The following is a 51,807-nucleotide window of genomic DNA, read 5'->3' as shown; positions in this document are numbered from 1 at the left end:
TGTTTTAAATGAAAATCCTAAGTGTGAGCCGCCAAGACCCTCAAGAAAATTCCAAAGAAAGAGAAGGGAGTCTTCCCTTAAATTTTAGAATTTTTTTAAAGAGTATGTGTAATATAGTAATTCCGTATCACGACTGCCTGTTTCTCTTTCCCAGGTTTACTTTTATAGGCCCTGAAGCCTTAGGAAAAAGAGAGACAAAAGGGATGACTTTTATTTTTGTGTTAATTTTCATGTTTTAGGGAAATTGGCGACCTGATTATTAAGATTTTGCATTTAAAAGTGTGCGCATATCTCAACTAAATTACAATAATTATTTCATAAATTAGCAAGATCACATTTTATTTTATTTTACATCAAGAATACATTAAACTATTGGTTTCAAATTAGTTTTTCTAGTAATGTTTTTTCAATATCATCTTTAATTTTACAAATTTTCATTCTTTTAATTTAGTTTGTTTATCACGAAACCTCTAATTTTATGATTCTTGTGTTGTTTTACTAATGTTAATTTATACTGACAATTTTTGCTAATAATTTTTTAGCTGTACTATGACCATTCTATTAAAAGGGTTATTGTCTCTCACTTTACCTTTTAGGGTCTTCGTTTTATAGATCTTATTTCCCCATTTTAATAAATAGGTCTTTATACATGCTTTTTTACTTAAATATTATATTAAATTGTTTTAAATTTGTCTAATTTTGATAACATTTTATAGTCTTTCATTTTCATTAGAATAAATACATAATTTAAAGTATGGGTTGGATTTTTCCCCAGTAAAGCTACTCTACAAGTTATTCATAGAATCGGTTTAGGGGAAAAGGACGAACCATGTACCCCCCTCAAAAAGAAAAGCTCGATTATAACACGTTTCAGGAGGCTAAAGATGACCCGTGTTTCATACAGCCTTGTTTTTTGAGGTGTTTTAAATCATAGGATATCTTTCGTTTATTATTTTAATGATTTTTTTGTTGTTTTTTACACGGACGTACTTTTAATATAATATTAGGTTTTTAAAACATGATTTTAAGTTATGTTTCAAATAATTCTTTTATATACTATGTTAAAAAGTAGAAGGCCCTTTAAAACTTATACCAAAACATTAAGGTCGTCTTACCTACCTTGGTAAGCGCACGGATGTAATGAATGCCGCGTTAAGTTTTGAACACTCTATTTATATGACGCATTAAATGGCGTCTAATTTTGTTATGGTAGCTAGACGCTGGAAATTTTTCATTTTAAAAAGGGAAGAATTAAGCTAAAAATTGCCTTTTTAGGCTCTATTCAGTGAAAAATATGATAAAAATATATAATTTTCTAAACGGCTAATTTTTTTTTTGGTGATAAATATTAGTTTTCCCTTAAAATCTCGGTAAAAAGTTTTATAAAAGCCTTCGTGATTAAATTTATATATGTACATGTTATAATATGCATTATATAAGTTAAAAATCAATTGTAACATATTGTTTAGATTATCATGTTGAACCAAGCTGATAAAATTGGGTGTACTCGGCTTTGGTTGGTAAAAATGTTGAAACAAAAATGCGTTGATTAATGAAGAAATAAGTACACCATTACTGGTAAACTAATTTTTGTTTTGTTTCTTAAGGCTAAAATTTAATTTCTTTATGCGTTGACTATTTAGCAATTTAAACTATTATTACATAATTTGTCTTTATATTTTTTATCACTTATTTATTAATCCATTTCTATTGGGAAGAGTTAAAAAATAGAAAGACATTACATTAAACAATTATCTTTTATTCAAATTTGGTCATTTTATTACTGTTTTATTCGAAAGTTCGTTTTTTAAGGTCATTAATCTTATGCTACGTTTTTATTATATAATATTTAGTCCTTCCTTTATCTCTCACTAAACAGATGTTTTTTAGACTAAATTTTATATGTATTTTTTAAAGAAACAATATTTTTAAAATGTTGTTTTCCATAAAATTCAATCATATTCCTGCATTATGACCTGAACATAATTATTTATCAATGATTGAATTTTATGTGTTTTAAAAATTGAATTTATTCTTTTTTGATTAGATCTAAAAATTGAATTATTTTTTCAGGCCCTTTTGCAGTAGTTTGGCTGTTTTTTGTTCTTGATTGTAGTCGTAGTTTGGGCTCTCAATTTTTGGTAAGTATCAAATTTGTAACTTTTTTATTTTTGACCTTTAAAACACTAGTTTTACTATATTGAACTAATGTCAAGTGGACAAATATGATAGCCTCGTCATATTCATCTCCTTTCTACTAGTTGTACATTATATAACATTATGTGTGTTGAAAAAAATATAAGGTCCACATCAACTTCTTGGGAAATTGTTTTAAAGAGCAGCTGGGTTGTTTCAGTTTATTTGTTATGGGCCAAATATTTTCCCAACAATTACTTTTGTTATTTTATTTTATTTCCATATCTAGCTAGTTATAGAGTAGTTTTATTTAAACTGTTATAGTTCTTTTTACGCGTTAGCAAAAGCTACATATTTTATTGATTTTATCCTATTTTATAAAGTAGTAAGCCTTTTTTGTCTGTAGCGAAAGATCTCGCTAACCGCTGAACCGATATGGTTCACCTTTACAATGAAGGCTTCTTATATGTCTATGGAAGGTTGTAAACTATTATGGGTGAAAAGACCTCACACATTAATTGCCCCTAGAGGCTTCTAAGGGCGTAACCGCTAGTAGGTATATGAAGTATTTTACATTTATCTCATAGTCGGTTCTAATTTTGTAAAAATTACTTAGATCCTTTCAGATGTAAATAATAAACTCTTAAAAAGTCCTTTTATAAAAAAAAATAGCTAAAAACCCGACTATACAGTCAAAAAGACCCTAAAGTTAGTTGCTATCGCATAAATTTCAAGCAATATCATATTCCCAGTTTTGTTCTCACTTATTAGTTTCAATCTCTTGATGTTATGAGTCATCAGAAAGTTCCCAAAATAGGCATTAAATATTGAGAGATTGTCATAGAGTCTTAATTCTTTTATTATTAATACAAGTATAAGTTTCCCTGGTAGCCATACTGTTTTATATTTAGGAGGAATCCAGTCAAATCACCCCACGAAGACTGAGAGAAGGCTTCCCTAACAAGACTAAAGTTTAATAATTTAAAATATGTCAAGGTAAAGTCACGCAACCTATTTCTTCACCACAGAGCAAAAATTAAGTGTCGGAAATAATGTTAATTACTTACAAAACCTAAATTTATACTAAAATGTAATTGTTTAATGTAAAAGCCATTTTTATTTTCAAATTCATTTTTATCAAAGAATATTTAATTTTGTAAAAAATAAAAATGAGAAAAATATTATCCAATCTATATATGTGATTAACCTATGACGCGCAAAAGGTTCAAATCTCTATATTCGTTGTATCAGTCTAACGTCGCCCGCCGGCCACCTTACTAAAAGCAAGGGAAGACAGTCTACATAAAAACTTAAAGAAAATTGTTATTTTTTAGTACAGAATACGCATTTTAAATCAATTCAAAGCATTTATAAAAACAATTTGAACTTTTTTATTTCCAATTTTAGTAGTTTTCAACAACTTATTTTGTTTCTTTTAAGAAAAGATTGGTTGGCTACCTAATGAAATTTGGAATCAAAGTTATAGTGTAGATTGCGGCCTATCCAAATATCACCTAATTATGTAAGTAATTTTTTTATTCTTTGACTAATGAACCATTGGATTGTTTTAATGAAATGTACTATTCTGAAAAGCCCTAAATCGAAAAAAGACTTTAAAAAGAAATTAACAAAGCAATGCAAGCTTTAGTATTTTATTTATGTATTATACTTTATTGTTTTATTTGTAGTTCATTTATAACAACCTAATTTTGTTATTTTATTTTAGGTTGTTTAGAACCGCTGTATTCCACCTGAATAAACGAGTATGAAAAGCTTCCCTGACTGTTCCACTGTCAGCTGTTTATTCTGGGACACCTGCCGCACTGCTACATCTCCAACTAGTGGGTTGTGGTACACATACAAAGTAAGTATATCATTGCATGTAATGGGTAAATTATGAATGGGAAATATATATTATTTGAGTGTTTTTCACCTAAATTTTTCAGCTCTCTGTTGAGTTTCCTATCCCTATTTCTCTGATAGTTGAAAAAAGGAAAGTTTTTTAATATTCTTTACAGGGGAGAAAAAGGTTGATTGAAGATATCGAAACTTTTAATTGCCGTCTTCTTTTTTGAGTATTTTTGTTAGGAAGAGATAAAAATGGACCATTTCAAAATATTTGAAGTCTTTAGTAGTTTAGTTTTTAACAGTCATTCGTTGGTTTTTTGTCTCAAGTATGAGACTGATATGGTTCTCCATTTTCGGATCCTAGGAAATTGATGATTACTAGCTGTTTTTTCTGGTGTTATCCTATAATAAAAGAGTTAGAAACCTGAAATAAAATTATTAAATATTATTATTGTTCCAATTAAAGTAGTAGAGTGTGTATCTATCTTAGCTTTACATTTTTTAAAAACATGGATATCTTGATTTAATTTAGGAGGTGGTGTGGTAGTGTTGTGGTCCAAAAAGCTGTTTTTTCTTCCAATAATTTTTAAAGATTATTGAGCAAAGAATAAAACGTTTTTTAGATTTATGCACTGCACACCGACGACAACGTGATTAGACACCTTGCCAAGTTTTTTACATCATAAGAGCAACATCCTCTTTCACTTTTAAATTATAGCTTTTTTAATTATACAATAGATATATGGAGTATTAGACCGATACTTAAAAGATTGATTTTTCTAAAATTGTATAGCTATTTTAATATTTTTTAATTGTTCTTATTTTTCAGTTGTTTTGAGAATGAAGATGAGATTTTTTGGGGTTTGTTTGGGCCGCTATTTATCCGCCAAGACAACCTACATGGAGCAGAATGTTCCTGTCCTGGAACAAGGTTCCAAGAAACGTGGTGTTTGCCGCTATTTGTGGGATGACGATGTAGGAGATCCTTTCTAATTTGGTTTTGTTATTTTATTTGGTAAGTTATAATTCTTTGATGAATTTTTAAGTATCGAACTCATATTTAATATTGGATAAGAGATTGTGTTTCTTCAAAACAACTAATAATTTTTTCTTGTTGTTAATTTTAAAATAATGGTGTTTTAATTACAAAGTTTTTTGGTTTTTTACTATTGTCTTATTCATTATTGTCTCATTTTACAATTATTTTTTCTTTGTTTTAGATTATCATGTAGCTGTTTAGCTATTTGTTCTGCCGTTTTCTCACTTATTGGGCTTTGTTGTTGGTGTACAAAATTTACTTAAGATAGCAGTTATGAGGTAATGATATTATCATTTAGACTCAATTTAGATTAATTTAAAATATTTTATTTATTCGTAATTTATGAGCTGTATAAGTTTTCATAAAAAAATTGGTTTATATTTATAATGGATTTTATGATGAGAAAAAAAGTATTCTGAACAAGAGTAGAACAAGAGTGTAGTGCAGATAATTAAATCCTAAGGTTTTTAGATGTAATTTTTTAAGTGTGAATGTCTTTTGGCTTATTTTCTGTGTGCTTTTCTTTTTCGAAAAATCCTATCTACTACAGTTTATATTTTGTAGAATATTTTTTAGCTTGATTTAATATTTATTTTTTTTCTGTTTTTTCAGTCATATCTTCTCGGCTCCCAGTTTTAATACAACAACTGTGGTTCCAACATTGCATTGCTGATCAAGTAACTGGTGAATGTCCGCCCTATATTTGATTGCAGACGGAGTAGCCTGTACACTGATTTTCTAGGTAAGTGTTCCTTTTTGCTTCTATTTTGGTCCTTTAGGGCCTATGGTGCTCCCATCCCTTTTTATAGGATTGTGAAGCTAAAAGAAGACCCCTTAATTATTTTTTTGGGGGATAAGATACATGCATGCTTATTCTTATTTTAGGTGAAGCAAAAGATTAGGTTTTGTTTAATGTAAGCAGAATATGTGACTGATATTTTTATAATTAGATAGTTATTTGCTTAGCAAAATAACTTCTCCCCCTTTGCAAAAAAAAATTTTGCTCAATTGGAGGGGTTTTAATATAAGTTAGAGATAAATTTGAGAGTGATTTTTATTAGTTGCTTTATTTTTCAGTTCATTTTGTTGGGAGTTGGGAGGGTGGTTTATATTTTAAAAACTTAAATTTATTTTGTTAATATCATTCTGTATAAAACATATAAGGCATTATTTTCTGTCTTTCTATAGAATAATTGACATAAGAGACATTGGCCTTTTGACTTATAGATTTAAGACAAGAGTGAAAGAAAGTGATAAAGAGAAGGGTCGACAGAAAGAGAGAAATAATTAATATCGCTTTTTTGTTTTATACTGATAGCTTTGGTGTTTTGTTTTTATTAAGGAGTGTCGTGTAAGGTGAAAAATCAAGGTGTGTGTAAAAAAAATATTGATAAGTAAAGTTTTAGTTTATTTATGTTGATTTTATTTGTTTTATTTTAATAATTGTGTTTTATTTCAGCTGTTAGCTTTCTAGCTATCCAGGCTAGTGTATGTGTGTAACCGATTTGGTTAGAAGAAAAATAGGCAGCTGATTTCTGCTTTCTCATTGTACTTTTTTCTCAGCTAAGTGGGTAGATGTGTGTTTGTCGCTGTTTAGTCTGGTAGAGTGTACTCTACAGCTAACTAGGCTGTGTGTGTATGTGTGCCTAGGTGGCACTGGTTGTGCGTGTAGTTTAGTGGCCTAGCAAAGTGTACTCTACAGCTAACTAGGCTGTGTGTGTGTGTGCCTATTATTAGATGTTGAATAATGTATTTTAGAGCTATATAGCCTGCGTGTGTGTTCCGCCTAGGTGGCTTGGGAAACAGTTGAGTTGTGGTGTGTAAAATTTCTGCTTTAAAACATATATGTGTAGTTTCCCATTTGTTTTTAAATGACCTTATATTTTTTTTGTTCATTTTAAAAGTTTAAAATTTTATGGCTTAGCAATTGTAACTTTTTATGTATAAATTTACAAGAAAGAAGATTTATAAGTGAAGTAAATATTTTAAATGTAGCAAAACAAGGATGACAACATCTATAAATAGCGAAACACAAAAAGGTCATTGATGGTAATATTTACAAGTAGATTTGTAGTGTATTTATTAATTGATTTATTGGGTAAAATAAACACTAAAACTTGTTTTTATTTATATAATGTTGTCGGTCCAAGTAACTTACATAAAGGATGCTCATAACTATGGGAAGAATTATTTTGATCATGATATTCTTAAAGAGTTTTAAGACTGGTCCAAAAATACCAAAAATATGGGGGAAAATGTAAAAAATATAGAAATAGCCAAAAACCTGCAAAAAGGAAGTCTGATCGTCATGTCTGTTTTCTTTAAACAACAGGAAATTTTATTTTGCAACAAAAAAAATCTGGAAATCGTACCATAAACACTGAGGATATGCTAAGAAATAAAAAAATTACAAAAATAGCTTAAAACCTATTCTATTACGCAAAAATTTTGATTGTTTTTATGCGCACGAAAACGAATTTTTCCAATAATTGTCTATTATTTTGCCAAAAATTGACAGAAAAATTATTCGGCGTTTTTATCTTCCTATTTTAAAGAGAATAAGAAAAAAAATTTATTTTTAAGGCAAATCGATTTAAAAACTGCTTTCAAGAAGTGTTAGAAAGTAATTTAAGATTAAGTTGTCCTAAATCTTAGAAATTGTTATTAATTTATCTTAGGCTTGCGTGTGTGTGTTTAAATATTGGAAGTTGTACTTTCAAAAATTAAAAACTAAAATAATTTTGATGAGGTCTGTTTTCTATCTTGACATGTGTCAACTTTTTTCAACACTATATTTATGCATTTACACAAAAATTTTAATTATATTATTTCGGAGCAAAGCATTTCCTTAATTTACTATCTATCAGTTTAATAATATTAGAACCCTCAGAAAAGTTTTTAACATATAAAGTTTTTCAAATTTTACTATAAAATTTCAATTTACTTTCCATAAACAACTAATTTCAAAAAATAAACTGCATTTAGAAATATTCTTTGTTTAGGCCAAAAATATACAAAAAAACTCGCCATTTTATCTACACATCCTAAGAAATACATGTTTCAAAGCATAAAGGCCCTATTCTTTACACAATGATACAACTATTGGCTGCGCCCCTATAAGAATATTCTTAGGGAAAAGCTTAAACTCATATTTAGGTTCTTAAAACCTTTTACAATGCCATAGATGCTTAGTGCTGTAAAAAGTATGAACAATATTTTAATTAGCTTATAGAAGAACGAAAGGTTGTTAATAGTTAATCATTTTAGCTTGCCACAATGCTATCTCTTAACATCGACTACATTGATTAGGACACAAAGTTATCATTTCAGATGGGGTAATTGGACGTCTGTATTTTGGGGTATAAACGGTCAAATTCCTCTCAACCAATTGCATTAGTTCTCTGGATGGGAAATCTATGTGTTCAGCTGATAACATCAGCTTCCTTAAGGCTTTGGTTAGGACAGATTGGTATTGTCCCTCGGGATAGGTTTCATATTGCCCAATATAATTATTTTCCCCTTCAATTGGAGCTGTCCTTCCTGAAAAATTATCAGCCATTGTCAATCCTCTCAATTGTCCACCTGAGCGTGGCTGGGATAGGCGGGAATGCCCTGACAAATACAGGTGGTAGAACCACCCTGAGCGGTGACGCTGTATTTGCGGGACTTTACAGCCGCGGCTAATAACTTCTCGTCTTTAGGAAATGCACACTCTGATTGTTTATTCTAAAAATATTTAAAAATCATTAAAGATTCTGTTTATTCCTTTATCCCGGATTAATTTAGCCTTTTTTGATTAAGAATAGGAAAATTATTAATTAGTGATTGGGATGTATCAAAATTGTTTAAATGTTTAGTTAAAAATGGAGAAATAAGCATTGGTTTTAGAGGTATCAGGTGGTAATTTATCATGTATGACTTATTAAAATTATTTTGTAATGGAAAAACTGTGGTTTACCTTAAAAATTGTAAAGCCTAAAAAAAAAGATAAAATCTTTAAGTCTAAAGTGAAACTTAAATCAAACTTATACCAGATAGAGAGCCTAATCAGTTCAGTCTTATAAAGTTGTATAATTTGTAATTGAAAATTCAAGATAATCAATTTAATGTATTTAAAAGTTTGTAAAAAGTTGAATTAAATGTATGTTTAGGAGCGATTTTTAACACACATGTCTAAAAATCAACACATGTGTTCAGAACTAGGTCATAAACCTCAGAATTTATAAATTCATTTTCATAAAAATTATTAGCTAAAATTAGGCTTATTTTCAGGGATCTTAAGGGATAAGACAATGGACGATATTTTGTTGGAAGTTTAAGGCACATTAACTCATAATTAATGAAAATTGGATTTAATTATACAAGGATCTAAAGGGATAAGACAATGGATGATAAATTTGTTGGACTATTTTGCTACATAAACACATAATTTATGGAAATTGGATTTAGTTAGACTTTTCTTATGGAAATTTTTACTTCTTTTGGGATTAAGTTCATGCTTATTTAATAAGGTCTTGTAATTTTGGATGACACATTTCTGTTAGTAAGTTTTTGCCAATTATTATTTCAAAAGTACTGTGTCATTCTAATTTATTATTGTGTGGTGTTTTCTGATTATTACAAAAATTTAATAGCTTATTTATTTATTTGTTACTAATTCTTGTATTTTATTTTTAGGTATCATGCCTGTTCAATATCCTGTGGTTGGAGGATCGAGTTTTTGTTGAAGAAACAGTAGAACTGAAATTGGTTATTTGTGAAATTCCTCCCTTGGGACCTCCGCAGATTTTACCGGTTTTTGTCTGCAGATTTGTATCTTTTACCCTGCTGACTGAAAGAAATGTATCTCCGAAGTTAAGGAACCTGTTTTGGCTTGGAGATGGGGAGTGGTGCTCGAGCTTAGCCAGCCACATATTTCCAAAAAGAGTGAAGGGCTTGAGGATACTAATGGAGGTATAGGCAGGTAGGAATTTATTGTTTTTTAAGCAAGAAAAATTTATCTCTAGGTTATATGTTTTCTGCAGTTTTGTGGGGAGTTATTTTATAATTTTGATTGTATGTTGCAGCTTGCTACATAACTAGATATGTCTGTACTTGATAAATACTAGAGAGCATATCTGCTCTAAAACTAGAATTGTCGTCTGTAATTATTTTTTAATTTTCTGCTGAATTTGTTCATTTTATTAAGCACACATAATTGCCCTACTTTATAGTTATAATGATGTCTATTCTTGTTCAAACTTTTTATTATTTTTTCTTGCCTTTTATAAATAAAGCATTAAAGTAATGTATATAGAGCAATAAATAGTATATGTAACAACCACCCCTTCTCAAAGACCTTTTACACGACTTTTGGTTGGGTCTTTGAAATAAGCTGAATCATTCAAAAATGTAAATACAGCCGGGTGCTGGCAAAAGAACCAAGAGCAAATTGCAAACTAATGTTAACTCAAGGACGCCCAAGCTTTTTACTTAGCATGGGGGTAAAATGAGGATTTCTATATGTTCAAGGGGAGTAATGTAAGGTATTTTAAAAAACTTGAGGGGTGTAAGGGACAAATACACCATTACCCCTTTACTTGGACATCTATGTTTTAGCTATAATGATTTCTGCATTTTGCCTAGTTAATTTCGTTTTTGCATAGTTTAAATACTGTTCATTTGTTAAAAATTATTTTGAAAATTATCTATTGATCTCTTGAAACTGAAAATAACCCAATACTTGAAATAAGGACATAGTTAATTTGCCACCCCCACAAGAAAGATCTCAACCATTTATGGAAAAATAATCGAAAACAACGTAAATACAGGCAAAAATTAAATTTGGGAACATCTGCAATATATTAGTTCTACATTTGTCGCTAGATGTCACTAAAAACTTGATAATTTTGATTTTCCACAAAGTATTCATATCATTTGGAAAAATGTCTTATCTCAAATAACTAGGTTTAAAAATGCAGTATTGTAAATCAGAAAAGATGATTATGAGTATAATGGCAGTTTTAGATACTTCACATAAGTTTAGATAGAAATGACAATTTTTCACTAAAATTGTCCCTTTTTTTCTAAAAGCAGTAAAAAGCATTAAACAGCTAAACTTAGAAAAAAAAAAAAAAAATTTAATGAAATTATTTTTCGTCTGCAACGCTCTAGGTCTATGCAATTGGAAATCAAATAATATGCTCTTTATACATTTATACTATAAATTTACTAATGAAACTCTGTGTCTCATTGTATAGTTCTAAGAATGGGATCTGGAGATTCTTAAAACGTTTGGATAATGGCTATTTTATACCTTATCTTTTTAGCTAGATAAACCCTAATATAATTTAAAACATTAATTAATTTATTTAGGGTTTTAATTAAACGGTTGCTCGATTTAATTGGCTTAGACTCCGGCTTTGTTTCATGCTTATTCATATCAATCCTGTTGGTTCCGCGTTCAGTCATGGCAATGAGTAATAATCTCTCATTTGACATACTAATGTATGCAGTGATAAAAGATAATAAGCCAAATGAAGCAAGAGTACTACCAATCACCATACTTGTTAGTAGAACTAACATGATTGTCATGAATTTATTTTGAGAAGGAAAGTCTTCAAGATATTGGAGCCATGATAAAGCCTTTGTGTTTCTGGCCCCATTTTTTATGCACAATGCACTTTTAAAATCTGATTTTTCTTTAATTCTATTATTTTCAGATATGTCAGTGTTGTAAGAGGACTGAACAGTTTTGCAGTAGTCAATTTTCTGCTCATCTAAATCCTTAGGGTAATTTTCTTTGCTTTTTATTTTACTGATGTTTATCTGTTCGTCTATTTCCTCTTTTTGCCCCAAACTATTTTCTAAATCGACTTTGTCTATTTGTACCTCTGGGCATAGCAATTGTTGAGACAAATTAACAGAAATTTTATTGCTAGATAATTTTTCAATTTTTTGACTTATTTTTTGATCCGTCGCGTAATTAGGGGATTTATCCAATTTTGTGTTAGACACATTTTCTTTTATATTGGTAATTATTGGCGGATTAATTTTATCTATTGGATTATTAACAACAGAGTTTTCTATTATTTTTAAATCATTGTCTATAGACGAACAGTTTAATGTTGAGGTATTAGATGTTTGACTTTCCATTAATATATTTTCTATTAGCTTATTAGTATTATTACTATTTACACTATTTTGGGTATTATTATTGACACTATTTTGGGTAGTCGAACATTCTAGTACTTCAACATTCTTAATTTTTATATTTTCATTTTGATAATCAATATCCGAATTTTTCAGGTTTATCTGAATGGACAAAGAAATGTTGATTTTGGGACCAGATTGATTCTGAGGTGATTTTTTCCCTAGAATAGGGGTGCCGGGTATGTCCCAAGAATCCGTAACTTGTGGTATTTTTATCTGTAATTGTATGTTTTTGCTTTCTTGAGAAATACTCGGCTGCCCTACTAGTTTTTTTCCATTGTTGGCGGGAATTTGCACGCCGACAATGGATGGTATAATCTTGATACACCATAATTTAAGCAGCGTGGGCATTGGTCTTTGGAGGGATTGACATTAGGGAAAGTGAAACACTCCCCACTACCATGGGTGTCAGAATTACACAATAAACAAACTATACTGTTAGCTTTTTCTTTATTCTTTTTATACCACCATTCCATATTTGCTTTTTTAACTGCTTCATCTGGATGTTTTAAACAGTATCTAGAATAGTGAGGCTTTTGGCAATGCTCACAAGTTTTTTCCTTTTCTACTTGGTTTACATTTGCATTTTTTTGTCTGTCTAATTTTCTTTTTCTCTCAATGGCTGAGTTATAAAAGCTTCTGTTATTGCTAAACCAGCTTAAGATTGTCTCTTTAGTAATGTAAGGAACATTAGTGGATGTCAAAAATGCAGATTGCAATAATGGTGGTACCAAATAGGTACATATTTTCTCCCTAAGTTTAGCCATTTGATTTTCATGACTATTGCCTGTTTTTTGCAACATGGCTGCCAAATATATTATTATTCTATTTGGTTTGTCTTGGTCTTCTAAAGTGAATCTGTAAGTGTAGAATTGTTTTTCATAGTCTGACGGGTGGAGTAATTCTGCACCTATGGTAGTTAGGATCGATTTTACAAAATCCTGTGCACTGAGGGTATTTGGGTCTATTTCTAAAATATCTAATTTTTTTCTTGATTCTTCATTAAAATAGTGAATGAGAATATTGTTGTAGGAACTATGAGTAAAGGGGATCTCATATTCCTCCAAATATTTAAAAGTGCTAAAAAAAGTGTAATTGTTAGTTTTTTCTCCATATTGGGGTGGGATTTTACCCAATATTTTGACTTGTCTGTGAATACGTTCGTGTTGACAACTGCCCCACACTAAATTATTTGGTATGAGATTAATTATTTTTGCTGTATTTAGATCAGTGGTAGATGTGTTTGCCTGTAACAGCTTCTGGAGGACGTGTATTTGTGATAGGGAGAACATATTTCCAAGTAAGTTATTGTCTTGAGATGTCTCTCTATGTCTATTATCTCTATTTGTCCTTGGAGTTCTTCTATCTGACTCTGTGTCTGAAGAGCTAGAACTAGAGCTAGGACCACTACTGTTACTACGTCTATTCATTCTCCTTGGCATAGAGAAATTCTGTCTGTCTTTATGCCTGTCTTCTTTGTCACTATTGTCTCTTTTATTTTGTCTTTCTTTACTTGACTTAGTTTTGTCTTTATCGTGTTTATAACGATTTTCATGTCTATCATGATGTTGTTCATGGCGTCTTTGGTCCTCATTGCCATGTGGGTTAAGTGGATCATACATTCTGTCAGGCCTTTTTTTAGAATGTTTTTTACTTTTTTGTCTGTCAAAATCCTCACTATAATAGCTAGATTCTGACTCATAACCCGAAAAATCTGAAGTTGGTTTAACTACTTTTTTATTTTGGGGTTTATTTCCATTATTTTCTTGTTTTATTACTTGAATATTTGGCTCATGTTCATGTATGGGAGGAATGTCTTGTAAATGTATTTGAGGCCTATTTAATATGCGATTTTGTCGCCTATTGCCTAAGACAAGCATTGCTGTTGCTGAGTGAATCTCAGGCCTAACATGAACACTAGGTATTTCCTCCAGTCTTAGATAATGATTTACTGCATTATTTAATCCAGGTTCATATTCTGGATTATAAGGTGGAGGATTTAATATTTCATCTTCTAATTGATCAATAATAATATCATCCATTTTAGGTTATTGCTGTACTACACATGGAATGAGGCCTAAATCAAAGATAAATGGAGCACCATTGTACGTGGCCTATGCATTGCTGTACTACACATGGAATGAGGCCTAAATCAAAGGTAAATGGAGCACCATTGTGCGTGGCCTATGCTCTGCTGCACTACACATGGAATGATTGTTTGTCAATGAAGAGCTGTGCTTTTATGGATGCTTTACTGGTAAGACTTATTTAGTGGCCTTGCCCTCTCCCTCCTAAAAGGAAAAAGTTAAATCTTACCTGGGTTTATCCGGTAACGGAACCAATTTTATGGGTCACCTCCGGGTTCTAGGGACAAATGTAATCCTTTATCACAGAACTACAATCTCTCACCAATGTCTCCTTTCCAGATCAGTGACGCATTAATCTCTGTTCGGCGAGTATATCTAACCTTAGAATGGCGGAATTATATTACACCGATCCTAAATCCAAGTTCGCTTTAAGAGATAATCTTTTTCTTAATAGCCCTAATCCGAAAATGATATCAAAATATTACTGATAACTTTGTATTGCTATTTAATCTGAGAATTTTTTATTCCTAGGTATCTGACTTTACCAACTTAAACTGGAAGTATCTGTTGTGATTACCAGAGTCATGCGAACATGACTACAACATTCCTGTTCTGCTGCCTGTATCCCCGTGAGGCGTGAAATTCCTTGTTAGGTACCTTTGTCAGGTAGGTAAATCACTAGGCCAGCACCGAACCGATCTTCCAGAGTATTAGCAAAATAAAACTACCTTTAAGACTTGAACTTATTCAGAGTTCTAATTCGAAAATGTTAAATTGTCCGAATAGATAATGATCTCCAACCTTTTTGGACTTCAGAAGCTCGAGGGAAGATCCGGTTTGTTAGTATCGGCCGTCAGATAATGAGCTATCATCAACCGTAGTGGCGCTGCCACCACCGTGCTTTCCCTTTGTTATTCCTATTTAGTCCCGTAGTAACTTGCAATTTAATGGTGTGGTCACACCACGCTATAGGAGTTCTCTTCAGAACAAAACTTGGAGATAACTATCCGTCCGGATGCCTAAGCTTTTAGGCCCTGAGAAGGCCTTATCCTTAAATTTATCTCAATTGACCAACATAAAATGATATTCTACAATTTATTTAACAAAGTATTTATGAATTTATCTAACAAAACTTTTTATTTTTTAGGTGTGTTTTAAATGAAAATCCTAAGTGTGAGCCGCCAAGACCCTCAAGAAAATTCCAAAGAAAGAGAAGGGAGTCTTCCCTTAAATTTTAGAATTTTTTTAAAGAGTATGTGTAATATAGTAATTCCGTATCACGACTGCCTGTTTCTCTTTCCCAGGTTTACTTTTATAGGCCCTGAAGCCTTAGGAAAAAGAGAGACAAAAGGGATGACTTTTATTTTTGTGTTAATTTTCATGTTTTAGGGAAATTGGCGACCTGATTATTAAGATTTTGCATTTAAAAGTGTGCGCATATCTCAACTAAATTACAATAATTATTTCATAAATTAGCAAGATCACATTTTATTTTATTTTACATCAAGAATACATTAAACTATTGGTTTCAAATTAGTTTTTCTAGTAATGTTTTTTCAATATCATCTTTAATTTTACAAATTTTCATTCTTTTAATTTAGTTTGTTTATCACGAAACCTCTAATTTTATGATTCTTGTGTTGTTTTACTAATGTTAATTTATACTGACAATTTTTGCTAATAATTTTTTAGCTGTACTATGACCATTCTATTAAAAGGGTTATTGTCTCTCACTTTACCTTTTAGGGTCTTCGTTTTATAGATCTTATTTCCCCATTTTAATAAATAGGTCTTTATACATGCTTTTTTACTTAAATATTATATTAAATTGTTTTAAATTTGTCTAATTTTGATAACATTTTATAGTCTTTCATTTTCATTAGAATAAATACATAATTTAAAGTATGGGTTGGATTTTTCCCCAGTAAAGCTACTCTACAAGTTATTCATAGAATCGGTTTAGGGGAAAAGGACGAACCATTGCTAATATGGAACTCATTAATTGGTCAGTTCGTTCACACAGTAGAAGGGTATGACGAGTAAAGTGGGTGGATTATTTTAGCTAGCTTCGAGTTTCAATGTATAAGAGTACATGAAAATCTGATTCAACATCCAATTAATTATAAATCTATTATATACATATACAGACAGACAGAAAACTTTTTTTATGTTTTATTAGATTAGGATTATGTAAGTTTTAGCATGTTCTTTCCTTATGTGAACTTATTTTTAGTAGTGAAGCTACCCCATTACTGTACAGTATTTGTACGTCTGTACACCAAAGAAAGTATAAAGATAACCTGTAACAAATGATATGCGGCCGATTTTTTGTTGTACATTTAATACATTTTTTATTGATTAAACAGATGCGCAACAATAAAAGCTAGGATAGGGAGAATACCTTGACCCAAAATAGACAATGCTAAGACTTTCAGAATAAATTTAGTTGTGTACAGTTGTTTGGATGTTATGCATGTTGCCGCAGTCATGTACCAAAGCCGCTGACATTAAAGGGCTGCTTTTAGCATTTGTGAAATCCTAGATTAACTTGTAGCAAAAAAATCCAGGGATTATGTTGATGGAAAAGTGGTTTTCCCTGGTGGTGTTCAGGGAGGAAAGGGACATTGGGATGTTTTTTACACTTTGGGGACCATTATTGAATTTTGATTGGTTGGTTCATTCCAAACGTTTCAACTACTTATTCTAATTTACAGGAGGGTTACTTTTGTGCATCATTTGTGGGGATGTACATCAATTTATCGGCAATTATCTTATCCCTTTAGATCCCTGGGTAGTGGTGCTCTTAAAAATTACAGTTAAACATGTCAAGATTTTTATCTTTAATCATCTGAACTCTGATTAGTGACCAAATATTACACAGATTAAACCAGGGCTTGGCATCCGCGCCTCAGACGTAAATAAGCCTTAAAATAATACCCGAAAGTGTTACAAAAATTATTTTCCAAAAGATGGAATGTCTGTCTAGGAGCAGGTTTATACTTCCAGCAATTTTTAAAGTTATAATATTACAATTTCACTGATGCGCGACTGCCGAGCCCTGGATTAAACAAGGACAATCTTGTATATTGTTGTAAAGCAACAACAACGAGTTAAACATATAGAAGAATAAACTGTATTTAACTGTAATTATATTAGAAAACATTACTTAATATTCATAAAGTAAACTACTTAATTTAATTTCAATCATTTAATGTCGACTATATGGTATTAAATAGAAGTGGTCATGGATAATGATACTATATTATTTACATAATGCTTTAATTGCGCCTTTTGGCTATAATTTTTTTGGAAATAATAATTATATGAATTTTTATATGAAATTATGGTTGTGTTGGACTTGTATTCATTAGACTGTCACTGGTTTAAGAGTAGCTTCGTTACATACAAGAATTATCAAACTAGTAAATTAAGTTAAATTAATTTATCAAAAGCCCTACCACACAAAATTATGTGTTTTTTCTTTTTAACATCCATTAAAAAAATATATTTAAGAGCAGGATTTTGTATATACTATCTGTGAAACACCCTCCTATGAAAAAAAAGATGTTGAACTTTGCAAATTAGTCGGTGAATATAAAAAGTGCGCAATGGGGTTGAAAGGGTGAAAATAAAGTGATAAAATCAGACTAAGCATGCAATCTAGGAATAATTTTATCGTCGCAAAAAGCATCAAAATATAATTAACAAATTTTACCAACATTTTTGTGGGATTTTTTTATATGTTACAGAATTATTGTAGAAAACGTAGTTTGTACTGAGTTTAAATCTTGCCTAACGCCGCGTCATAACAAAAGATATTAAAAAGATTAATAGAGTAAAGGCAATGTCTAGGACATAACAGGTGCAACATGTTTAAAAGCACTTCCACATAGAGAGCCATTATTTTCTTGATTATCACATTTTTAAAAATATCAATTTACAAAGATGAAAATAAAAAGTAGAACAAAGAAAATCAAAATTAAATAAAGAAAACTTAAATTAGAAGATATAAAAACCAAAAAAGGTATATAATACAAATAAAAAAAAGGATAATATGAAAAAGAAAGAGAAAAAAGATAATAAGTAAAAAGAATAGGTATAGAATATACATACGTGGATATAATGTCGTCAACTTTGCTAAAATGGAAATCACTTATTGGTCAGTTCCTTCATACTGCAGAAGGGGAGGGGGTAAAGGTTGTGGAAGGGGGATCGTTATTTTAGCCAGCTACAAGTTTCACTTTATTAGAGTACATGATAATCTGGTGTATAACAAATCCATTGTAAGAAGACAATAAAGTGTAAGCATCTAAAGTATTTCATCAGTTTTTTTTGTTTAGCTCTGACCTTTCTTCAACTTAGAATATCTGACCTTTTCAGTTTCAGACTTGGATTTGATTTTTATATGCCGGCTGAATATTGCTTCAATTTTTATATCAATGCGCCCCTAGATGCCTCTAGGGGTACCTTCAGGGAGCACTCCCCTTTTTAATATTAAATTCAAAAAATAAAAATAAAATTCTGATGGGGTCACTTTTTGAAAAGATATTTCTCTTGGGAGGGTGGTGGTTTTCTAACTATGTAGTTAAAGAAACTTCCCAGGATCTATGAGAGCTACTTTGTGAAGAGAACTATATCAGAGAGGGCGGGGACATTAGAAAGAAACCCATACTGGTACCCAAAGTTTATGAATACATTCTCTAATTTATCAAACTTTAATTCTTAATTTGTTGGTTAAAATCCAAAATTTTGTTAATAATAATTTTGTTCCACAGTAGAAGTAAATTTAATTATCAATATTGGGGATGTAAAACAATTTATATTTGATTGTCTTATCGCTTGAGATCCCTGCTAAATATATTGATAATTTAAAATCCAAAGAGTAAGAAGTGCGTTCCTGTGTGAAACACAATATATGAATACACAAGAATTTTAGTAAAAAAAGTTGATACATTTACTTTTTACACAATTTTAACACTTCAAGAAATCTTAAAGTGTTTTTGAACCCCTAAAAAACTATGTAAATTGATATGTCCTACATTTTTGAAAAATTTTAAATATGAAAATTAATATAGCCAAAACTCTAGTTAAAAATTTTGATATGATTGATGTAATAACCTTATATTACAAAAAAAAATTGTGCCTTTAACATTTTTATCGGGCAATATTTAGGCCCCTCAACACCCAATCACAACAAAAATAGCTTAAAACCGGTCATTGAACACAATTAAGATTTCTGAAAAAAAATTATATTACAAAACATACATATTCATATTTTACCTTTTAAATGAGCAGAAATTAATATATTTTATCTCAATAATGATTACTTGATTGGCAGAAAAGTTTGAGGATTCTTTAGATAAAAATTTTAATATTTAATAAAAATACATTTATATAAGTAAACGTTTTAGAATTAATATAAATTATTTAAGAAACAACTATTTGAAAATTATCACGACCTTTCAAAATATTTCTTACAGTCCCGTCTTGGTCCGTTCGTTTAGGCCCATTTATACAGCGGCAAATAGGCCTTTTAATCCCCGGGCATATGTGAAGCTTTTTAGGCACATATGTAAACGAATATCTACATATATTAATCTTGATATTAGGGGGAAGAGGGGGGTGAAAGAAGTTTTTAGATAAATATAAATGGTTGATGTGGTTTAGGTTTAGTAATAAATCCCCCCTCCACCCAAGTATACAACCATGATTGGAAAGGTATAATGGTTTGTTAAAATAATTTTATAAATCGTTTAAAATAATGACAAAAAATCCTCTAAATTATATTTAAAATTTTCTGCATTTAATGTGTGTTCGTTTGTCTTAATCTATTATTTTTTAAGCTTCGCTTTTATAGATATTGTCATCCTTGCTTATTTCGTTTTTTTTCATTTGAAATATACTTTTTAGCAATGTTTTATTTGACAAAAAATCTACTTTGAAATTTTTTTAGGCTATTTTGCTGAGCTGTCTGATGACAATCAGTCAATGTCAAAACCTCCTTCTTCACCGCAGCCTACCTGGGCGTGTGTCCCACCACAGCAAGACAGTGTCTGACGGTACCTCCACAGTCCACCGTCACCACACACAGGCCACCTCGCCCCGGCTTCAGCTGGCCGCTGTCCATCAAGAACCTACCTTTGTAACAGCCGCCGTTCGTCAGGAAGATCCTGTTCTGTTGCAGCATGCTGATGGAAGATTCTTTGCGCTGAACGCAAACCTTCAGCCAGGTCAATACTTTCAAACTGCTGATGGCAGGATCTTTACCTTGGCAGCTGATGATGACATCCAGAATAATGATCAGCTAATCAGCAGAAATGTTGCAGCTGAGCAGCCAGCCGTTGAAGAAGAAGAGATTGTTGAAGAAACTGTTGATGACGTCATTGCCAGACAGGCAGAAAATAGCCGCCTCTCCACCACCTCCCTCTTGGACCAGAATGTTGCTGTCCAACAGCTGAGAACCCCCCAGTTTAGAATTGTCCCCGCCAACGCCCAAGAAACCCTGTTCAGATTTGCCCCCGCCTCCGCAAGTGTCGCCCACGTAGCCCATGAGGAGCATTCCCTGTTTGAGTCTCCTGCCTTTTTCAGCCGTGCCACCGCAGCTCCTGCACTTGTGAGAACAGCTGCCCCAGTTGCCCATACATTTGGTCACGTGACCGCAGCCGCCCCAGCTGTTGTACGGACAACGGCCCACCATGGTCATCTGTTGGCTGATTCCTCCACCCCGGTTTTCCAGGGATATTATTCTTTCCCCAATGCCGGCATTGATTTCAATTTCTAAATTTATATACTTTTTTTGTTGATTAATTTGTCATACATTTTTTTCAAATTTTTTCATCCAAAATCATGAGTATTAGATAGGATTTAGGTATATCTATCTACTAACGGGGATAGATATACCTAAATCTATTTCATAAGATTCTAAAATACAAATTATACATCAATCATACGTTTATTAAAGAAAATTTTTAGATTTATTTTGAAAATCAATGGGCATTAAAAGAAGCTGATTTGTTTAGATTTAATAGATTTTTTAATGAAAATATCAATAATAATTTGCCAATGATATATCATTAAAAATTCTAACGTAATTTTACCTTATAACGCTTCTATATTTATTGTAAAAAACTTATTTATCATATTATTTAGATTATTTGAAAATCTCAAGATATTTGAAACCTATAGTTACCATATATTATGCATATCAAACTGTTTAATAAAAGACTAGTATGGAAATATTTGTTTTAGTTTTAATGCAAGGATAGATACATAGATTATATCAGGAATTTAAAAGGATATGACAATGGCTGATAAATTGATACAATTCCAAAGTGATGAAAATTACTACTTTCGACGCTCAACCAAATGAACCAACCAATCAAATCTCAATAAAAGTCTCCAAAGTTGTTGAAGCAACGAATAAGAAAAATTACAAAACTTTGGGGACTAGTGTAATACACAACCCAATGTTCCCTTCCTCCATGAGAATATATTCTTGTTAACGTTAAAACAGACTCCACAATGATCTAACATTGGCAAAACAAATAAATAAGTCAAAATTATGAAAAACAATAAAAATAGTTTCTTATAATTTTTGATAACAAAGAAAGAAAACTCTATATATGTGACTTTCGGAAAGGTAGAAGCAAAGTTTAATGTAAAAATTCTCTCTCATTTAAAAAATGATGATGAATATTTTAGTTTTAGACCATTGTGATCCCTTTAAATTGGTCGAATTCTTAGAATATCTGTTCAGTGAGGGGAGGTATGATGGATGTATACCAGGGATACAGGGATAGGATAATTCTTAGAATATCTGTTCAGTGAGGGGAGGTATGATGGATGTATACCAGGGATGCAAGGATAGGATAATTCTTAGAATATCTGTTCAGTGAGGGGAGGTATGATGGATGTATACCAGGGATGCAAGGATAGGATAATTCTTAGAATATCTGTTCAGTGAGGGGAGGTATGATGGATGTATACCAGGGATACAGGGATAGGATAATTCTTAGAATATCTGTTCAGTGAGGGGAGGTATGATGGATGTATACCAGGGATGCAAGGATAGGATAATTCTTAGAATATCTGTTCAGTGAGGGGAGGTATGATGGATGTATACCAGGGATGCAAGGATAGGATAATTCTTAGAATATCTGTTCAGTGAGGGGAGGTATGATGGATGTATACCAGGAATACAGGGATAGGATAATTCTTAGAATATCTGTTCAGTGAGGGGAGGTATGATGGATGTAAACCAGGGATACAGGGATAGGATAATTCTTAGAATATCTGTTCAGTGAGGGGAGGTATGATGGATGTATACCATGGATACAGGGATAGGATAATTCTTAGAATATCTGTTCAGTGAGGGGAGGTATGATGGATGTATACCAGGGATACAGGGATAGGATAATTCTTAGAATATCTGTTCAGTGAGGGGAGGTATAATGGATGTATACCAGGAATGCAGGGATAGCACAATTGATGATAAATTAATCTGGCCCCTGTTGTCGTCCTACTAAATATAATTACCCTCTTTAGTAGATTAAAATTAAAGAAGATTTGGAGTATGTTACTTTGTCCAATCCAATCCTGATCAAATTTTTCCAACGACAATTTGTAGCTAACTCAAGACATAACGATGAGATAAAAAGAAAGAATCATTTAGTCTTCATTGTGATTTTTTGTGTGGACAGGAGGGGGGGTTGAACTGTAAATCTTACGGGTACCCAAAGTTTTTAAACGAGTTAAAAGGCAAGTCAATTAATCGTCTATTGTCGTTTTCCTTAAGAGCCCTAGTCTTTGACGAATACACTGTAAAAAAAACAATAAAGAATAGCTGTGTTTAGTTTATTACGGGGTGGTATAATTTAGAAGAAAAAAATAATATTCTTTTGTTATGGAGGATTTTAATTGCCAGATAGAGTTCTGAAAACTCTTGTGAAGATTCTCTTGAACAATTAGTTAGCATTAGCTACAGCAAGCCTCGTTTTGTCCACATGTCCACAATTCTAAGGGGTGTTTTGATATTTCTTTTGGGAGGGTGGTTATACCCTCCCTTAAAATAGTTAAAAACCTTCCCCGGGCCTATGAAAAGCTACATATTGTAAAAGAGAAGAAGCTAGTAAAAGTGGCTGACTTAGATTATGACGTCAAAAAGAAATTAAACAATGAGAGGCCACTATAAATTTTACCATTGGTCAATTACAGTGTGTACTGGCCTCATAACGGCATAATCTGAGTCAGCCACTTTTACTAGCTTCAAGGAGAACCAAATCGGAGTGAACTTTCGGTACAGACACACACACTCAGATATCCTGTTACTTTATTACAAGAATTTTCAAAGTTCCATATTTGAAGAAGGTTTTTAACAGTGCAATGAAACAGAAATGTAGACAGGTGGGGTAATGAATAATGATAGGGGGAAGGGGTGCTGCAAACCCATCAGAAATATAAATGCCAAAATTAAAGTCATTTTTTATGCTAATTTTGTTTATATTTATGATCTTGATAATAGCTAAACAATTGGGTCGATATGGTTCTCCTTTGCATTGAAGCTTCCTATAAGTCCAGGGAGAGGGTATCTCCACCCTCCAATTATAAAAGGACCCCCCACCCCTGCAAAAATTCTGTTTCTTTTGAAAACTCAAATTGACAATTGGGTGAGGGTCGATTTTCCCCCTCTCACCTTAAGTGCCCCATAGAATAGATTAACAATTCAGATAAAGATTAAATACATTTAGAAAAAAAGATTTTAAAGCGCTGCGAACAATAAAATTTGTTTATCAAATCTGATGAAAATTCAATAAATAGAAATCCTCATTCAATACAAGTTTATCTCTAATCATTTTCAGATTTGATAAGGTATTAGATTTAATTTCAATACCCAAGATTTATATCCCGCAATAAGTAGGAATTAATTCTATTTTTCGATATATTGGCAACAATTATATCAAATTTTGGATCTAGTGCAGTTCACGGTAATAGCCAAGATTCAATGATGCACAGGGAAAGCTTGACTGAAGAAAACACGCGTAAAATAGGTCTTTTTCGCGCATTTATGTGCTCTGTAAGATTATTTCTAGACCGTCTTGTATTAGTTAAAATTTTGTACTTACATAATATATAGGTTTAGCCGATTGCCACTCAGCAGCCCTTTAAGTTTATCGATCCTAGGAACATTTTACCGTGAACTGTACTAGATCCGAAATTTTTGATAATATAAAATGTACAGAAAATAGTAAAATTGTAAAAATCATGTACGCATTTCATCAAAACAAGAACGATTGTGTTAAATAATAAGATACAAAGCAATTGCACGAAGATAATAAATTATGAGAATGAATATAAGGGGAAGATATTTTTTAAAAGCGAAGCTTTTCTATAATTAGGGTCGGTCCGTCCGTCCGTCCGTCCGTCATGGATAGCTTTTTACGTTAATTTAGGCATGTTAGAATTGTCCTATCGATTTCAAACTTTGCATGGTGATTCCTTTAGTAGTTAGGTACGATTTAGAAGTCGTAGAAACTGTATAATCATAACAAGAATGTCCGTACGTCAATTTAAACATGTTGATTTTTTACTTTTTTAACAACAAATTTTTATGTGATCTAATCATCCGATTGATCTGAATTTTGGTATATTGATTCCTGGGACAACAAAGTATAATGTTATAAGCGAAGCAACTCTATAATCAAGTCCTAAAAATGTAAGTATGTCCATAAACATTGTCCTGTATCAAGCAGATTTTTAACAAATTTACTTAGAATTTTACTTTGACTCTTATACATTTATATTCTGATTATTCAGTTCTGACACTATACAAGTATTAATGTCCGTTTGTCATACCGTTTCAGTGCTTCGCCTTTATGGATGTTGTCATCCTTGTTTTATTAATTCTAATATAAATGTTACAGAATGTATATATGTTTGTCTATACCGAAGGAACTGCTGACCCTTTACAATTTAGATTTTCATAGGTCCTAAAGGTTTATAATTATTTTTGAAAAGGGTAATATCCCACTCCAAAGAGAAAGCGCCGTTAGAAAAAAAATGCCCCACACTCCAAAATAGATATTTACTTTTTCTTTTTAAAACTAAAATTGAAAACGAGGGTCGACTTTAGCCCACACCTCAATTACCTCTAGAGGCCTCTAGGGGCGAAGTATGTAATAAAGTAATACATATGTGCAATTGTTGTATTTATCAATTTAAACATATGTCTAGGAAGCTAGTAGATAGATAGGATAATTCCATAAAAGTGCTCAGCGAGTCCCTCCCTTCCCCCAACGTTATTTTTGGATAAATAATTAAATGATGGAGAGTTTTTCGTAAACGAAATCGTATTAGCATTTTAGCATTAGATTAGATTAGGTCATATTGGGTAATTGGTAGCCCTGAAGGGTTAGGGCATCGCAGGTTTACCTAATTTAAACAAAACATAATAACTAAAATGGTGTAGAAAGCAACCAACCCATGTATTTTCCCCCTTAATTTTCTTAATCCCTAACCATCTCCCCCCCTTATTTAAAATGGGAGGTGGGGGTTCTGTGGTCAGTAATTGATTTGAGGGAAAGTACTGAGTATATATATTTGGTACACAAATAGACAACATAAAAGTTTTATAAAGTTTTGAAAAGTATTGTATCTATACGTGTCGACTGTCCACAGTGGGGTAGATACAGAACTAAGTTTGAAAAGTATTGTATCTATACGTGTCGACTGTCCACAGTGGGGTAGATACAGAACTAAGTTTGAAAAGTATTGTATCTATACGTGTCGACTGTCCACAGTGGGGCAGATAAAGAACTAAGTTTGAAAAGTATTGTATCTATATGTGTCGACTGTCCACAGTGTGGCAGATACAGAACTAAGTTTGAAAAGTATTGTATCTATACGTGTCGACTGTCCACAGTGGGGCAGATACAGAACTAAGTTTGAAAAGTATTGTATCTATACGTGTCGACTGTCCACAGTGGGGTAGATACAAAATAAGTTTGAAAAGTATTGTATCTATACGTGTCGACTGGTTATATGCAATATTATCACTTGTTTATTTCCAAAAAGAAGGAGCCAACAAGAAAGGATTCTATGAAGTTTAAAAATAATTACTTGACCCGAAATAAAGCATTGTTTCTATGTAAAGAATTTAAATTCTTTATTTTTTCATTATTTACCCCATTGTGCTGTGTAACAATTTTATGGACTAGAAAGTAGAAGCAAAATAATGTAAATCATGTATAGATGCTAATAACAATCTTGATGAAAAAATGATAATTAGAGTATTAAACAGTAAGTAAATTGTTAACTGTACTCAGAGGTATGCAGAGGGTATTTGCAAATGCATGCAAATTCAAGGGTTTATGTCGAATCGACTTGACTTACTATCTAGTTTTGTAGAGAAACTTCGCTTTGCTAAACTACATATTTATAATACAAAGTAGAACGATGTCTGTCTGTTTGTGTGTGTGTTTGTTTGTCTGTTTGTTTGTAGCGAAGGATCTCGCTAACCGCTGAACCGATCAGGTTCTCCTTTACAGGGTAGCTTCTCATAAGTCCCGGGAAGGTTTATAACTATTTTCTCGGGGGTGGGACACCCCCAACCCCCCCAAAAATTAAAGATACCCCCCCCAAAAAAAAAAAAATTTTTCTTTTTAAAACTAAAATTAAATTTGTTGGGTCGACTAATCCCCCCCCCAAAAAAAAAAAATTACCCCACCCCAAAAATTTTTTTTTTCTTTTTTATTTTAAATCTAAAATACAAAAATTGGTTTGCTCAAACCTCTTGGGGCAAAGCCCCTAGAGGCTAGAGGCGAAGCCGGTAGTTAGAACATAAACCAGATGAAGAACTTAATATAGATTAAGAATGAAACAAAAAGCCCACTGTTAAATATTTTTCGCCGATAGTAAAATGAAAAAAATATAGGATTGATTTCAGTTTTGTTAGTCCCCAGAGGTCGAAAGCCCAAGCTAACCAAAAAATCCTTATTCTATATTTCCAGGAAAATTCTCTTTGACATCATACGATAAATGAATGTTCAGTATGGCTGAGACCCGGTGCTAATCCAATGGATATAAATCGTCTTCGAAGCCATACTGGATAAGAATTTACCATACTTCAGGGTGATTTTGGGTCTATGGCAGATAAATTAATCCACACCAAAAATTTACCAGATACCAAAGGCAGATATTTCATACTATTTCGGGGGAAGATAAATTTATTAACCTTTGTCTTATCCCTGTTTCCCTGGCCATAGACAGAGATCGAGTTACTTAATTTCATTATTTAGTTTAGATCCACCCTAGAACTGGGACACAGAACAATATTTAGAAGAAAATTAAAGAAATTGAAAGTGTCACCAAACCTAGTCATGCTAGATACGTTAGAATTAGTACACACTGATTATATTTGTGTTTGATTAGCACATAAACATATGCAACTAGTTAACTTACATTTAAAAAGAACTCGTAGACAAAGGTTGTTCAAAAATATCGACAAGTGCATTTCTGAGAAACGTTAAGCAAGACATGGTTGAATAACTACTCCTTATTGAAGCTATTATCAATCTGTTCATTTAAATAGTTTTTTTTGTGAAATTTTACATCATATAAGTGTTGATAGCTGACATATCATTAACATTACGCCCTTTTTATTATGTTTTACCTACTTACTTATAATGATGGCTAAAAGTTTTTAGTGGGTAAATACAAAACACCTAAAAATACAGATAATTAACTTATAATTTAAAAATGCATTTGACAAAAAAAAGCGTTTTCTTAAATATTTTGTTTATTGTAATACCGATTCCCCACACTCGACCCTCATTTCTAACAGAGGATAATCTAATTTAGTTTTTGCTAAAAAGTAAATTAAAAACTATTTTATAATTTAAATTAAAAACAAATACATAAATGTATAACTGGAAATGGATAATTGTTAAGGTTAATTTATAATTTACATCATATTTTATATTTAAAGCATGATTAAAATCTTCATTTATTTTCATATGGTTTAATTTATAAAATTTTAACTTTTAACTAACTACATTAATAAATTAAGCAAGAACAATTTAGTACAATAGTCCTACAGTAAAATGGGTAAAAAGAAGATAATCTAGGTTCTTCGAGGATAATACAATGGACGATCAATCAAAATAAAAATACTCCTAGTTATTCTCCTGTAGATTACAATAATTAGTGGATAAGTGTACCATCCAATCATAATTTAAAGTTTTATAAGCTAACGAATGAGAAAACTACATATGTATATAAATCTAGACTAATTTACAATGATATGAAAGTTAGATATTTAAAAGTTTCTAAAGACAGGCTGTATAACCTTTAGAGTAGCTACGCTACTAAAAATTACAAAATTTATGTTGAAAGACTTGCAGCTTCTTTGGTGCTTTTCCCCAAAGTACTTATCGAGCATCGACCCCCAACTCAACCCCCCTTCTAAAAAATAAATTGATAGGAAGAGGCCTTGTCATGAAGGGCTTATAACCTAACATAAAACTAAAAACTAAGCCTAACCCCTTGATTTAAAATTTATTTCAAAATAAATAGGGGGGGGGGGGTCTGTTTTCTACTACGCACCTTGAGGGAAACCGCAGCTTCTTTGCTTCCTTCAAGGTAGAGGAAATTTTGGATGAGATTGAGAAAGATTTGGACAGGAGAATTATTAATGATGGTACGTCGATAACTCAACCTTCAGATTACAGTTGCCAAATTATAAATATACAAGCGGTTACGCTCATAGATTGTAGGTGGGTAGTTCGAACCTCCAATTTCAATAGATGTAAAATATACGTGGATAATGATATTATGACATGGGAAAATTAAGTTTGCAAATATGGAATTCGTTTATAGGTCAGTACGTTTATCCAGTAGGAGGGGAGGGGATGAGGTAAAGGGGCTGGAAGAGGGTTTCGTTTATTTATCCCGCTGCAAGTTTCACTTTATTAGAGAACATAAAAATCTGGTGTAAGATACAAGTAATAATAAAACTATTTTATTTTGGTAACCTAGTTTGGTTTATAAAAAGTGGAATCTCCTTTAATGACTAGACAAATGCTTTTTCCATATCATAGGAACACAGCTACTTTACCCCACCACCATCTATATTGTATCCTTATATAAAAGTAACAGGATCTGTGAGGGTCTGTCTTTACCGAAAGATCTCGCTAACCGCTGAAACGATATGGTTCTACTTTACAATGTAACTTCTCATAGGCTTTGGGAGGTTTATTACCTTTTTAGGGGAAGGTACCGCCACCCTCCTAAGAGAAATCGCCCCTAGAAAAGAAATACCAACTAATATTTTTAAGTATCGTTTGGCAGCGCCATTGTATTAATTACTGGACTTCTCTTTGTAAAAGGATGTCAAAATCTTTTCTTTTTAAAGCTTCAATTTAAGGGCGGGGGGGTTGATTCCACCCCAAGTGCTCCTAAGTCCCAGCCTAGTTTAAGGCAATTTTTAAAATTTAAGTCCTAGGTTGGGTTTTGGCTACAAGGTACATGTAAAATTAGATAAATTGTTTAAATATTTTCCTGACAGTTTGAAACTCACTTGATGAATAAGATTTTTTTTAAATTTTACTTTAAAATGTTATTTAATCAACTAGACGCTTAGTCATACTTTTTTAACATTTAAAAAATGCTTGATAAGTCAAAATTAATACACAAGTTAAAGGATTAAATGTTCTTTTTTAACTAAATACTTATGTGTATTTAATAAATTATTCAATACTGTGATATAGACAGACTTACATAAGTTAATGATAGAGTAGACTTAATGTTCAATTCAAAATGCAAACAGATTTTTAAGTATTTATTATATTGGATTAAATGCAGTTTTTGAGTAAATAAGATTATATATTGATACTATATTTAGAAATGATTAAATATGTTAATAAGTCAAAACTACTGATTATTCAAAGCTGGATAGTTCTGAAGTAGCAGGATGTCTGTCTGTATATCAGGACACCAAACAACAGGATGACTGTCTGTTTAATTAATACAATGTATTAATTAACTATGCACTTTGAAGGGGTAGAATATCTGCCTATGCAAACTATCTAAAGTAGTAGGATGTCTGTAACTAGCTGTATTGGTCTTAATAAAGACTCGAACCCAAACCAGATAATGTTCTGTGTTAGGACTCTCAATATCAACTGACTTAAATATATTTTCTCTTTATTCTTTCTGAGAGCAATTAAAGAGTAATTAAGAGTAACAACTAACATATGTCTGCAAACTTAAATATATGACATCACAACATAAATATATGACATTTACCCCCTTCTGAAACCATCCAGCTAAGCATGGTTTCACCATCCATCAGGCTGATCCAATAGACTAGGATCAATGTCTTCACTGGGTGAACCTACATCGAAATTAACCCCGGCCTCAAGTCCTTCCTCTCCTTCACCCACTGGAGGAGGAGTGTTCAGCGCCCCTCCACCAACCTCAGCCGAGACACCCACTGTTGCCGCCATGACAGCATTACCCGCTGCAGCAGTTACGGGCCCTCCTACAGCAACCATCACAGCATCATTTACCGCTGAGGCGGTATCATTCGCAACAGCCACCTCTGCAGCAACCGCTGGTCCATCTGCCGGCATTGCTACTTCCATGTCAACACCACCAGTGACCTGAACACCTCCCGAAACCAACATCACCCCGTTGTTAGCCTCAGCACCACCAGAGGTTCCAGCCTGTTGCAACTGCCAATATGCCGCCGCCGGTAAGTCATTGTTTATTCTGCGCCGGATCTCGCTAAGCTCACTAAAAATATTAGACAGGTGCCGTTGCACTTCAGCCTCTTTTTTGGCCATCTCAGAAATAGCCTCTTGAACCTTAGTTCCCTGTCCTGCCAAAACACTTTCCACCTGTTGGCCCACCTGCTGTCCCAACTTGGTTGAACTACTTTCCCAATTATCAGTCATTGCTGTCTGTACACTCTGTATCATATAAGAAGCCTTTTGCTGTGCAGTAGTAGCCACCATTTGCTGCATCTCCGTATCGACCTTCCTTATACAGTCCATTAGATCCCTCTTATGCGAGGCCAACATATCTTTAACCCGATTATGACTGTCCGTCTGCCAAAGTTTCTGTGCAGTGTTCAAACTTTTGACTGATTCTCTTACAGCTTCACGAATTTTTTCCTCAATCATAGGCTTTAGAGTCACAGCAACAGAATTACTGATTCTACCTATATCTTCATCACTGAGCGGCGCTAAGCCCTGTCTGTCATTCTTGCGTTCAGCCTTATTTCTCTCAACCTCAGCACGTAAATCTGGTAACTCCCTCTTTTGTTTAGGCCCAAGAGAATCTGCCCCAGCAGGCCGCTTGACCACGCCCCTTCTGGAAGTACCTTCCCCAGCATCATTATAAGCCTTGCTGGCTCCCCTTCTGGAAGTACCTTCCCCAGCATCATCATAAGCCTTACTGGCTCCCTTAGTCCTGACCGACCCAGCAGCCTGATTTGGCACAAACTTACCAAACCTGCGCCGTCCCTCACCAGAACTAGTATCTGCCACCTTTCCAGGCTTGTCCGTTGGAGGCTCAGTCCAACTGTCTACCTCTGAACCACTCTGTTCACTAGGCAGACGATCTCTGGAATCAAGCTCAACTTCAAGACTCACGTTGCCAACATCGTCCTCATCATCATATCCAGGCTCATACCTGGGCGATTCTACATCATACTGCCTCCTATCATCTCTTCTATACACAACATGCCGCCGATTAGATCTACCAGCATCCAACATCTCAACAGACGGTTCACGCTCCTCCCGCCGACCAGACGCCCGCTGATACCGCCTTTCGTTTCTGTCTCCATTTCCTGATAATAATCAATAATTAAATATTAACATTTTAATATTTTAATATTTTAACATTTTTCATATATAAGACGACATTCAAAACGAAATACTTTTATATAAATTATATTTATCAGGGATGCCAAATTTTAATTACTGTTTTCCCGATAACGCGAAAATTTAACGCAATTACACAGTCTGCCTAAACAACCAACACACAACAATCCAATAACCACCCCAGCAGCACCCATCACAGCCATAACAAAATGCTGCCAACTATTAGTCAACCAATCAATTGAGGAATTATACAAATGTACAAACCAATCTTCTGTCACCTCTACAACAAACGCATTTGAATTAGCAGCCAATTCCGAAAGTTTAGCCTCTTCCACAGACTCCAACACCTGTCCTTTCTCTCCCTTATCCAGCAGATGCTCAAAATTCAATGGTACCTCCAACCAACTATCCTCCAGCCGTTTAGTCTGAACCAGCTGCATTCCTGCCCCCTTGTTGCCTAGATATAATCCAGGTTTAACTCTCACAAATACTGGATTTTTCCTACACTCGACAACCATCAACAAGGAAACATTTTTAACTAATCTTGTGAATGGTTCTACAGCAACAATCCTATTATCCATAAACAAAGAAAAATGACCAAGATAACACGGCAAATTTGCTCCTATAGTCACATTTAACCATCTTTTTTTACATACAGACACAAGCTCCATCTCCCCTAGATGTTGTACCAACAAATTTCCGACTTGTTTGATGTTAGAATGAAACAAATTATTCTCCCAACACCCCTGTTCTGCCTGCAAAATCCTTTCCACCTGATGATATGAAGAGGTTAACTGTAATAATAAAGCACCATCCTCCTCCTTTTTCCGCATCCAAGGAAAAAAATTCTTTTTAGCAGTTGTAATCCACAAAAATACATCAGGAACGTTGGTATGAAAGTAATGCAAATCAGTCAGAAAGTCAGAAAACTCCACTTTTTTCCCCAGTTTTAATCCCAACGAAAACTGTGGAGAAATCGCCAACCAACTTTGGCCACCCTGATTATTAGCATCATCCGCCATATTAGAAAATGTAAACAAAGTTAAATTTACAATTTCAACAGTCCGAAAATAACTAAAATAACGTCTATCTTCCTGTGATTTATTGTGAACTATCACTCGATCAAGCCCAAGCCGCAGATCAGACTCCAGACAATGTGCACCAATGAATTGATCCTCAAGAAAACAACTGTTATCAGGTAACATTGAAATTTGTATATTTTTCAAATAACTTGTAATCTGAACTTCTTGAAAAGTATTAGGCACAAAGGTATTATTTAAATAAATACCATCCCCTCTGCACTGAGGGTCAATCCCATACGTCATCATATCATCATACAGGATGGTACCATTTATGAAATAAGTCAGTGACCGGTCATAAAACGCTACAGGCAACCGTCGTCCATCTATGTCTAACACCCTCTGTTCCTCCATCCTTTTACAATCTTCACTAGAAATTAACTCATCACTACTAACAACAGCTGGTGCCCCTAAATGTAGGTGGCTATATTTGCCACAATACCAGGTGTGAACCGTTCTGTCGACGTGACATTGTACCGCGGGCAAAAATCTCACTCCCACTTTTTTTAACAGATGACCGCTGATTGTTCCATTAAACTCATGCTGACCAAATACTGTACATTCTGAAGCCCTCAACTCAGGACCGTCGCCAACACACTCCTTTACTAGCACAGGTATCATATCAGCCCCACAGGGTATCAAACACAATCCCCAAATTAAAAAATATTTACCTGATTTGAATTTATTATTATGACCAGACATTATTAGCTGATAACTGTTCACCAATTCACCCGCAAATATCAACTGATTTAGCCTTTCATTGCAGGACAACTTTCTACCTACTAGCTTTGTCAGCACATATTTGTTATTAAAATAATCAAATAACAATTCATGAACTCTTATTATAATATATTTTTTAAATATTTATATGTATTTATATAATATTTTTTTTCAAAAATAATTATTACCAACTCTCCTTTCCCTACTTTCTCCGTCCTCGAGTTCCTATCTGAACATGTACCACAGGACCCCCTACCTGAGATCTTAACCTCCTCCCAGTGTCCCATAAATATTTCGCCACCCGTGATCCACTTTTCTTAATTGTAACTAATCTTTCAGGTGAAGATTGTGGCGGCGCCGTAGTCAAAAACGACTGTTCCGATGGAAGTTCAACCTCGTCAAAATTACCCTCAACCACAGGAGCAGGCACCACAGATTCATCTGTCACTCCCACCTCTACTCCTTCACCTACAGGTATAATTTCTCTATTCCCATCTCCTGAAACTCTGTCATTATCAACCTCAACCTCACTCTCCTTCTCCTGAATTTCGTCACTCTGTCTTTCCTCTGCCAACTCAAAATCATCATTTTCAGATGACAAATACACAACATCTTCACTTTCTCTCTCCTCTACAGTTTCTCTCTCTACAGGCATATTGTCAACCTCCAAAAATATCTCATCGGACGGACAAATTTCAGGTAAAGGAAAAACGTTAAAATTAACCTCCTCCCCTAAAACTTCCGTTCGAGCATGAATTTTTCGAATTTTATCCCTAGCCACAACCTGATTTTTCTTGATGGGATTATTCCCAAAAGGTGCCAACTCATACAATGCATCCGAAAATTTCTTAACTACAATAAAAGGCCCTCCATAGAAAGACTGTAATTTCTTGGACACGTCAGTTTTTACAATATTAAAGAAAGCATAACAAACATCTGTCACTCTTAATGCTTCCCTCTGTACTCTGTGTTTATTTTGAACCTCTAAATATAACTTGGATTTTGTAGAAATTCTCTTAATTACATCCTCCATATTTTTCAGAAATTCCAGATACGACCGCGAGGATGAAGATTCAACAGACGGGACTGGTGATAGAAAATCGAGGGGAATACGTGGCTGCCGACCAAAAACTAGAAAAAATGGAGAATATCCAGTTCTAGTACTCTTGGAGCAGTTAATCACCAACGTAGCCAAAGGTAATTTTTTAGCCCAGTCCTTTGTTCCATGATTTTCATCTACTTTCAAAGCAGCATACAAACTTTGATTTTGCCTCTCTACAGGATTCGAATTTGGATTCCTGGGGGGAATTAGGACAGTATCCACCCCCAATCCTTTCATCACGCCTTTAAACACACTGCTTGTAAAATTTGTACCTCTATCCGATCTCAAAGCTCTAAATAAACCATAGGTAGGTACAAAATTTTCCAATATAGCCTTTACAGTTGTTTCAGTTTTAGCATCAACCAACGGACATGTAAAAACATATCTAGAAAATAGACAAACCATGATTAAGACAAATTTAACCGTCTGTCCCTGATGATAACATGGAGTCCAAGGTCCAACTAGATCTACTGACATATTAGCAAAAACTTCACTACTTTGAACAGAATGAGTTATAGGTGAAACATGTTTAGGATTACTTCCAGCCTTTTTCAAACATGTAATACAACTTCGTATTCTCGATTCCACAAACTTGTTCACGCCAGGCATAAAAAATCTCTCATTTATCTTACGTATTGTCTCCTGCACACCTCTATGTCCAGAACCATATCCACCATGAGCTGAATCAAATATATCATTGTATAAAGAAAGAGGCACTACAGGCCTCTCGACAAAACCCCCTTCGGCCAAAGGCTGTCTGAAAATTACAACCCCCTCTAGCACATACATATGGCCAATAAGATTGTACAATAGTTCTTTTCTGCCCGATAGCTCCGCCCTCTCATAAGACGACAACTGTCTCCTTTCCAATATCCATAACCTTATTTCATTTAGGATCTCGTCCTGCTGAAGACTACTTTGCCAGACAAACTCAACATCCGCCTCATCCTCTGCAGAATGTACCTGCATAATAGAATAGATTTGATCCAGAAATGGTGAATCATCCAGGTAAGGATCCAAAATTTTATTATCTGTCTCTCTACACTCCTGACAATCCTTCAGTCGATGGTCCTTACAATCTAACTCAGTTCTCGACAAATAATCTACATTCACATGCTTAGTCCCCTGTCGATGGATAACTGTAAAGTCAAAACTTTGCAAGAAAGTTATCCATCGATAGGTGACACCGTTTATTGATCCTTTAGCCCAACGTTTATAATGCACTAGTGAAATACTGTCTGTCCGAACCAAAAATTCACGAAACCTACAAAAGTGTAAAAAATTCTTTAATGCATATACTAATGCACCTAATTCTCCTTTATAGGAAGGATAATTTTGTTCTGCAGCATTACACTTTTTACTACAGACACCAAACACTCTCTCTACACCATCCTGTTCTTGCGAAATAATCCCTGCAAAATACTGAGAACTATAATCTACATCCACGATAAAAAGATTAGGATTATCCCATTGAGGATAGCCTTTACACATTTCAGTCTTGAACATTTCCATAAATTCAGTCCATACTCTGTTCAATTCTTCTGTCCACTTTATTATAGTGTCATTCCTGTGACTATCCAACATGCACGACCTCTTGGCATAATCAGCAAAATATCCTCTGTAATAATTAGTAAATCCCAAAAATTTCTGCAACTCCTTCCCTGTTCTAGGCTTGCCCCAATCCTTAATCCGTTCCAAATATGCAGGATTCATTTTCAATCCATCGGCACTAATAATATGCCCCAAATAATGGCATTCTCTAGTCAATAAATCACACTTATCTAAATTCAATTTCAGGTTGACCTGCCTAAGAACTTGAAACAGTGCCTGCAGATGCTCTACATGTTCCTCTGGACTTGATGAAAACACGATCAGATCGTCCAAGTAGCTGATACAGAATCCATACATACCTGGCAGGATAGACAGCACCTTATCCATCAGAGCACAGAACAGGCTGGGTGCATTACACAACCCAAATGGCAACCTGTTAAACAAATACATCCTGTTTGCTGCACTAAAAGCTGTCAACGGTTTAGAGTCTTCATCCATAGTCATCGAATGGTAGGCAGCTGTCAAATCAAGAGTACTGAACACCTTGCCAGAACCCAGCTTCGTCAGATTATCCGAGATCAGTGGCAGCGGCCACGCCACCCGCTTAGTCACGTTGTTCAGGTTGCGGAAATCGATGACAAACCTCAACTTAGCCTCTGCTCCAGGTGCAGCCTTCTTTTTCACAGCAAAAATAGGACTAGACCAATCCGAGAAACCCTCCTCAATAATGCCAGCATCCAGCCATTTGGTTAACTGTTCCTTCAATTTAGCATCGTACTCTGGATTCAAAGGAATATTTCTGGCCTTCACAGGTTTAGCTCCAGGTAACAATTCTATATTATATGTCATTAATCTACAATCACCAATATCTGAATCATTCATTGAAAAGATATCAAAATTTTCCAAACAAATTTTAATAATCCTGGGTTTCAATTCTGGATTTTCCTTAATCATCTGGTTTTCATCTAACTTCAATTTTTGAATAATAAACTGTACCCGTTCATGCATTTTTTGCCCCGACAACTTTTCTGGCTTATCCAATTCATTAATTGTTTTATTACAGGTAACATCTTGACTATCCATGATGAAACAATGCCCCATCTTCACATTTCTCAGCAAGGTAATAGGTTTTATTGACGCATTAACCACATTAACCACACAGGACCCATCTTTCCGTGGCTGATACACCCCCTCAATAATCATAATCCCATTGCCACTTGTCATCTTAGAAGAATTAGGGGACACATACCAAAGCCCATCATTCTTTAATCCAGTCACATGCACCACAGCGGTAGATCCTCCAGGATAAAAAATAGTTTTATCCAGCAACTTCACATTATACTTCGTTGAATATAATTCTCCAAACCCACCCCCCTCCTTTATCCCTGGCAAGGTAGGTTTAGATGGAATTTCAGAATTCATTCGTCCGGACAAAATAGGAATTTTCTGTATCTCCGCCACCACCTGTTTCTGTAAACAGGAATTAATAGGAACAGATTCCCCACAAAATTCAAACTTATCTTCATCCAAACAAATATTAATTTTATTCTTTTTCAGGAAATCAGATCCAAGATTTACCAACCTACTCGTCACCTCAGGTACATAAAATATCTCCGTAAACACAGCTTGAGTTCCAGCAAATCTAAATTTCAACTCAACATATCCAATAATATTAACTTTCTTTAAATCTACTGAATATGCTGATAATTTAGCAGGACAAAACTCAATTCCATGTTTATCAAGAATTTCTCTAGATATCAAAGAATTAAAATTATTTCCTGTATCAATAATTCCTAACTCCTTCACCGGAATATCAGCCCCAGGCACAAGAAATTCTAAATCCGCACAAATAGGCATTTTCGTTATCTTCAAAAACTTCACAATCTCTTGAAAACACTAGTCATTATAATTAATTAATATATCCATATATTTTAGATATACATTATTCCACTACACAGCAGTCAGCCCCCCATCTGTCACCAGCCGCCAACATACTGTTCAATTTATGAAATCCTGCACATCTCCCAGACTACCAGCATCACACAGCTACACTCCAAGCCTTTTCTTATACAAGTAAGTACCTCTCGAAGTATTCAACCTTGCATAGGTACCTATCAAAATATAATATATAGTAGATATATATATATATATAAATATATATATATAATGTTTTCATTAACACGATCACACCTTGACTGAAGAATAAACAAGACAGTAATACTTTATAAAGTTGAGAGCAATAATGTGAATACACAACAGCAAAATTAACTATTTACAGTACTATAGCCTATATAATGAACATGAATAAAAGAACGATCTATAAATTTCATCCTAAAATGAGATTTATACATCGAATCAATCATATCCATTACATAGGATACTGCTGAAAATTGTTTCTGGCTATGTCAGCAATCATAGCCTCATACTGTTTCTCATCTCTGCTCTTTTCAGAATCCACAACAGGCCCCACCTGATTGCCCCACCTATCCACAACAGGCCCCACCTGATTGACTGTCTTCTTCAGAAACTGCTCAGGTATTACCCTATTATTAGGCACTCCAGGACCCTCTTTCCTTTCGCTACCGGCTGAGAAAAACTTAGCTTTGGTCTTTCCTATGCGAGAATCAGGAGCTGGCGGCTTGCCGTCTCTCTTCTGCCAGCAACTAGCCACTACATGACCTTTTTTCCCACAATACCAACAAATCATAGTTTTAGCCTTCGAATTCAGAGCCCCAATCACGTTCTCAACCTGATCCCAAGGAATATCATCATCCCCTTCAATCCACGCATTATTATCGCCAATCTCTGTCCTGCCCTCCATATCAGATACATGCACTTCACTGATTACAGGCCTAGCTTTTACCTCCCTAGAATCCTCTAGCCTCAACCCTTCCATAGCCTGAGAATAACAGGACGTTACATTTTCAGGTGACACGTGTCCAGAACGAGCCCAGCTTATATAATGCTGACCTCTGCGAATCAAATAAGTCAAGAAAGCACTGTAATCTTCCAGGTAATGCATAGATTCAATGAAATTAGCCATATCTCTAGCTAAATCAGAGAACAGCAAATTCTTAGCCACATTATTGTAAAAATCACGCCAAGATTGTCTAGAAATTTGACCCGGATGCATAAGCCTAAACAGCCGCAACTTAGCATTGAAAAACACATCCACATTCTGACCACTCTTTTGTTTCAGGGCGTAAAAGAATTCGGTAGCCGACTCTGTATCAGCAAAGGGTATCACCAACCTTCTTATCAACAGGTAATAACCTAAAGCACTTAAGGAAGCATTAGCCTCCGGCGTAATAAGCCTCCCCATCTTCTTCCCTTTGCACTCAAAAATCCTATTGTACAGGACGTCCTTGAAAAGCATAGGATCCTCCAACTTTGCGAACCTAGCAACCCTCCATAAGGATAAGAAATAATCCTCAAAATCAATGTTTCCATCCCAAAATGGAGCATCCCGCACAAAATCACTATCCCACTTGACTCCTCTGACAAGACAAAACTCCTTAAACTGCTCCTCTACAGTCTGTTGGCTTACACTACCGCCGGCCACCTTTTTATAGGCCTTAAGCACTTCAGCCCTTTCCTCAATTAAAGGAAATATATCCAACAATTGATTCTCATATTCGGTCAGACAACTCTCACGAACATTCATCCAATTTCCATTCCCAACAGGACCTAAAAACTCAATCTGCGAAAACTTCAAATGTCCAGGAGCACTTTTCCCTCTTTTAGCCTCAAAATTCGTAGAATCCAATTTAGCCTCCACACTCAAACGATTAATGAAAGATGTATTAAACGAATCATCTCCCGTCGCTTTGACTGCAGATACACTAGCCCCCATACTTGTCTCATACAAAAAACCGCTAATATCCCCATCCACTGGCAATTGCGCCACCTTTTTCTTAATAGTAGCCAAATCAACATCATAACCTAACTTCTTATGCTCATCAGAGTTCTTAAACTCTTTCACCTTATTCTCCAGCCGTTTATTCGCCGCCGTTAACTTATCCACCTGACCTTTGACAGTCGTATGCTCCTGCAACATTGCCCTAACATATTTTTTTATGCTTTCAGGCACAACGTCATTCTCCACCTCGCCCAACGCCAACTCCACATTCGCATTAGCACCTGCACCAGCATCCTCAGCCGCAGCATCCTCCTCCTCCCAATTTTCGGGAGTGCCATCATCATCCTGACTGTCATTCTCCCGAGGACGTTTAGGCGGCCGTCCACGCTTGCCTTCAGTTTTACCCCGCTCTCCTTTTTCTCCATCAGCCATATCCGAGCACTGGAACTAGATCCGCCGTGAAATTTAGATCAAAAGAGTTAAAGAATGAAATTCCACAGAAACCTGAAATATAAATCAAGTTAGAAATATAAAAATTAAAACAAAACTGTGAAAAATCCGAGATAAAAAAATATCTCAAAAAGTGATTGACTTCAAATTAAACACCACTTCCCCCACCCTTAACTCAGCAGCAGGTCTAAATAACACGTAGCACAATAAGACTGCGCCAAATGTGATATAGACAGACTTACATAAGTTAATGATAGAGTAGACTTAATGTTCAATTCAAAATGCAAACAGATTTTTAAGTATTTATTATATTGGATTAAATGCAGTTTTTGAGTAAATAAGATTATATATTGATACTATATTTAGAAATGATTAAATATGTTAATAAGTCAAAACTACTGATTATTCAAAGCTGGATAGTTCTGAAGTAGCAGGATGTCTGTCTGTATATCAGGACACCAAACAACAGGATGACTGTCTGTTTAATTAATACAATGTATTAATTAACTATGCACTTTGAAGGGGTAGAATATCTGCCTATGCAAACTATCTAAAGTAGTAGGATGTCTGTAACTAGCTGTATTGGTCTTAATAAAGACTCGAACCCAAACCAGATAATGTTCTGTGTTAGGACTCTCAATATCAACTGACTTAAATATATTTTCTCTTTATTCTTTCTGAGAGCAATTAAAGAGTAATTAAGAGTAACAACTAACATATGTCTGCAAACTTAAATATATGACATCACAACATAAATATATGACAATACTTACATAAATTATCTTAAAGTTAAAATATTTCCTTTGGTGTCTTATTTTTATAAATTAATTTCATTAATCATATCAACAAATGTATTTTAAACTGGAATGAAAATATTCTTTCAACTAACTTTTTAGATTTTCTATTTAACAAAAATTTTCTCCAATTAATGTTTGTCTGATTGTCAGTAACGGATATGCTCTTATCGTTAATTTAGAATCGTCCCAAAGACTTTAAGTTTTTAAAACTATCAAGCGAAGCAATTGTATTTCATTTCGGAATATTTTTGTTTAATTTTAGAGTACAGTCGCTCAAAGATAAACAACGTTCATTTTTCTGTCCGATTTGATGAGCTTCGGTTTGTTGGATGGTTTGATCCTTATTTATCTATTTCCAAAATTCTTCATTAAGGCTAGAGTCTGAGTTGAAGAGACTCTTTAATTTAGCAATTCTAATTTCTTGTTCCAGTATTTTATACAAGGTTTTATTCAAGGCTCGGCATCTGCGAATAAGCCGCCGATTAAAACCCGTTAAGGTGAATATAAAAATTTAATGAACATACGGAAGTGATATTAGAGTCAGGTCTATGCCTGTTGCCTTGTTTAATGCTATATCTAGGATTTCTGTGATGCGCGGAGGCCGAGCCCTGGTTTTATTCTTCATGTAGTAGTTCAGAGACTTGGGATAATGATATCCGAACTGGTTTACAGTCAGCTGGATTGTTATTTTTTTCTTCTGGTTTGATGGTTCTTTGATGTAGTATTTATACTTTTGTTGTGGAAGTTTAATTGAAATTTCTGTTCGTTTTAGACTTTTGAAGAAAAATATTTAAGATTAATCAAAATCTTGTCGCCTTCTCAACAGTACGCCAGGTAGACTATTGTCCGTATGGTAACATGTAGTCAAAAATACGGGTCCATTCCCAGTTTCTCATCCCTAGGGTCTGTCCATTTTTTCGAGGCTGGTTGCGTAGTTCTTAAGGGATATCCACAGCTGGCTTGCTAAACCTATCACAGCTTCACGACCATCGTCAGTTTGTTATCAAGGCTTGGAGGTGATGGTCCGATTTTACACACTAAATCAAAGTTTTAATGGTTTTTAGATATAATAATTTCGTGTATTCAATTTGAAATCAAAGAATATATTATTTTTTTTTGTCAATTAGTATCTACATAGTGATGGCTTCGAAACCGATTCTCTGCCGTAGTAAGAAAAGCATGTATAGCATCGTTTTACAAACAATTTTCCACGGAGCCTCGGGGTTTACAAAACTGGTCATAATCTTATGATTTTTAATTTTAATAGCTATCATAAAAGTAATAAGATATTGCGTTCCAAAAAAAACTTTTATAAAGATTATTTTTATTTAAACCTAAAACGTAGAAATAATTTTAATTTAACATTTCAATTGTTTAATAAAAAAAAGAAGGAAAAAACAAACAAAACAACAATTTTTATTTCTATTTAATTCTATTTTGGATTATCTGAACAAAAACACGACTGAGGAAATTCTAAAATTGTATCTAAATTTAATTCTTAGACATTTAAATAAAAAAGTGTTTAATGTAACATAATAATACTTTTATATAGACTAGTCGCTACGTCCATAGCATTTAAGGGCTATTATCTATCCATTTATTATAAAAGATTGTCTAAAGCCCATAATTTAAATTTCTAGGTGAATTTATAGATCCACCTTTAAGTTTTAACTTTCATGTAGAGCATTTGCGTAAAAATATTTCTAATTCCTTATTTCATACTAGAGGCTTCTTCCCTAGCATCTAGGGGAACTTTTTTTTTCGAAAAGGCAGAGATAAGCTTAAAACTATCCCAAGTCTTAAAACTAAAAATGAAATAGCCTAAAACAATCAGAGGACCTATCTGAAGCTTACCTATGAAAGAAAACCTAGTCGGTTCTGTATTTAATTTATTAAGATCTTGAGCTTCAGACAAAAAAATCTTCTTACTCTATATAATAGAAGTAATATATAGGATATTATTGAATGTATATTTTCATACTTGTTCTCTCTATCTCCCTCTACATCTCTCTCTGTATCTCTTTCTCTCTCTCTCTCTCTCTCTCTCTCTCTCTCTCTCTCTCTCTCTCTCTCTCTCTCTCTCTCTCTCTCTCTCTCTCTCTCTCTCTCTCTCTCTCTCTCTTTCTCTCTCTCTCATGCTGTCGTATCAGTGTGTATATCTATTTTTCTAGGTTTAAGATAGATTAGTTGATAACAAATGGATTTTCTTTGTATTCCAGAATTAAGAAGTTATATTAAAATCAAGGATGACAATATAAGTAGTAAAGCACAAAACAACTCTTGAATGGACATACGAACAAAGGAATCTAAAGGGCAGATGTTCAAGGTTCATAATTCAAACATAAATTTATAGAAAATAGAAAATCAGGGAACCTTTTACATATGTTTTTATATTTATATTTTGGAGCATGACTTGCAGTCCAAAGGACCAAGTAAATCATATACTGGATGCTAATTGATATAGGGAAACTGCCCAAAAAATGTTTAGCTGTCTATTTCGAATAGCAGCTGAGAAACTTAAGTAATAGACAGACGGTATGACGGACATTTGTAATTATATAGAAGCTTTGATACTATTGAATTGTACATATGCATATGTTAGTTAGACGTCGGCGCGTAAGCCCAGTGAATATCACATAAAAACGATTATATAAAAACATTTAATTCAAATGTTTCTATCACTATTCTAATTTTTTGTTAAGATCGTGTTTATCAAAAACATTTTATAGAACGAGAACAAGAATATCCATGAGAAACGTTGCTTGAATAAACTGAAAACATTCTCATGTTTGTTTACCTTTGATTTCAGACAAATTTGTAAAATAGTATTTTTTTAATAATCTTAGGAATCATATAGAAAAATCAAGTTGATACGGAAAACATATATTGCAAAATTTGATGTCAAAAAGCTAAAAAAAATGTTTTATGATTATATAGCTATATGTTTTCTACATTGTGCCCTATTGTTGTGGCAATCCTTTAGCAAAATTTAGAATTGGTAGAAAATTTCTAACATGCTCAAATTAACTATTAGGGCTATGCGTTAAAAGTTATATTTTAAGAAAAGCTTCACTTTAAAAAAAACCTTGAAAATACCTCTAGAGTTACTAATATTCAAAAAATTTTAATGTTTTCAAAATAAAAAACCTAATTTGTCTCACATATTATTAAGCTTTTATATCAAGTTTTAGATACATTATATTTGGGCAGCAGCCATCACACTAGTTTGTCGACGCAGCTTCTCTATATTTAGAGTCTGTTAAGGCGTCCTTACAACAAATCTATTTAGTGTGTGTATTAGCCTATGATTGGTGATTTGTATTGTATGACATCATTTTTTATAGGAACTATAAAGAGCTTCCATGTGTTACAATTTTTGTTCCATTTGTCTTTTAGTAGTGACTTAATAAAAAGCTTTCCGAAAAATTCTATACCTTTAATGATAAGCATCTGAGCATGGGTCGGCAGCCGCACGTCAGCCGCCTGTAAGCCTCAGGGAAACCAACATTTTATAATCTTAAAAATCAGCTGCAAGTCTAAACCTGACATAAATATGGCAATCTCCCTTTTGAAAAAAAAATCAAAGCATTAAAACGGGTTTAAAGTGTGGCTGTCGTTTACATATCCTTTTAAAGACATCAAATACTGCTTAGGATTATTATTAAGAATTTTTTTTAAAAATGAGTATTTGATATTGTTGCGCTACTTGTTGAATAGATTGTTCTTGTAAGATAATTTTTGATACCAAATATGTTTTTAGTTGGATGAACATTTCTTTTTGATAACAATGATTCCATCAATTTAAAGATGGGAGAGATATTCATAAAAAAGTATCCGATAAAATGTAAATTAAACTAGTACCCAAGGTATTTTATTCTCTTATTCGTTGTAAAAAAACTTTGAGTCCTTCTATTGAATGTTAATTTGTTTGTTTTAACTTTTCAACCAATAAATTTAATCTACAGATGGGGAACTTTTATACGTGATCATTGGATACGTACATCAATTCAAAGTCGAATCAATAACATTTAGGAATACTTTATTCACGTAATGTTAAGGGATAAAATGGAATTAATCCTATAATTTTTCATTTTTGCTAATTTAACGTAAAAATGTTTCACAAACAATAATACGATAAATACACATTTTTTCTCTACTTGCAACTTAATGTATTTTAAAGAATGGCTTCGAAACCGATTAATATCCGCTGGATTAGAACCGGTTCTCAGTCAAACTGAAAAATCATGTATAACATCGTATAACAGACAATTTTCCACGAATATTGAACGATGCGATAAATAAGTATTTTCGACGTAATTGATAAATATAAAAGCTCCAATCTAAGTTATAATAAGGCAGATAATTTGAAAAGAAATTTGAAAATAGATATGCATGAGATGCATCCAAGTGTGAAAAAAGTTCGTCTACTTTTGTGCTATAGTTCAACGTTTTGTAAAGCTCTATATCAATTACCTGATATATATATTCAGAATAGGCTGTATTTTAATATCTATTACAAGATTTGTACAGTTAATATGTGTACATTGAGATAAAACACTTCATGGAAACATGTGTGGTACATGGGTAGGTCTATTTGAGAGATAGGTAAATCCCAAAAATTTAACACCAATGGCTGTAGGATATAATTAGATATTTTGACAGGGGGAAAATTGTCATCCCTTAAGGTTGCTAACATTTACATCTCTTATTGGTCAGCTCGTTCATCCAGTAGAAGTGGAGGGGATGGGGGAGTACGTTCTTTTATCCAGCTACAAGTTTTACTTCACTAGAGTACATGATAATCTAGTGTAAGATCCAAGTAATAATAAATCCATTTTAACAACTTATTTCTAAAATTGAATCTTTTTCTTTCATAGCTTAGAAATCAGTCCTGAACCGTAAAGAAAATGTATGTCTTGCATAAATCATTTTAATTAAGGATATATTTATGATCCGTACATCACAAAACCATATAAGAAGTATAAAGCTTAAATCATTGTTATTTCCAAAGTACATAAGAAACACTGTACAAGCCAAAGAAATAATCCTAATCGGCCTGAAATCAGAAAATGTAGAAAAACCAGAAATTAAGCTTATCTATTACTTTGATTTTCTCCATTACAATTAAATGTATGTATTTAATTTTATCTTGAAATAATTATCACATAATTTGATATCTTGATGTCTATTTAAGATTTGTGATAAAAAATGGGGGGGGGGGGGAATGGGATGATAGGACAATGAAAGGTATAAATATTCAAATTCAGAGGGCTTGATGTAACATAACTATATATACTAATGGATATATAATACTCGCATACCTCTCCCAGCTGGCTAAAATAATGATACTCCCCATAACACCCCCTTTTAACTTTACCCCTCAAAGGACCAATAAGGATCGTATTAGTCAATATATGAGGACTATATTAGAAACCTATCTGACGACAAAAATTACCCGGTCACAATATCCACGTATTTATATGGTATGTGTACATTAATGGTATTGTTGTAGTATAGTAAAAGTTTCCAAACTAATCAGACCCAAATAAGATTAGCAGAACTTCTAGCATTATGCCAATTATCTCATTGCAACCCCTTAAATAAAACCTTAAAATACACGCACCTACAAATACAAAAACAGTAATAAACTAAACTAAACTCTTATGCCTTTAGTAAGTCTGTAGTTATGTGTAATTTCTTTGTTGTGTTGTGTTGTATCTATTTGTTTTATTGTTTTAGGAATCATTTAAATTTATCTATGAATTATACAGGTCTAAATAAATTATTTCAAGTTAAAAGTTAGAGGATTTATTTATTTTATGGCCTATTTCACTTGGGAAATACAGTTAAGAGTTAATAATATTATCATTAAAGCTTCTCTAATATTATGTTTGATTTGACACATTAAAAAAGGGGATCTAATTTAGTCCTGTTTTTGCACTACTGTGAGAAGGAGAAAATTAATGTACTCGTCTCCCAACTGTTCATATTCTTTTTCTAACTCCTCGATTTTCTCTTTTATTTCTCTCTTTTCTTATTATTTTTCTTTTTCTTTCAAATTTAACTATAGGCTGTGCCTATAGTATCTATGGAGAGTAGAGCAGTAAAATAGGTTTAATTCATTTTATTAAATTAATTTAATCAATACCAATTTTTGTAGTATCATTGCTAATATTGAGACGTTACAAATTATGCTACCCACTTGTGCTACGCCCGTCACGTGACATTAATGAATATTGGGAGAATGCCTTTCTCGTAAATAGGCGCAACTTATTACCATCGGGACAAAAGTCGATGGATTGGATGTCCGTTGAGTATTACATAAATCATCATCTTTTGGTGGTTCAGATAGACGATCTCTTGAAATCAAAGAGGGCATCGACCTCATCAGATAAAATCATTTACTATTCTTTGAAAGATGCCGCGCTACTTATGAATAAAATAATCCTTGTCAGAATAGTATTATAAAAGATATAAAAAAGCATACATATTGCATATTAAAAATATTTGCATAATAAACTATAGTAATTCTAAATATTTATGTGTCTGCACAAAGTTTTTAGTTACAAAGCAACTCTGTAAGAGTAAGTGTCTGTCTTTAATGCTTCTCTCTATTACGATCTAGTATAAATTAGGGGGATGGGTAAGCTTTTTTTAGGGGTAGAGGGTAAGGGGTTCCAAAGGTTCGAATGCATTTTTTAAAATTTTGATTTGGTAAAATGATGGATTTCAATGTTTGAGGGGGTAAACATCCCTTTACCCCCGACCTTGGATGTCTATAAAAGGATATATTGATTTGCAAGTAAATAAATAAATTTTATAAACATATCTAAAACAGCTTAATCGTCCTTGTTTGTTCTTTTTGAGAGAGATGTGTTATAACTATTTTGCTTTTTATTTATCTGCTTGTAACATTTTCGTAAATTGTAAAATGTAAAGGATAGTTGTAAAGAAGCCGATTGTTTCTAATCTTGGCTGAAACCGCGTCAAAACCTAAATAGTTAAGAATTTTACAAGGATTGGTGTTATTAGCCTGACTTGAGTGTTTTTAATATCAATGACATTTTATTTATTTTAAGTTCTGGATCTTGAGCTGGCCATGGTGGCTATAAAATAGTGTCTTGTCCCAATCCATGACTACTTAGGTTCAAACACTAAGGATTTATGGTACAAACACAAATCAAATGAAAAATTTGTTTAGCCTACAGAAATGCCAAGATGTTCATATATATTACAAATCTTTATTTTCTATTGAATAATAATATAGATCTATCTAAGTTTGTATAAATTTATGAATATAAGTTGACAAGTATGAAATATTCCATAACAAGAAGAGAAACATCCATAAAGTGAAAACAAACAAAATGAAAATGAAACAAACAGTTACTCTTACATCTTAAGTCTACAAATATATAAGAAAGCTACATAAATAATAAATATGTAAAATTTATCTGAAAATACTGCACTTAGATGCAGGCATCTCTAAGTATAAGACAATTATCGAAAAAAAATGTACAAACCCAATAATGAGATAAATTCCTCTCTCTATATGAAGATTAAAATTAATGGTTTAAAAGTTTGGATAATGATAGTTGGAACCATCCAGTTTTCAACATTTACTGATGTTACCCAATTTTTAAAGCTAACGCATGTGAAAACGTTTATTTAGAACTTTGGGTACTAGTACAATTTTCAGTCCTCTGTCCTCTTTCTCCCAGAGTTATATGAAGCGTTATCATCGCAAATTAAATTTATGTTTCAAATTTTTTTACTTTAGACCTCAAAAACAACAATTTTTTTACCGTTGTTCTATTTCATGGAAGCCCTTAATTTTGGTTCTTGCAGTGCTTTTGCTAATATTACTATTTAAATTATAAAAAATGTGTCAAAAATGGGACAAACGCAGGAGTCCCAAACGTTGGAAAGGAAAAACGTCGGAATGGAAACTTAACCTAACCTAACATATTTTAAACTATCTAATAGGTTTTTAAATGCCTAACCCCTGCGGGGGGCTAATTTGTAAATGCATATCGTAACCTAACCTAAACTGTACAGAAATACTTAATTAAATTAATATTTTAACACTCCTGCGTTTGTCTACTCCGACGTTTGGGACTCCTGGGTTTGTTCTGGAACCAAAAAATGTTTTCTTATGTGTGTTTACAATCTAAATGCTATGCAGACAGCAGGACTTACGGACATGTCAATATTGGAAAAAAGCCCCACTTCGTAAAATAAGCATAATATACACTTCTTTGGGCCTAGTCTATTGAAATTCAAATTTTCATCACCTCATTTTGTTTGTACGTGTCCCACTATTGCTCCCAGAAACGTTAGCCGAAACTTTTGAATTTAAAAAATCTTAGAATATCTAAGAAAGAGTTTACCTAACGTATAAGTAGACTATAGGTGTAAATATCTCCTATTACTTGTGCGTGTCCTCATATTGCTTAATTCGACAATTTTTTTACTATCTTAGAATTTATTTGTATGAGATTACCTAACATTCAAAAAGAATTTAGGTATGACTACCTTATTTTGTTTCTCTTATTGAACTTCTCATTCAACGATTTTTCAATTTCATCGGTCTAAGAACTTGTTATGTAAAAAGAGGTATGCATAGAAAAATAAGACTAATGCACATCTTTCATGAAAATTGTCAATTTATCGGTTTAGCTGTTTACTAGTTATTAGAACATGCTAGCAGACGAAAAGTCCCCACCACTTAGGCCAGGTAGCTTTCTGGATTAAACATCTACAGTTATACTTTTACTACATGCACAAAAATAAGAAGTGTTGTCTAAATAATGATTTCTTTTCATTGGTGACAAAATAAGAGATATTATGCGAATCTAAGAAAAATCTAGAAGAATTTATAATCAAAAGTTTTAGAATATATATTGAGATAGAAATATCTATATTCTCATTTGTTCATTGTTACCCTGTGATATAAAATACGAATTATCGTTCAATTTGCCAGAACTATGATTTTAGTACCTTGTGAGTTGAGCAGCTACTATATAAGTATAAGCAGGTTCTGTACGTGCTAAGGCTGTGCGTCCAAAAAAGATACTTATGGTTAAATATGCTTATTGAATTACAGTGAAATGAAATACGAGTTGTCATTCAATTTACCTTGGATTCTAGAATGTACATAGAATATACGTGGATATTTTGTCAAGGGAAAATTATCGTCAATTTATATTGCTAACATAGACTTCATTTATTGGTCAGAGACCCAGTAGAACAAAAATATATTGTAATTTTAAAGTTAAAGGGAAAATTACCACAAGTCTCTGCTACATAAAAGTTTAATCCGGTTCCTCTTTGTTTTTATACGTTTAAGTAAATAACCGTTTCTAAAAACCTGTATGCACAAAATATGTTCGATATTAAAATCTAATATGACTAAAATGTAAAACCTCAAATGAATAACTTCATCCTTGTTATGCTAATAACACTGACAAGGACAAAAATATGAAAAGAAATAGATGAAATTAAAAATCTTTTCCAGTATATCTTCAAAACCGATAAATATCCGGTGAATTATAACAGGTTCTCAGCCATACTGAAAACGCATGTATAGCATCGAATTATAGACAATTTTGATAGCATTATTTAAAACTGAAATAATATTTTTCACTTTGAGTTTGAAAAATAAAACTTAAAAATAAAGAATATGAAATGGAGACCAATATCGAATCAGCTGAAATGGTATTGGATGTTAAAAAATCATTAATTACAATGCCAAAGTATATTTGACAGCTATTACCCTCCTGTCTAAGTTTTCATTGGTCTAGACGTTCTATTCCTAGCTTTGGGATTAAATCCTTCCACTTGCCCAAAGTTGGTCCCCCTTTTAAAGGTTTTTGAGTACCCTTCACTTACACTAAAAACATTCTCGTGAAGGCACTCACAAAGGCCTATGCGTTGGTATGCGTCGTCGCCGAGATCAGACGCATCGCATGTCAGACAAGGTACGCAAATCCTGTACGCGCCATTTTTTACATTTTCATGTCTGTTGCGTCATTTTGGGAGGTGGGATAATTTTGAAGGGTATTTTTAGCGC

The 51,807-nt window shown here is 33.2% G+C and overlaps 1 protein-coding gene and 1 long non-coding RNA gene across 7 annotated transcripts; both read left to right on the top strand.

Annotated features, from left to right (window-relative positions):
• The first annotated feature begins 1,449 nt into the window (after positions 1-1,449).
• Positions 1,450-16,203, top strand: LOC145322152 (uncharacterized). Of its 6 annotated transcripts, none has more exons than XR_013880517.1 (15): positions 1,450-1,578; positions 2,074-2,141; positions 3,048-3,132; positions 3,577-3,658; positions 3,863-4,000; positions 4,814-4,999; positions 5,205-5,301; positions 5,636-5,765; positions 9,701-9,986; positions 11,725-11,794; positions 12,311-12,363; positions 13,441-13,514; positions 14,262-14,372; positions 14,833-14,967; positions 15,449-16,119. It is a non-coding gene; the product is annotated as an uncharacterized LOC145322152 (long non-coding RNA). The 6 variants fall into 6 exon arrangements; XR_013880516.1 differs by having other exon boundaries at positions 3,582-3,662; positions 14,262-14,471; positions 15,449-16,118; XR_013880514.1 differs by having other exon boundaries at positions 3,577-3,662; positions 14,262-14,471; positions 15,449-16,118.
• Positions 16,204-19,925: 3,722 nt separating this feature from the next.
• LOC145322151 (uncharacterized) lies at positions 19,926-21,537 on the top strand. The gene is made up of 2 exons (XM_080163962.1): positions 19,926-20,019; positions 20,255-21,537. Exons 1-2 carry the CDS (start codon positions 20,008-20,010, stop codon positions 21,080-21,082), a joined length of 840 nt encoding a protein of 279 aa, XP_080020088.1. The 5' UTR covers positions 19,926-20,007; the 3' UTR covers positions 21,083-21,537.
• The last annotated feature ends 30,270 nt before the right edge of the window (positions 21,538-51,807 follow it).

Source organism: Acartia tonsa, chromosome 6, assembly GCF_053477335.1.
Source record: "Acartia tonsa isolate MP-2025a chromosome 6, ASM5347733v1, whole genome shotgun sequence".
Classification (NCBI taxonomy): Eukaryota; Metazoa; Arthropoda; class Copepoda; order Calanoida; family Acartiidae; genus Acartia; species Acartia tonsa.
This window is presented reverse-complemented; position numbering and strand designations above follow the sequence as displayed.